We start from the raw sequence: 72,089 nt of genomic DNA on the forward strand, positions 1-72,089 counted from the left end.
AACTGGATCTCCTCCCAGTCCACCGCCTTGATGAAACCGTATCTAGAAAGAAATAACTAAAAACGGGATACAGTTTAGATTAAGGTTAAAGGTGGGGTAAGTGATTTTCTTTGGTTAAAATAAGTGTTAAATAGCTCTATATTCTGAAAGTACTCATTACTATAGAGTGTTTGTTCAGTAACAGGAGTCTCCATGTCTCTCCAGCTCTTTATTAAACAGAAAATGCACTTTCAGGTCGGTATACCCATTTTATCCAATCAGGATAGAAAACTCAGACAGGATACAGATTAAACAAGTTAAACTGGAAGTGATGGCACAAATAAATGAGCTGAACAAAATGGAACTGGAACACCCTCTCCTGATTGGCTGATATGTTGTCACCTACCTGAAAATGTATTTTCTGTTTATTAAAGAGCTGGAGAGACGGGGAGACTCCTGTTACTGTACAAACACTCTAGCAATGATTACTATCAGAATAGTGCTTTAACATTTTAACAAAAAACGTTTCATTTTAACCAAACATTATCACTTACCTTACCTTTAATGACACAAAGCTATATAGTGAGGTTTTTCCACTATAATTACATGTCTCCAGCTCAGATGTGCTCCAAGGGAATGCATGCATATCCGAAATATTACACCTTACATTAATATAACAATAAAGGTAACAAAATGAGAAAAAGTAGCCTTTATCCACATTTATTTACTTCCCAAGATGATTTTAATAGTAATAATGACTTTATTTATATAGCTCCTTTCTAAACATAAGTCACAAAGTGCTGCACAGAGAAGTTACACATTGTACAAGTACACATTGTACAAGTACACATTGTACAAGTACAGTGTACAAGTACAAGTAATCTCCAGGTCAGATGGATATCAGTACTATCTTTTCTCAAGCTCAGATGAGAAAAGATATGGGAGCCACAAGGATACAGGCGAGAGTGCAACACTAGATCAGGTGATTTTTTTTACTATATATTCAAAAATAGCAGATATACAAGATCTACAAGCTCATAGCGCGGCACTCATGCCGCGCTATGAGCTTGACAGCAAAACTGTTAGGATTTAGAAGACATTTGTAGAATCCCCAGAAGCAAAAGATTTGAGTTACAAATGTTCGCATAAATATAAATACATAGATTCAGAGATTTGCACAAATTTGCATGATTTAAAAAAAACAATAGCAGCTCTACAAGCTCATAGCGTGGCACTCAGTGCCGCACTATGAGTTTGCAAATGTGCTATTTTTGAATAGCCAAAGAAATCTAAAGTGACAGAGATGCGTTCCCGGATCGAATGGGTTTATCAAAACACTTAAATTGTAAATGGAGACGATTGGTTACCTCTGCTGCGTACTTGTCTGCGATCAGCTCTGCTCGGTGGGAGGCAGGAATCTGCACGTCGGAATGATCCCGACTGTGGAAGAGTCTCTCCGCATCAGCCAAGCTAATGCTCGTCAAAAAGAAGAGGTTTATCAGCTGGATAGTAGTCAGCATCGTGCCTGTCGGTCGAGTCCCTTTAGACTAACAGTATGTACAATACAAGATGGAATGGAAAGTGAGAAGAAGCAACATTGCTTTTATAGAGAGCCAGAGTGTCGCCACACCCCTCTAATAAAAGGTGTGGAGGTAGGTGAGCCCACTTTCTGCACCCTGGTGCGATACCAGTGGTGGAAAAAGTACTCTCATTCTTTACTTAAGTAAAAGTATTGATCTGGAATTCAAAATGTACTTGAGTAAAAGTACTAAAGTATTGGCATCAAAATGTACTTAAAAGTCCCAAAAGTAGAAAGAACTCATTATGCAGAATGTCCCATTTCACAAGTTTTCAAACGTATAAAAATCTTTTGAAAATAGCAGATCTACAAGCTCATTGTGAGCTTGTAGATCGGCTATTTTCAAATGGCCGAAATGTATATAGGGCTGAAGTGGTTAATGTGTGTTTTGTAATAATCTACAAAGTAACTAGTGATTAAAGTTTTCAAATAATTGTAGTGGAGTAAAGAGTACAATATTTGCCTCTGAGATGTAGTGGAGTAGAAGTTAAAGTGTTGGAAACTGGAAATACTCAAGCAAAATTGTACTCAAGTACAGTACTTGAGTAAATGTACTTAGTTACTTTCCACCACTGTGTGATACATGGTCAAGAGTCTTGTCTTTTACAGCATGCAGGTTTCTGACATTGACTTGAATTGTATGTATGTGTTATAAAACGCTCTACTGGCTGCGAGTGCGTCCGTGTTGTTTTTACAGCAGACCTCACTTTCATGTGGACAATCAAAGTGGTTTGGGACGGCCATGCGACCCCTGCCAACACCCGTTTGCAAAGGCCTTCTTCCACTCTGTCTAACAGAAAACGACAATTAAGCACCAATCAAACCCTCTTTATCGTAGACATTTATTTAATAAAAATACAGTTTAGGCAACATTTTTTCTTAACCAAACTCAACAGAAAATGGTAATACACATCCAGCACATGGAACTTTCATGAGATAACACACCTTCAAAATACACAATCCAAACGGCTGCAAAACATAATTACAACGCAATAAATTAAGGGATCCAATAAATTACATAGCGGTGCGTAGTCTACGTACTGACACAGTGACACACACACGCACACGCACACACACACACACGTATAATACATAGGAAGGACTTAAATGTTGTAGATTGAGGGTTATCGTAGAACCTTAGCTTAAATGTTGTAGATTGTGGGTTACATTTAAGAATCTTCGCTTGACCCTTTGAGAACGGGAAAGCATCTGTGTCTTTGGCTATTGAAAAATAGCAGATATACAAGCTTGTAGATCTGCAACAAAAAAAAGCATCGCGAAAATCTGTGCAAATCTTTGAATAAATATATTTTCATTTCATTTTTAACTCAAATCTTTGTTTCTGGAGGTCCCTGGAACAAAATAATTTACAAAATGTTCGCTTTAAAAGAAGACATACTTAACTCTTCAACTGCCAGAGTACATAGGCCTACAACTAAATGCTGCCAGCGATTTTTCAATTTTCTATCGAATATTTAACTCCAGTATGATCGAACCCCTGATGGTTGCTAATCGCGGAGGGTTTCACTGTGCTTCCACAAAAAAAAGAAATGTCATCGCGACCTCCCGTTCGCTTGTTATACGCCGTTAAAAATAGCATGTTTCGGCAAAAAAACATCACAAAAAATAAAAAACACACCGGAGCCGATACAGGATTTTTAAGTAATAAGTTAACCAGGAAGTGAATGGATCAAGGACTTTTTGGACGGACCTTTTAGACAAAGTATTATATATAATTGTGACGTTAATTGTTTTTTGCCTAAATAAAATATTCAATCAATCAAGCAGTATATCTTTGGATCACGTTATCTCCTGGTTCTGTGTGAAGAAAAACAAAATAAAACTGCAGAATTCGAGTTAACTCGTCCATGGCAGGCAAAGAGTTAAGAAAACAGCTGATCTACAAGCTCATAGCGCGGCACTCGGTGCCGCGCTATGAGCTTGTATATCTGCTATTTTTGAATAGCCAAAGAAATCTTAAAATGACACTTGCGGCGGGTCTTAATGGATTAATTGTTTGTAGATTGTGGGTTATTGTTGTAGAACCTTGGCTATGCCTGCAGCCAGGTGTTCAGCGGTGGGCTTCTCTGCAGAACAGCTAACACTCAGGCCTTCTGCTGCCATGGCTTCTGCTGTGGTCGGTCCTATGGCTGCAAACTGGACAACAAAAAAGACACGCACACAAAAAAATAATATTTAAACTACATGAACCCTAGCATCCCTCTTCTGGGCATGTCACATTAGGCGAACATTAATGGGATAGTTCACCCCAAAATCGATAACATTTTTCTATCAATCAGTCACTCCATGGAGACTTGACTTTTTTTTGTTTCTGTTGCATTCCTAAGCGAATAATTTGATGACCAGCGGACCGGTAGGAGATACAAAGGAGACTCTTTGTGTCGCCTACCACGGAACCACTGCCGGTCATCAAAATTATTGGATGAATGAATGAACTCAAAAAAGTCATTTTGGGGGCAATCTGGGAACCCAGAGCCAAGATGAGAATGAAAAACAGCGCCCTCTGCTGTTTGTACTTAACGCAGAGCAGAATCTGTTCTTGAGAGATTATTTTGGGGGTGAACTATCACGTTAAGCAAAAATAGGCAAATAGGCTTGTGGACACGCTATTTTCAGCATAGCAATTTGGTGAAGAGGGGGAAAAAAAGGAGGGGACCGAGTATAGACCTCTGGGCACCCCGCTATGACGTATACCGTATATGAAGTGGTTAAAGTTAGCATAACTCTAAAGAGCACTGAAAAGCAGGTCAGTGAAATGATGATGATGATGATGAGTTTGCCCATTCAGAAGTACCTTAACTTGACTGAGCTGGTCACCCGACAGCCTCCGCACAATCTCCAGGCAAAACTTGACTCCTGACGGGCTGAAGAAAGCTACGCAGGCCGGAGTGCCCTGTGAATACATGAGACAAATTAGCCTGGTCCTGCAGTATCAATAAGGGAACAGTTATAGTCTAGACTCGAACCCGCGACACGCTGTCAGGCTACACGGAACCTGGTGACGCTACGCCAGCGGTCCAGGCCTGCTAGTTCTATTTTAACACGTTCTTTCTGTCCAACGCTTGGGAACTTATTGCATGCATGTGTGTGCCTTTGTTAAACTTTTTTTTTGCATCAATCAGTAATAATCTAGTCATGTGACATAGGTACCTGTTCTGTGAAATGGTTCTTCACATTCCTCTCCAGATCTGGATGCTCAGAGGTTTGATAGACAGTCAGTGTCTCCAGGGACACTCCTGAAACAAAGAAAACCCCAATCCCACGGGGAGCATAATTACCATCTTCTCATAATTAGTGCGAGGCCGGTGGGAATTTTGTCACCTTGAGTTTTAATTTTGGAGGAGAAGGAAAATGCTTACCATTTTCCCTCAAAGCCGTGGGCAGGACTTCTCTTTTGATTGAACCACAGGGGAAGAAGAGTGGTAAAATATTTGTGTCCTCTCCTGAAGATGAGAATTTCAGTTATGAGGGCGTATTATCATCGGGTCAATAACACACTTTTATCATCTATTATCGTAACTTATATTTGACAGTGGTAGGAAAAAAAAGTACGTACGTTCGAGGATGAGGCGCGAAAGAACATCCGCTGTCCCAGTATCCTCTCCCAAAGGATTCAGACCTAGATTCTGCACTGTGAAAGATACAGTAACACACACAACGAGTCATTGTACAGTACAGTGTGTGTGTGTGTGTGTGTGTGTGTGTGTGTGTGTGTGTGTGTGTGTGTGTGTGTGTGTGTGTGTGTGTGTGTGTGTGTGTGTGTGTGTGTGTGTGTGTGTGTGTGTGTGTGTGTGTGTGTGTGTGTGTGTGTTTGTGTGTGTCTGTTTGTGTTCAGAATCAGGGATAATGTCTTGTGCAGCCAGGCAGCCAGTAGGACAAGGAAGGCCTTTTTTTTTTTTTACTTTCAAGAACTTTCAATTTATACGTGCAAGTCATTGTCAGATTGGGCTGAGACTTTGGGGGTAACTTGACGTCATAGACTGGCCACATGCCGTTATTAAACCTCACTTTTAACCATATGAACCCTAGCGTCACTATTTTGGGGTGAACATTCTGTTAAGAAAGCTGATCAAGCTCACAACACGTCGCAACGCACTGTGAGCTTGGAGTTTGGCTATTTTTGGCAAAGATAATTGGTGTAGAGTGGAGGGAAAAAAAGCCTAGTATAGAACCTTGACTCAACTAAGTATATATGGTTTAAGTCGGTGGTTTTCAACCATTTTCATATCAAGGTCCATTATTTATTTGGCATTTGAGCCACTGACCACCGTTTGATGAGATTTAGCCTCTCAGACTCAAAACTTTGAATATTTTGTTGCCGTTGGATAAGATTTTGTCCACAATTCCATGTTGTATTGATGTTGGTACCAATAGGAGAGATAACAGGCAAACGTTGAACAAAATTCAAAACAATTCTTCTGCATTCTCTAATTGTGTAGACTTCTTGTAAATTAAGTAATGCGGACGTTGAACAATAATGTAACTCTTGAGAGCGTAAAATGAAACCAAATGGACCCGTAAGGGTCCATTTGGTTACCAACTCTCCATTTAGCTGGGGACCACCTGAAACCCCTTCAAGGACCACTGGTGGTCCCCGGACCACTGGTTGAGAAACACTGGTTTAAAGTGGTTAAGCAATAACAAATGGGTACGAAAGGAAGCCTTGTCAAAGAGAGGCCTATAGTTGTCTCTTGGCTTGGAGGAACAGGGGGGGGGGGGGGTGAAGTACATAAACACCAAACACCTTGGGTCTGTATCACAGCAAACTGTCACTTGTGTTCAGCCCAGATCCTGTTGACTGAGTGCGGTGGGTCACATCAATTGACAGCTCTCTGTGACCGCCAGGTGTTTGCCACAAAGAACACAGTATCGTTCACCATGCAACAAACTGGAGAATTTAAATTAACCCAATAAGACAGGCAACGCATCCGTGTAACCACTTTATCCATTATTTTATACTTTGGCTTTTCAAAAATAGCAGATACACAAGCTCATAATGCAGCACTCGAGCTTGAAGATCTGCTATTTTTGAAAAATCTTGACCATTTGTGCAAGCTCATAGCGCGGCTATGAGCTTGTATATCTGCTATTTTTGAATAGCCAAAGAAATCTAAAAATGACACAGATTCTTTCCCGGTCTAAATGGGTTAAATTAAAACAAGTAAATGCTGCCTACATTACTCTCACCTAATGCTGCGGTTGCCCTCCCGACCACGTAGACGGACTTGGAATTCCATTTCTCTTTCACAGAATTGTTCCACTCTGAAAGTGTTTTGGAAATATCGAGTTAAGTTCTAAAACGTATTTTATTTCTTCAACAATATGTTTATTGATTTTTTCCTTTTTCCACAAAATATTTCAACATTACATTACATACATAACAGAAAGCAAAATGGACAGGTACAGTTAAACATTACAAGACAATCACTAAAAAACAAAAGAATAACACACAATGACATCAGCACTATATACTCCTCTCCAGATGCTTCCATTAAATGTGACAGATTATTGTTTTCCATGTACTGTATAAAACAACCCCACACCTCCTGAAACATCTCTTGTTTGTCCTTAATGATAATATACGTGATTTTCTCCAGAGGTAGACATAAAGACAGTTCCCTGAACAACGCTTGGTTTGTCCGGCCTCTTCCAGGTCAATGCTAGTTCAAATAATTTTAGTGTGTTCGACATCATCATTATTTCAAGTTTCAATCAGGCAAGAAAGGTCGGAGACAGAGGTGATAAAGGGTGTATTTCTACATAGTCCAGTGGTTGAGGCCACCACCCGACTGACATCTGATATTCGGCCATTTTCACCTCCAAACTCCAAGCACTTTGGCTTCTTCTCCTGGACATGTTTTAGAAGGTGAATTCACTCTGTTGCCATCAGGGCGTCGTTACGTTTTACGCGCTTGTAAAACTAACCGCCATGTTAAATTGTCATCCCATGGGCAATAGATCTGCTATTTTTTTTTTTATTGTGCAAAATTTGCGCAAATCTTTGAATACATATATATATTTTTAAAGCAAACATTTGTAACTCAAATCTTTGCTTCTGGGGGTCCCTGGAACTAAATATTTTGAGATGGGGGGCCAAACACCTATCATTTTGCGGGGTCCTTGGCATGAAAAGGTTTGAGCACCGCTGATATCATAGCAAATTTTTTTCAGAAACCTGTTAGGATTTAGAAGACATTTGTAGCTGCGTTCCCGGATTGAAAGTGGGTTAAACTGGCACAATGATTTTATTTCTTCTTCTTCTTCTTTTCATTAGGCTCTCTGGCACCGCCTAGTGGCCACGGAGCCACTTTGAAAGGCTATGTGTGTACCAGTGGTGTAAAGTAACTAAGTACATTTACTCAAGTACTATACTGTACTACAATTTTGAGGTATTTTTTACTTTACTGGAGTATGTCCAATTTTCTGTACTTTTACTTCTATTCCACTACATCTCAGAGACAAATATTGTACTTTTACTCCACTACAATTATTTGAAAACTTTAGTTACTAGTTACTTTGCAGATATAAATTATTATATTATAATAAAACATAACCACTTTAGCCCTATTTTATACATAGGCTAATTGAAAATATCTGCAAGCTCACAACGCGTCGCATCGCTATTTTCAAACATTTTAGTACTTTTACTTTTGGTACTTAAAGTACATTTTGAAACCAATACTTTTGTACTTTTACTCAAGTAAATTTTGAATTCCGGACTTATACTTGTAACAGAGTACTTCTACATTGCGGTATTGATACTACTACTTAAGTAAAATATCTGAGTACTTTTTCCACCACTACTGTGTACTAACCTTCTCTTCGTTCCTCTGTCTGTAGGCACATGGCGACGGCCTCCACGGCTCTAGGACTGGTAAAGACCAGTCCTCCATGTTTGTCTGGTTGAAAGAGCTGCAGGGGAGAGCAGAGACACAAACTCGTCATAATAACAACTGCAACGACACACGGAAGCCACACTTTATGTACTACTTTCATTATTAATTTACTTACCTTATCTGACAAGGTGTTTAATGAGACAAACTTGAAAGACAGCACAGGAATTAAAGTTGCTTTGTGCCCATGGGATGCCAACTCCTGTGGAAGTAAAAATGATACATGCATGTCAACTGTCTGCTGTGCAATAACTTAAGGTAGGGTAAGTGATTAAATAGCTATATATTCTGATAGTACTCAATTGCTATAGAGTGAAAATGCATTTTCAGGTCGGGATACCAATTTTATCCAATAAGGATAGAGAACTCAGACAGGATACAGATTAAACAAGTGAAATTGGAAGTGATGGCACAAAGAAACTAGCAGACAAAATTGGAACACTATAGAAATGAGGCTGATAAATGGGTACTCTCTCTTGATTGACCGAAAACCCACCTGAAAATGTACAGTATTTTCTGTTTATAGAAGAGCTGGAGAGCCGGGGAGACCCCTGTTACTGAACAAACACTCTCTAAATCAGTGGTTTTCAACCTTTTTCATGCCAACCCCTAAATTGATATACATTTGGCCGCGCCCGCGGACCCCCATCTGAAATGTTTTGTGCCAAGGACCCCCAGAAGAGAAGATTTGTGTTTAAAAAAAATGCTAAATTCTACAAAATTCTTCAAACACTTTCAAGATTTTTCGAAAATGTTCAAAAATAGCAGATCTACAAGCTTGTGACGCGCTGCGTTTGTATATCTGCTATTTTTGAATAGCCAACGTATACATTATGGATATGGGGTGAAAATAAATTAACTGCTAGGGACCCCCTGGAACCCCCTCAAGGACCACTGGTGGTCCCCAGACCACTGGTTGAGAACCACTGCTCTAAAGCAATGATTACTATCATAAAATAGTGCTTTAACCTTTTAACAAAAACACTTTTTGTTTTAACCAAAACATATCACTTACCCAACCTTTAACACAGCGCCCTCCTCAATATTAGGAACAAACACACATCTTTTATTATTTGACTGTGTCATCAAACAATGCATCTGTGGCTAACCACTTTAAACCACTGTGTCCCTATTTTGGATTATGTCACTATTGTTACTATTGTTTCTAAACTTTAAAAAAAAAAGTGGAATGCTGAAAATAGCACATTTAAAAGCTCACACACCATATCACGGTGCCAAGTGTTGTGAGCTTATAGATCTGCTATTTTGACATGACACAAATAATACAATGAAGTATTAAACAGATTATCAGCTTTTACCTTGATGTAAGGGTCAGGGCCTGAGTTTCCCTCTTTTGGCTCTTTCAGAAGCAGGACATGCATGTTGATAGAGGTTGTTGATCACTACAGAAATAGAATAGAATTACAATCCAATAGTGCTGGAAAAATGAAGTGAATGATTCAAATGCATGTCAAGAAAAGGAGGATAGAGGGTGTGAATGAGTATAGCAAGAAAACTACACACCCAACTGTCATGTGCAACTTACTGATAACAATGTGGCTGCCCTGTGATAAACAATTATTCTGTAACTGAGTTATACGACTTAATTATTATTATTATATTATAATTATTATCACCATCACCAATATGTTAATAATAAACTTTATTTTTTATAGCCCATTTCATACAAAACATGCAACTCAAATTGCTTAAAGTGATTCAAAAATAAAAACAGGAAAACAGATTAAAAGGAAGCAAGCGAGAAAAATAGAGTGCTTTGCATTAAAATAGTTAAAATGATCAGGCCTGTTAAAACTGATAATCGGCTGACTCGTTAACCAGATCCAAAGGCACTTCGAGAATATGCTTTTAGGCTGTGCTAACCAACTATTACTGGATTCTCTTTGATGCTTCTCGTCCTTGTATATGCGATCCGTGATTAACTGGTTTGTAAGGCCAGCTAATCGTCCTGGTACTCTGGAGAGAGTTAAGATGATCTTCGATCGTCGCTGAGGACACTGGTTTAACCAGGGCATCCAGAGTATTTTATACTGTTGGCGGTGGCCCCTGATGTCACTACGGTGACGTCAAGTAGTGTCAGGCATATCCATATATGGAGCGGCTATGTCAGTTATGCCCAAATATGGGACCATGACGTCAGTCCTGTGACGGTTATGTCTATATATGGAGTTTCTGGGAAGGGTTCACTGATGTCAGACTCCGTATCTATGACACGTTTAGGTCTCTATGACGACTTAGTAGGTCGATTGTCTCCATCTATGGGGATCTCCATATATAGGCTAGTGCTGGCAAATATGCCCTGAATGTTTTCTACAAGGCCTATAGTCCATAATCAATCAATCAAAAATAATAAAAAATTACAAATAATGCCTTAAAATTGTGAAAATATTTGCTATAGAAAGGCGAGGATAAAGAAAATATATTGTGTAATTTAAAGATTTCAACATAACCTTCCTCTCTAAGCTCTTTAGGTAAAGGTGTTCCATACTTGGGACATTGTAATAGGCGCATGAGTGAAGAAACCTGGGTAGGAAAGGTTAGCCTAAATCCCTAAATAATCTAGCAAGTAGTAGTACCAAGCCTGCAGGAGACATGTGGTTCTCAAACTTTTTCATGTCAAGGACCCCCGAAATTGACACTTATTAGCCCGCGGACCCCCATTTAAAAAGATATGCCAAGGACCCCCATAAGAGAATACTTTTACATTTTAATTTCAAGGACCCCCAGTTTGACATGCATTAGGCTACGGACCATTTAATGGCATTTCTATCTCTGGGACTCCAATTTATATTGTAAAAGCAATGTTAATTTAACTCTGAGAGTCTCAGAGTTACAGACTCATAAGGGTCCATGTATTGGTGCTCGACTACCTATCATTTAGCTGGGGACCCCCTGGAACTCCCTCAAGGACCCCTGGGGGTCCCTGGACCCCACTTTGAGAACCAATGACATAGGGCCCGTGAAGGAACATTGAAGCTTATATAGTGGTTGGTTGGAGCTGCAGTAAGCCTTGATACAAGACCTGTCATATTATATATTAATATTATTAGAACCAGCAGCTGAGCCATTGTAAATGTACATAATAAGCATTATGTTGGCCATTCCTCTAGTGGTTCTCAACCAGTGGCTCGGGGACCACCAAAGCACAAAACATTTGCAGATGGGGGTCCGCGGCCAAATGTATATCAATTGAGGGGGTCCTTGGCATGAAAAGGGTTGAAAACCACTGCTTACAGTCTGTTGTTTACATTATAAATGGGGAAGTGGCGAGAACTACAGCTGATCTCCTACATTTGCCCAATTTAATGTCACCACGGGACGACAACAACACAGTACAAACATAATCGTTTTATTAAGCCTATAAGTGACATGCATTGCTCAAAACAATCCCCCAAAAATAACCAATATAAAGAGGAATCTTGCATGTAAACACTGTACCTCCACATCCCACAGTCGATCCATTCCACTACTAACTACAATCAAGAAGGGGGGGTGTCGTTGAGACTTATCTTATAGCTTATTGGCCATATTTCAAATTATACAAACTAAATGCTAAATAATAGCTAATGCTATAATTCATTGTTCATTGTCACACAAGCATTAGCGTTTCTGGCCGTTCATGATAATTTATTTACGATCTAAAAACATGTCCTCGCTTTTTATCCCAAATGGTTTATTCCATTCGATCGACGTGAAACCTGTGTGTGAAACTGAGCGGCCATTTTGGCTCCGACGGTTATCAGTGCTGGCGCCATGTGAGCATCTTGAGCCACAATGGCGGCCATGGCGTTCCAGTTTCTCAGCTCGCGCTTAAGGTCGTCCTATAACCAGTGTTGCCAGGTCTGCTTATTATAAGCGACTTTGGGCTTGTTTTTCTGTAAAGTTGGTTGTTTGGGCTTGAAGTTGTTTCTAAAGTGTAGTTGCTCATGTGGGGTTCCTTCATAATGCTGCTTAAACCAGTGGTGCACCAGATTTGTGTTGTTCAAAAAATAATATTCAAAATGTTTTCTCAGATTTGTTTGAAAATAGCAGATCTACAAGCTCACAATGAGCCTATTTTCACAACGTTTGCCTCTTTCTTATATTATTTGACAATTTGGCCAATGTTTGACCAGTTTTTATATTACAGTTTGCTGGTTACTTTGATGCAGTACTGGTCTTTTTTTCTCTTTTTATTTTTATGTATTAAAACGGTCTTAAAAGTCCTGAAAATGTCAATTCACTGGGGTCCCGACATTCTTTCTAATCTAAACTGTTTATATGATGTTCTGCATAGTAGTGTACATCTGTCTGTCATTTAATGTCACTATGAATTGAATACAAAAGGACCCCAATTGAAACAAGCCATTGGCTTTCTTGGGCTTTTTAATCCTATTTAGTTGACCTTGTATTTGAACTGTACTTTAATGTGCTTTTTTCCCCTGCAAACTTCTAAATAAAGTATTCAATCAATCAAAGGTTGAGAACCACCCAGTATAGTTGCTTGTTTTCATCCACTTACTTATTTCTCTTGCATCTGGCAACACTGCCTGCCTTTAACCCCCGCTGCCCCGCCTCCTCTCGTTGTCCCAGCCAGCGTGGTAAATAACAGATTGTTACAGCAGCAAAGCATGGCCTCCTCAGCTAAAAGACGAGCCACAGGTCTGGGTGAAAACCCCCAGGACAGCGACAACAGCTCGGACGACGAGGGCCTGGATGGAGACGATGGTTCAGGGGAGGAGGACAGCGAGGCGTCCGAAGAGGAAATCAACGAAGTAAAGAGAGAGAAATGACCCCAAAAAACACAATCCTGTTCCCGCATGCATGGCCTAGAGACTAGACTGGGATCAAGTTGCTGATCCGGTCTGTGTCTATACCGGACACGGAAACGTTTCCTCTATGTGTGTGCGTGGGCAAATGACCGGATACAGTAGGCGGGCTCTAGACCGGATCACACCGGTTGATTCACAATAGGCGTGGCCTATTGGCTAAGCTAGCTAGGACGGTAGCTAAGCTAACCCAGCTGTCAGCTATAACTTGTGGGAAGCGACGTTGTTTTGCTATTTATCAGTAGCAGGGTTATAGCAATGTAGCATGTTATGGACATTTTTTTTAATATAGCATGGTATCCAGTGGTGTAAAGTAACTTAAGCACTGTACTTGTAAACATAGTACCTCTACATTGCAGCATTGTTACTTTTACTTAAAAATTGAGTACTTTTTCCACCACTGTTTACAGTAATATAGCATGCTCTGTTATGGAATGTTGTTTTATAGCATGGGATCTAAGTGTCATCTGTCTCCTTGTTACCTTCCATTATAGGAGATTATGGTGGACTTTGAAGCCCATAACATTGCACACACCGACTTCAACGGAATTAAGAAACTCCTGCAACAGGTATGTATGGATGTATGGGGCGCCAAGTGATGCCAGTCCTGTTTTGCCTGATATGATTAAAGTTGTAGTATACTATGTAAGCCAGGGGTCTTCAACGTTTATCAGTCCAAGGACCCCTTAGCTGAGAGAGAGATGAAGCAGGGACCCCCCTGTTGACCTCCCAATTGTATGAAATAATGTTGCAGATTAAACTTTTTCATAGATTTCACAGCACTATCATGTTGGATTGATGTTCATGTGTATTTTCAGACTTTAACCACTTAAACCCTCAATACTTCACCTTTCACTCTGTACTTGGTCTGCTCTTTTTTCCCCCCCACCTACACCAAACTTATTTGCCGAAAATAGCCGATCTACAAGCTCACAACACCTCGTGCTGTGAGGCGTTTGTGAGCTTGTAGATCTGCTATTTTGGGGGAAATGTTCCCCTCAGAATATGGACGCTAGGGTTCAAGTGGTTAGAATGCAAAAATTCACACAAACATTTGGTGGCCCCTAAGACCCCCCTGCCTCACTGACCTTCTCATGTTTTGTTTCGATACAGCTCTTCTTGAAAGCCCATGTAAACATCTCAGAAATGACAGACGTCATCATCCAGCAGAATTACATCGGAAGTGTCATCAGGGTAAACAGACCTTTTTGTATTCGAACTGGACTCAACCGTCACCATTTGCCAGAAGACCTAGTTTGCATTGCAGCTGTGGTAATGTAATGTATGTATGCGTCTTGTTCTAGCAAGCTGAGGTACCAGAAGACGAAGACGAAGACGATGATGACAAAGTCGACCCAAATGAGGTGTTTGGCTTCATCAGCATGCTCAACCTCACAGAGAGAAAGGTAATAGACGGCACTTTGACCAGCTTCGAACGCTATCAATGGACATTATCACGTTTTATCAGACCATTGAATGGGCAAAGTAGGCGACATACGGACCTACCCGGGTTTTATCAGACCATTCATTGGGCGTAATCAGGACATGCTGACCTACCCGGAGGCAGAGCACAGTCCCCACAACATGATTTACGATTCTGTGCCTATAATTATTACATAACTCGGACGGCGCTGAGTAGGCTCAAACGAACGTCGCAACGTGGCTCCAGTTCGCTTGAGACTGCGCGCCTCCGTCATGGTCCGAAACTTTACTTTATATAAATCCTCTACCGTCGGTAGGTCAGTATGTCCTGATGACAACAAATGAATGGTCTGATAAATCGCGGGTAGGTCAGTATGTCGCCTACTTCGCCCCTTCAACGTGATAATGTCCCCTTCAATGCATTGATAGCATCCGAATCAGGTGGCACTTGACACTTTAACCTGCTTTCTATCAACCAAACACTAAGAAAGAAATCTAGAAATGCCCAGCTGACTTGTTTTGGTTTCCTCCCGTGTGTGTGTGTGTGTGTGTGTGTGTGTGTTGTGAACGATGATCGCCGGCAGGGTGTGGAGTGTGTGGAGGAGGTGAAGGAGCTCCTCATGGATCAGTGTGACAAGAGCTGTCCCCACAGCGTGACGGAGCAGCTGGAGCAGATCCTCAACGACACCAGCAAGCCCGTGGGTCTGCTGCTGAGCGAGCGCTTCATCAACGTGCCTCCGCAGATCGCTCTGCCGATGCACAAACAGCTCCAGTGAGTCCCCTGTCCTCTTTAAGCGTGTCGCATGGAATAGGTTGGGAAAATGAGGTCGAGCTCAAATGTGACCAGAATTCCACTTTGGTGCTTTTTTTAATGAATCAATGTAACACTTAGCGATTCCCTCGCCTCTACCATGGTAGTACAATGTATCTCAGCTGTGACAGTAACACTGAAACAGTGACTATCAGGAGCACATGAAAATGGAAAAAAAGTTGAAATGAATGTAAATTGTCTTTCAGAGAGGAATTGGCAGAAGCTCAGAGGACAAACAAGCCGAGTGGAAGGTGTCACTACTGCCTGATGATCAGTAAGACGTGCAAAGAGGCGACCAAGAGCATCCCGGCCAGAGGAGCCCCTCCTAAAGAAGAGATGGAGTTCATCAATGCAGAGGAGGAGTTCTTCTACGAGGTATATTGCTTTAAACGGAGCCGTTAGAGTTGTAGTGGGGGAAACGATTTCGGCATTTAGCAGACGCTCTCATCCAGAGCGACTTAACAAATGCGAGATCGGAATAAGCAGAGCAAGCACAGAACTCTGGTGGTTAACAAATTAAGTAGAGTAGTAGAGTGCAGAGGATAGTTTAGTCGTGCCTCGAAGAACCTATGGTAAACAACCTAGCATGTTTAAACCAGGGGTTCTCAACCTGTGGGTCGGGGTCCCCAGATGACAGTGAAGTGACAATTTAAGGACTTTTTTAAGACCTTTTTAATACCTAAAGAAAATAAAAATGAGCATTACTGCATCTAAAGTAATCAACAAACTATACTATAAAAACTTGAACATTTGTGCAAATATTTCTATATATATATATATTTTTTTTTTAAAGGGAACATTTGACTCATATTTGCTTCGCGGCCAAATACATATAATTTTGGGGGTCCTTGACATGAAATAGTCTGAGAACCACACGTTTTTCAAATAAAAGACTGTTAGGATTTAGAAGACATTTGTAGAATACCCAGAAGCAAATATTTGAGTTACAAATGTTCACTATTTGCACAAACTTTCACTATTTTTCAAAAAATAGCAGATCTATAAGCTCAATGCGCGGCACAGAGTGCCGCTCTATGAGCATGTACTGTATATCTGCTATTTTTGAATAGTCCAGTTCAGTCGCTCATCATCTTTCTTTTCTCTTCTTTCAGCAAGCCACAGTGAAATTCCACTACTCTGTCGAGGAGGAGGCAGACACCTGTCTAAGTGGCAGGTGGTCCTTTGACGACGTGCCCATGAAGCCCTACCGAACAGTGATGCTGATACCAGCAGACAGAATGCCTGCCGTCATGGACAAGCTGAAACAGTACCTCAGTGTGTGAAGCCAACAACAATAAACACTTTGTAGACCTATGTACAGATTGTGCACATTGGACTCTTTTTGGAAACGGTCCCATGCAAATATTGGGTAAAAATACCCCCAAGTGAAAATGCTTTGGGAATCAGCCACAGTAATATTAATACTGTTAAGTCCTTAAAAACATGAATAGGCCACGTGGAAGTGATTTCTCTGGGTTAGGTTTGCTTCACTATATATTTATATATTAAAATCTCCAAATTTACCTCAAGACATAAATGTAAAAAGGAAGTCACCTGAGACCGTTCATACTGCAAAAATGTATTTACAATTCTGATGCATCATTGAATAAGAAATTGTCAAACATTGCATTAATGCATCGTTTTCATGAATTTTATACCATAAAGTTATCAAAATAAATGAAAGCGTGTAAAGTTTCATGTGTAATTCTGTGAAAATAGAAGTAATGTCGAGCCGTAGACATCAGTTTTGCAGAGCAGCATAAGTAGTCATTTTAGCCCATCAAATATGACATTAAGAGGACTATTGAATATTAACATTTAAATGTATAAGCCTGTTCTTAAAGATAAGTCAGTATTGTATTTGAATATTCAGAGCTTCTCCCATAGGGGGACACATTGTCTAATTCAGACAGTATTATATAGCTGAACAGAAATATTTACACCAGTGTCACCAATTCACTATCAGTGGCACAGCTCCATGCTGTCCTGTATGACTTTACAGGTTGGCATAAACATTTCTTGGGTTCACAAACACAGGCCAGCCAGCTTGTTGATGGCAATATCACCCGAGAAGTTCCACCAGCCCTGAACAGACATGCCAACTATCCTCAACACCTGACCTCTAGATTCAGGATTGGAACAGACTTCACCCATTAAGACCGGGAACACATTTCTTTGGCTAATCAAAAATAGATCTGCTATGGGCTTGTAGATCTGCTATTTTTTGAAAAAAAATAAAGAAAAAGGCAAATCTTTGAATATATATATATATATATATAAACTAAAATCTTTGCTTCTGGGGGGTCCCTGGAACAACATATTTTGAGACGGGGGTCCTTGACATGAAAAAGTTTGAGAACCACTGACTATAGCAACAAGTTTTTTCAAAAAACTGTTAGGATTTAGAAGATTTGTAGAATCCCCAGAAGCAAATATTTGAGTAAAAAAAAAAAAGCATATTCAAAGATTTGCACCGATTTTCAAGATTTTTCAAAAAATAGATCTACAAGCTCATGGCGCGGCACTTGGTGCCGACACGCTATGAGCTTGTATATCTGCTATTTTTGAAAAGCCTAAGAAATCTTAAAATGACACAGATGTTTTCCCAATCATAATGGGTTAAGTAAGTCACACGCTGAAAATATACGATCTACAAGCTCAGCGCGTCGCATTACGCAAATGCTTTGCGCTTGTAGAGGCTATTTTCAGCGTGCGACACCATCGCATGACGTAGTATAAAATTGGGCACTGCCCAACTCGACACAGATGACCTCAAAGCCAGCCTTTTTTTGCTGCTCACCAACAATGGCTAACAACTGAATCTGCCTGCGTGACAACAGCAACTCTCAGAGGACATAGCATAGAAAACCCAGTAGATGAACACCCGCAGAAAATGGAGCACAGAGCCGTGGGGACAAAATTAGAAGAACAAAGATGCAGAGAGGGATAGGCTTGATACTCTTACTGTACACAATAGATAGGTCACACACCCTCTGAAAGGAATGCCTTTCTTCACCTGTAAATGACAAACCCTTGTCCTGCAACCAGCCTGTGCCACACAGTATGTTTATAGATGCAAAAAGTGTGTAAAATCCACACTTTTTGCTTTTACTTGTAATGTACAACTTGCAAGTACAGACAGGTAACACATTTAACCCATTAAGACCGAGAACGTCAGGGGACCCCCCCACCATCTCAAAATATTTTGTTCCAGGAACGCCCAGAAGCAAAGATTTTAGTTAAAAATGTATATATTTTTTTATTCAAATATTTGCACAAAGTTCAAAAAAATTTAATAACCAAAGAAATCTTAAAATGACACAGATGCGTTCCTGGATTGAATGGGTTAAGATTAAAAAGTCTTATTAAGGTTTTGTGCCACCATGAGCAGCTTCAATGCACCGTGGCACTGACTGTACAACGTTCTGGAACTCCAGTCTAACGAATCAGTCCCTCGTTCGGCGCTCAACTGGGTTGAGATCTGGTGACTGCGAAGGAGGCCATAACATTATGATTCACATCACTGTCATACCCATCAAACCATTCTGTGAACCCTCGTGCCCTGTAGGATGGTGGCATTGTCATGCTGGAAGAGATCAGGATAGAAGTGGTTCCTCATAGGATGAAGAAGGTGGTCACTCACTAACTTAGTAATGATTTGCAGTGACCTCTCCCTCTAAGCCTTAGATGGAGTCGTCCCTTTTGGAGACTATGAGGACAAATGCCCCCACAGCATAACAAAGGTGTACAGTATATGCCATAGAGCAGTGGTTTTCAACCATTTTCATGCCAAGGACCCCTAAATGGACCCCGTCCATTTATTCAGGTTTTCCTTTAATTTGTCACCCATGCGTTACCTGTACAAAATCTGTGTAATGAACTTTCAATCTTGTTCCGGGTATACATTACAAAAATGCTAAACACGAATATTGTTCAATCCTTTTGGCGACAGATGGAAGTGTACGTGTTCAAATTCGCGCGAGGTCGACGCCTTTCACTGGATCACACATCTGTCGTAGGTTTGCTCAGCAGCAGCTGACGTGCGGTCCTTGTCAGTGTCCCCGGCGACGGCTGAGGCCTTCTGCTGCTCCGTCTCTTTTTTACAGCTCCCGGTCCCGTCTCTGTGGTCCAACACGTGTTGCAGTAACTCTTTGCTCTCACTAGGGGGCATGTTGTAGTAGAAGTACTGGGGTGCCATCTGAAGGAACCTTGAATGACATAAACACAGATGATAAATGTACACGCAGCGATGGGAAGAAGTACTCGCATGTTTTAGTTTAAGTAAAAGTTGCAATACTGCAATGTAGAAGTGGCTCTGTCACAAGTGAAATTCCAGTCATAATGTACTTGTGTAAAAGTATACTTTGAGTAAAGTATTGGCAACAAAATATACTTTAAGAACCAAAAGTCAAAGTAGCCATTGTGCAGAATGTCCCATTTCACAAGTTCAAAATGTATGAAAATCTGTTGAAAATAGCAGATCTACAAGCTCACAAAGTGTCGCATTGTGAGCTTGTAGATTGGCTATTTTCAAATGGCCAAAATATATAAAGGGCTGAAGTGGTAAATGTATGTTTTGTAATAATAATACAAATCTACAAAGTAACTAGAAACTAAAGTTTTCAAATAATTGTAGTGGAGTAAAAGTATTATAATATTTGCCTCTGAGATGTAGTGGAGTAGAAGTAAAAGTACTGAAAACTGGAAATACCTCAAAATTGTATTTAAGTACAGTACTTGAGGGGGTTTTGAAAAGCAACTACACACACACACACACACACACACACACACACACGCACACACGCGTCCCATTTTTCTGAGCCTTCATCATTGCACCGGTTCTCAAACATTGTCATGCCAAGGACCCCCACATTGATATGGATGTGACTGCGGACGCCAATATTAAAAGATTGTGTGCCGGGAACCACCATAAACAGAAGATTTGCCAAGACTTTACAACGTTTTGTAACAGTTTTCGAATAGCCAAAAAATGAAGGCCAAGTGTTCAAATTGTTCCTCAATTACGGTAGCTGGGGACCCATTGGAACCCCTAAGGGACACCTGGGGGGGTCCCTGACCCCACTTTGAGAACCACTGCTTTATTGGCTAGGTAGTGGACAGAGCCCAGAATACATATCAATTTGGGGGTCCTTGACACGGAAAAGTTGGTGCACCACTGATATATAGCAACATACGTTTAAAAAAAAACGTTTTAGAAGATGATTTAGAAGACATTTGTTCAAAGATTTGCACAAATATTCCCAAAAAACAGCAGATCTACAAGCTAGCACTCGGTGCCGCGCTATGAGCTTGTATATCTGCAATTTTTTTGAATAGTCAAAGACATCTAAAGTGACACAGATGCGTTCTCCTATTGAATGGGGTTGTTAAATTACTATTTTTATGCATTAGATGTATTATGATGTATTATGATTTATTATCTTGTGTCCTTGTTTACTGTAAATCGCTCTGGGTTAAGAGCTCTGGGCTAAATGCCTAAACTGTAAACTGTAAGTGTAATCCGATTACCCAATAAGAACAACATAGCTACAGTTACAGTCTATATGCAAGGGATAATGCATGGGGAGGTGGTCATTATTGAAATTTGAAGCCCGACACGGTGATTATGCACCGAGGCGGAGCCGAGGTGCATAACCACCCTGAAGGGCTTTAAATTTCAATAATGACCACCTCCCCATGCATTATCCCGCTTATTACACAGCTACTTAATAAATACATAAATAAATGTACCCAAAAGTAAAAACAAACGAAGTATTTCCTTGCTTACAGCAATGAAAGTATTCCATAAGTACTGGGCTGGGCGGACAAGTTCGCCTCGGAAAACAAATGACAGTATTCCACAAGGTAACTGGAAAACTCGCCCCAAAACACACTCGCCCCCCATTCTATATACCGCCGATTTGCCTGTAATACCGCCCGATTTGCCCCGGGGCGACTGTGTTTTGGGGCGAGCGTTTTGGTATTCCCCCGCTGTTGTGCCACGATGAACAAGGAAGTGCAGTGGATCAAATAGAATCACTTTTCGGTTATTGCATCGTCTATTTCTCACTTCAAATGTTTTCAAAAACATTCTTGAGAGCAACGTTTAGTTGTAAATGACATTGGTTGTTTGTTTACATGGCTGTCATGTTGGATAAGGCATAAAACCAAGCAACGCAGGTTGGCAAGAGCAGGTGTTCTGAGTCTCTGATTACACAGCGGTCCGTTATAGAGCTCATCGGTCATTATCCAGAAATAATGACCGATGACTGACCAATCAGAATCGAGCATTCAACCAAGCAGTGTAATAAACTGTAGTATACTTACGTTTCGGGGGATATTTCAGTGACCGTTCTTATGCAGTTGTTCTCCGACAGGGTGTACTCGTGGAACACCACCCACTCGGGCAGGGGCAGCTTGTGTGCCCGGTTGCCATAGCAGGAGAGCGGGTGAACCTGCGCCATGTGCTTGTGCGTCAGCATGAAGTAATTCCCCGAGCCGTCCACGTCTCGAGCAATCTACACAAAAAGAGGCAAATACCAGTAGTTAAAGTGAGAGAGAGAAACGTATCTCGATTATATGTAAAACTTATGTAAACGTGACCAGCACTGGTCTTTAAGAGGGTCATGTCATGTGAGTGTTCATTTAATGCAGCCTCATTGAGTTTATGTGAACGCAGTAAAACGTTTTACTACCGCGTTCCAGACTTTCAAACAGTGGTGGAAGAAGTACTCAGATATTTTACTTAAGTAAAAGTAGCAATACCAACAATATAAAAATACTCTGTTACAAGTAAAAGGCCAGTGTTAAAAATTTTACTTGAGTAAAAGTACAAAAGTTTTGGCATCAAAATATACTTAAAGTACCAAAAGGAAAAGCACTAAAATGTTTGAAAATAGCAGATCGACGTGCAGATCGACGCATTGTGAGCTTGTAGATCGGCTATTTTCAAATAGATTATGTATATAATAGGGATGGAGTGGTTAACGTATGTTTTATATTGTAATAATTTAAATCTGCAAAGTAACTAGTAACTAAAGTTTTCAAATAATTGTAGTGGAGTAAAAGCACAATATTTGTCTCAGAGATGTAGTGGAGTACATCGTAAAAGTACTGAAAATTTAAAATACTCCAGTTAAGTAAAAAAAAAAACACCTCCAAATTGTACTCAAGTACAGTACTTGAGTACATGTACTTAGTAACACCACTGCTTTCAAACCACACATACTTGCATGAAGAACCCGGCCAGCAGTGCCCTCTTGACGCCGTGGGTGTTGGACTTTGTGCCAAAGGACGGCTCGGAGATGGGAAGCTCGATGCGCTTCAGGATGTCGGTCAACTCAGACCTGATGGCGTCGGCCGTCTCCAGGGCGCTCTGGTTGAGGAAACAGTCCCGACACCACTTCTCATCGCCCGAGTCTGTGGAAAACGACACCATATACAAAAAGGCTAGTCAATCGAGCTCAAGTCGTTTATTGAGGTTCTTGTTTAAAGGAGAATTCCGGACAAATTAAGTGTTATCTTTGATGTCTCGTTACTCACCTAGCGACGTGAAAAGTGGCGTTCTTTTTTTCCATATATTCCCCTGTCGTCATTTTTTAAACCCCCTCCGTTGTCATAATGGGAGCGCGTGGGTAAGGGAAATTCGTCTATTATAACCGACGCAAAGTTGTTTTTTTCTCTACTAGTATTCATAGTAGAGTCTCATGATAGTCAAACATGCGTTGAAACTATCTGCGAGGCTGCCGTCAATGGCGAACGATTTAACACTGGTTGCTTGTTTCCAGATTCTGGCAACACGAGTTGCCAGGTTCTGGAAAGAAACAAGCATCCAGTGTTAAATCGTTCGGCAGTAGCGCTAGCCTCTCAGGCTAGCTACTCTCATGTTTGACTATCATGAGACTCTACTATGAATACTAGTAGAGAAAAAAACAACTTTGCGTCGGTTATAATAGACGAATTTCCCTTACCCACGCGCTCCCATTATGACAAAGGAGGGGGTTTAAAAAATGACGATGAATATATGGAAAAAAAGAACGCCACTTTTCACGTCGCTAGGTGAGTAACGAGACATGAAAGATAACACTTAATTTGTCCGGAATTCTCCTTTAACCCATCCAACCCGAGATTTGTTTGCCATAACCATTATTTTATACTTTGGGCTATTCAAAAATAGCAGATCTACAAGCTTGTAGCGCGGCACAAAAGTGCCACGCTACAAGCTTATAGATCTGCTATTTTTGAATAATCGTCAACATTTGTGCAAATATTTGAATATATATATGTTTTAAAGGCAACATTTGTAACCGAGTGCCGTGCTACGAGCTTGTAGATCTGCTACATTTTCTTTACTTCTGGGGGTCCCTGGAACAACATATATTGAGATGGGGGTCCGCGGCCAAATACATGTAAGTTTGGGGGTCCTTGAAATGGAAAAGTTAGAGCACCACTGATATAGAAAAGTATGTTTTTTCAGAAAACTGTTGGGATTTAGAAGACATTTGTAGAATCGGCTTCAGGTCTTAATGGGTTAATGCAGCCCGCAGGTAATATTGGAATACTGATATATTGATTTCAGCGGTTTCAATTCCAAACATGCAATCATGACCCACTTTAATTACTTAAGTCTATATTATTAGTTTAATGACTTTTTTTTATGTCCAATGTATTTGTATTTAAGTTCATGAAGTTAACTTAAGTATAACTAAATGCATTTGAAATTAAATAAAAAGGTTACTTTTCAGGATTCCAATTCCAAAATAGAATTCAGGATTCCAATTCCAAAATACCAAAAAAGAATTCAGGATTCCAATTCCAAAATAGCACAAATAGCAGATCTACAAGCTCAAGACGCATCGTGTTTTTTTGTGTGCTACTTTTGTGTGACGTATAACGGCATTAATTTACAAAAAAAGTTAAAATATGGAGACAGCAGCAATATGCAATGTGGCCCTCTGGAGTGAGAGTGTAAATATAGTGGCCCTCTCCATCATCAAAGTTGCCCACCCCTGCCGTAGCGTTTCGTTGGATGGCTGCAAACTTACATGGCGCTCTTTGGCTTTGTTTGAAGGCATTGTACATGTTTATGAGGGTAAAATGATCGCCGTCAGGGTGCTGGAACTTTCTGTGACACTGGACTGCTTCGTGGGCCATGCCAGCAGTGGGCTCCACAAAGCAGCTTGGCGCTAAAACACAGAATCAATCAGTATCGTTAAAGGCAAGCCACCCTGATCAAGGGCCATCTGTTTTATTGAGGCACGATTGTCAGTGGTGTAAAGTAACTAAGAACATTTACTTAAGATTAACATTTTTAGGTACTTTTACTTTACTGGAGTATTTCCAATTTTCAGCACTTTTACTTCTACTCCACTACATCTCAGAGGCAAATATTGCATATTCTTACTCCACTACAATTATATGAAAACTTCAGTTACTAGTTACTTTGCAGATTTAGATTATTACATTATAAAACATACATTAACCAGCCCTATTTTATACCTAGGCTATTTGAAAATAGCCGATCTACAAGCTCACAACGCGTCGCATCGTGACGAGTTGTGAGCTTGTAGATCTGCTACTTTCAAGCATTTTTGTACTTTTACTTTTGAATTCCGGACTTTTACTTGTAACAGAGTACTTCTACACTGCAGTATTGATACTTTTACTCAAGTAAAACATTTTAGTACTTTTTCCACCACTGATGATAAGTGGCACGTGGCAAATTACATACAGTATGTATTCCAAAAGAGCACGTCCATACACACCTGAGAGCATGGCGGCGATGGTCAGCATCTCACTTACACATTCAAACTCACAGGACGCCAGCAGAGCTTTGGCCATCTGCGGGTCCAACGGGAACTCAGAGATGATGATTCCGATCTCAGACAGGTTGCCGTCGTTATCGAGAGCGGCGAGGTAATCCAGCTCTTCCAAAGCCTGCATGAGACCCTCGGGATCTGAGCAAAATTAAATTCAACAGTAAATATTGTGCAAGTGTTACTTGCACAATATTTACAAGGCATTAGTATCAAGATAGACAGATTATGTGGCAATGCATTTTTAACCACGTCCCTATTCTGGTTCTGTCATAATGGCCAAACGCTCAGCGAAAATAGCCGAGCTACCAGCTCACAACGTGTTGCGATGTGACATGTTGTGAGCTGGTAGATCGGCTATTTTCGGATAAAAGTTACTCTATCAGTCTGTCTCACGAGTTACAGTATGTAAAAAAAAAATCAATTTAAAAAATATACATATTCAAAGATTTGCACAAATGTTCACGATTTTTCAAAAATAGCAGATCTACAAGCTCATACACTGTATATCTTCTTTTTTTTGCCAAGTACAAAATATGGATAAGGTGGTTACATAGATGCGTTCCCGGTCGTAATGGGTTAAATGACAATCCATTGACTACAGAAGAGACACAAAAAAAAAAGATCGCAACATATGAGCAGCAGCAGAATATGAGCAGCATATTTGGCCTGTACACTTCCTCTTCGTTGTGCCAGGGTTGCCGACGTTCTAACGAGACAGACTGTGTAATCATTAATGAGGTGGCCTCTTTCCTCTGTTCTGTTCTCTGCCCAATGCTTGTGGTAGGGTTAGAGAGAGCACCAGACAATGGTTGGTGACAGGACCCTGTCAGCTCAGCTAAAGCATGCCTGACTGGGCTCAAAAGAGTTGCAATCTAGCATTGAACAATACCCACGGGCCCAAACGAAACGGCACAACCACAACTACAGACACAATCGACGCCAGGAGGTCGAGCTGTCTTCTGGGGAATCCGAAAGGCTCCGTGGTTTGATCCCCACTCCTTCCTGGCGTTGTGTCACTGAGCAACACAAAAAACACCCTGACTGCTCCTGATGAGCAGGTTGGTGCCTTTACGTGACTGCATCCACTGTCAAGTGTGTGGATGATGCTGCTATATGAATGCAGACCATTTACCTCCGACTATATATACAGTATACACACACACACACACACACACACACACACACACACACACACACACACACACACACACACACACACACACACACACACACACACACACACACACACACACACACACACACACACACACACACACACACACACACACACACACACACACACACCCCGGGTCTTGTGTTTTAAGGCAGGACTGAGCAGCAGCCTGTGGGAATCAATTTGCCTTGAATATTCAATTCAATTCAATCTTTATTTCAGACTCAAGGTCCATATCACTATCAATAGACACTTTCCATTGAATAGGCTCTGTGGATAACTGTTTCACAACGGTGGCATACCCGTTTCCAGTTCCGGTTCAGCTTACCATAGCTTGGCTTGATTTGGTGAGGCAGCAGATTTAAAAGGAAAACACATATGACTGTTTCCAAATTAAATCTGCGGCTGCACCAGCAACTTTGCCAACTTTTGGGAAACTGGAAATACAGTTACGCATAGCGCCTACAGTATAGGCTCTATGCACTGCAGTCATATTGGAGAGAAATTGTCCCTCTTCTTACTTCCTTCACAGGTGTTGCCAATGATGCCAATGAAGGCTCTGTTTCATTCTGGTCTAACAGAGTCAGGGTGCTGATATTGTGCATGTTGGCTCACTGGAAACACTCTGCTACACCAGTGGGTCTCAAAGTGTGGTAAAGGGACCCTCAAGGGTTTCTTGAGGTGGTTCCAAATGGCCCCTTGCGGGTGTGTAACTCTGAGAGGGTACAAATGTAACCAAATGGACCCGTAAGGGTCCATTTGGTTACATTTGTACCCTCTCAGAGTTACGGGGGGGTCCTTGAAATTAAAAGGTTTCATAACCACTGTGCTACACTAAATGGAACAGAGCCTTTATTAGTATCATTGGTAACACCTGTGAAGGAAGTAAGGAAGAGGCCCAATTTCTTTCCAATATGGCTGCCGCTGTGCATAGAGCCTATTGCTCAGTCAGATCACTTATGTTCACGGCCTCTACTGTTGCACTGTGGATCACCTGGCCTGTCGATGAAATCACAGCGTCTCAGGCCGGCTATCTCCATCCTCTTGAGGAAGAGGGCCGTGGACGTGATGTTGGAACCCAGGATCTGAGGAGGGTTCTCCGCAGGAAGCTGCCTCTCCTCGGGATATAAACAGAAACATTTACCTGGGGAAAACACAATAAAAGGGGCTATAAGTCTACTGGGGGGGGGGGGGCTGAGTGGTTTCACATGGACGTAATTGACATCTGGGAAGCAAACAGCTCTGGAACACACAGTCAGTGCCCTTCATGGCTGAATGAGATCAGCTGCAGTTCACTATAATGCGAATCACCTAATCTCAGTGTCGTAGACCAGTGGTTCTCAACCTTTTCAGGCCACGACCCCCCAACATAATCATACTTGAACTGGGGACCCCCCCAAATTAATCATATTTGAGCTGGGGACCCCCCACCCTGATAAGCACTTTGAATGTAGGAGTTGATTTAGTTTGACTCGGTTCCACAGATAAATATTGTGAAAATAGCAGATCTACAAGCTCACGACACCTCTCGTTGCGAGTCGTTGTGAGCTTGTAGATCGGCTATTTTCATGAGTTCTGCCTCTTTCCTCTTTCTATTATTTGACAATTTGGCCAATGTTTGACCAGTTTTTATAGTATAGTTTGTTAATTTATTTTGATGCAGTAATGGTCTTTTTGTTGTTGTTATTAAAAGTCCTTAAATTGTCACTTTACTGTCATCTGAGGACCCCCCCCCCAAAAAACAATCATGTGGCAACCCACAGGTTGAGAACCACTGTCGTAGACGAGCAGAGCAGACACAATGTCAAATATTGTTGCGTCTCCTAGTAGCAGCCCAATCCGACCCTTGATGCTGAGTGCCAAGCAGGGAAGCACTGGGTCCCATTATTAGAGTCTTTGGTATGACCCGGCCGGGAATCAAACCCCGACCTCCCAGTCTCAGGGTGGATACTCTAACCACAAGGCCACTGAGCTGGTTATGCAGATGATTGCTGCAGTACTCAAAACATACATACATTGACATATTATATTGACAATCATTTTACGGTTTTACGTGCTTATTAGGTCAAAACATAAACATTGATTGATTAAGAACTTCTCCCCTGCTCCTCGAATCCTCATTGGTGCGCTATATACCTGTTGGTCCAGAGAGCTGCTTGCGGATGTCTGCTTGGCACCTACTAATAGGCTGAAGTACTTCCGAGTTAGCCCTGATCCTTGGGTTATACACCTATATACAGTAATAGAAACAAAAACACACATTTCATATTATGTACAGTGACAATCACTTATATTATACTTTAAAACACATTAACCCATTAAGACCTGAAGCCGATTCTACAAATGTCTTCTACAAATCCCAACAGTTTTTTGAAAAAACGTATGTTGCTATATCAGAGGTTCTCAAACTTTTTCATAATTGTCAAGGACCCGCAAAATGATATGCATTTGGCCGCAGACACCCCCCCCCCCATCTCAAAATATTTGGTTCCAGGGACCCCCCAGAAGCAAAGATTTGAGTTAAAAATGTTCGCTTCGAATTTTTTTCCTTCAGATTTGCCCACATTTTCACGATTTACCAAAAATAGCAGATCTACAAGCTCATAGCGCGGCACTCGGTGCCGCGCTATGAGCTTGTATATCTGCTATTAAGTGTAAAAATAATGCTTTTTCAGCTCAAATCTAAAAAATTACACAGATGCGTTCCCGGTCTTAATGGGTTTAAGAATAACTGGCTAATAAAGTGACACATTCGGACGCAACAACTTACGGATCTTTTCTCAACGCCTGTGTCAATGACAAAGCCGATGGAGTCTACGGCCCACAACATGCCGCCTCCTTGTCGGGCTGAAAGGAAGACCCTTCGGGACTTCTTTCTGGATCCGGGTTCTCCACAAAGCGGTAGCAGCTCTCCTTGCCCCGAGCACAGGGCCACGGGTACCAGCTGACCCAATTCTGCCCCCAGTCTGGTGCCCTCTCTCCGGAGGATGCTGTGGGCACACTCCACCTCCTGTGGGTAGAAGGGTAGAGGAGGGGCCGCCACGTTCAAGATGGGACTTATTGTAGGCCTGAGCGCTGTAAGCACTTTCATGACATGTAGGCCCTTAAAACAGAGAATTGTCAACTTTGCGTTTTTAAATCATATGAAGCCTAGCATCTAAGGATGCACTGATGTGACATTTCTGTCCGATATACCGATAACCGATGTCAACACTGCTGTTATGGTCGATAACCGATATTTACCTGTATAATTCTGTACTTTCTGAAATTGATTTTTGAAGAGCATATAAACACTTTTTAAAAACCCTTTATAAAACTAGGGATGCACCATATTGAGATTCCAACATTAACAGGCTATTAAAGCTTGAATGTAGTATTTTTTATCTAAAAAACCTTTTATTAAAAAAGAAACGTTTGCTTGCCCAGAAAACACTTGATTGAATCTGCAGCCTTCAATCATCCCAAAAGGCTTTTTCCAGCTTCACATTCATACATAATTATTACAAAATAAAATATCGGCTAAAACCGATATCAAAATTATTATTGTCTCCGCCAGGCCGAAGGCATGGAGGAGAGTATGTTTTACCCTCTGTCCGTCCGTGTGTCCGTCCGCACACAGCTAACATTGGTCAAGCTTCACGTGACATCACAATATGTAATATAAATAGGTAAGACAGGATTAATCAGGAACAGTACTTTCTTTTACCACCTCGCCTGGCGGAGACCTGTGCTCTGAGGAGCACATTTTCTAGTTATGATATCAGTTTAAGGCCAACATCTCCCGATAGGGAGAGGGATAGGATGGCCGATTAATCGTGCATTCCTACTAGCACCCCTATTCTGGGGCAAATGTTCGGCAAAGCTTATTTACAACTTCACCGTGTGTCATTGTGATTTTGTAGATATATTTTTGCCGTTTTAACCCTTTAAGACCGCAAACGCATCTGTGTGTAATTTTTAGATTTATTTGGATTTTTTTTTGAAAATGTGTGCAAATCTTTACAAATGTCTTCTAAATCACAACAGTTTTCTCAAACCTTTTCACGTCAAGGACCCCCCAAAATTATACGTTTTTGGCCGCCTATCCCCATCAAAATATGTTGTTCCAGGGACCCCCAAGAAGTAAAGATTTGAACTAAAAATGTAATAAAAAAAAAAAGAATAGCCAAATAAATCTAAAATGACACAGATGCGTTCCCGGTGTTAATGACTGATGTCCTCATTTTAAGTTACTGTGAGAAAAATATGAGGGTCTTGTTAAAGGTTCCAAGTTCCAAGTCTACATGGTCTTTTTTGTTTTGTTCTATTGTCCATCTCTTGTTCAGTCATAAAACAACCCGTTTATTAACTGCATTTCCAAGTATTCCAAAGATTTGCCAAAAAGGGAAATCAATGAAACTGCTGACACTGCAGCCCTATTGACAAGCTTCCAGGGTCTGAACTCACTGCCGTGCACAGAGAGAGACAACGGCCCCTAAACATAGGCTGTCATTGTCATTGTAACAGAGTCCGCTGTCAAACATGATCAGTAAAAACAGTGAGTGTGTGGGTGGGGAAAAACTAGACCTGTGCCATTCTGTTATGACAAGTAAATGGATAGCAGAGACTACATAATGTCCAAATTGAGACTGACAACACAGAGACTGTAATTGACAATGAATTATCAATTACAGTGCATACAGAAAGTTTTCAAACCCTTTCAAGTTTTCCACTTACATTTGATCCAATTCATTTTCATAGTGTTCAAACCTTGGAAACTTGTCAATATGGCTGCAATTCAATTCGCGTCATAACAAAGGAACACACCAAAAAACTGTTTTTTTTTCTTTGTCATTGTGGAGTATTGTGTGTTGATTAATAAGGGGAGACATATTAGTTAGACAGACAGACTGCAATTCACCAAGATGGCGTAATGCCAGTGGTGGAAAAGTAACTAAGTACATTTACTTAAGTACTGTATGATTTGTGTGCATGGGGATCTCATCTTAAACAAGCTTAGTGCTTAATGAGCCTCCCAGTTTAGTAGACCTTGTATTGTGAATTTGTACTTCCATGTACTGATGTTCTCATGTCTTACTAAATAAAGTACATCAATCAATCAATCAATCCACTACATCTCGAATCCAAATATAGTACTTTTATTCCACTGCATTTATTTGAAATTTTTAGTTACTAGTTACTTTGTAGATTTAGATTATATTACAAAACATGCACTAACCACTTCAGCCCTATATATATTTTGGCCATTTGAAAATAGCCAATCTACAACCTCACAGACAATTTTCATAAGATTTTTATACATTTGAAAACTTGAAAAGGGGACATTCTGCATAACGAGTACTTTTACTTGACCGAGTGCCGCGCTATGAGCTTGTAGATCTGTAGATCAGTTTTTTTTTAAATCATGACAATTTGTGCAAATCTTTGAATATATATATTTTTAAAGCGAACATTTGTAACACAAATCTTTGCTTCTGGGGGATTCTACAAATGTCTTCTAAATCCTAACAGTTTTTTTGAAAAAACGCATGTTGCTATAATCAGTGGTTCTCAAACTTTTTCATGTCAAGGGTCCCCAAAATGATATGTATTTGCTAAAAAAAATTAGCAGATCTACAAGCTCACAGCGGCTATGAATGAGATTGTATATCTGCTATTTTTGAATGGTTAAGTGGGTAACACAGATGTGTTCCCGGTCTTAATGGGTTAAACAAATAAAAAACGTAACTCCTTACAGCATTGGTTCTCAAAGTGGGGTCCAGGAACCCCCAGTGGTCCTTGAGGGAGTTCCAGGGGGTCCCCAGCTAAATGATGGATAGTTAGGAACCAAATGGACCCTTGTGGGTCTGTAACTCTGAGAGTGTACAAATGGAACCAAATGGACCCCAACGGGTCCATTTGGTTCCATTTGTACACTCTCAGACTTAAATTAACATTGATTTTACAATACAAAATGGGGTCCCAGAGATAGAAATGTCATTAAATGAGGGTCCGTAGCCTAATGCAGTGTTTATCAACCCTGGCAATCGGACCTTTTTTGGACCGTGAGTAATGCTACGGTGTGCCGCTCCGTTTGAAGGTGTGAAAAATAACCTCCCCCCCCCACACACACACACACACACACACACACAATAGATACGTGGGCTCAGGCTGCCGCTGCCTTGAGCTCATAGTCTGTCGCAGACACGCAGGCACAGCCAATCGACCCTCGCCCATAGGAATGCAAATGTGTGGCTTTGTCTTCATGCTTCACATGTACTCCCCTGGCAGGTACTCAGGAACGGGCCGATACGGTGTTCAGCAGATCCGCCAAAACGGGAAGAAGAGGGGCTGTCAAAAACCCATGTTATTACCTACCGCATGTCCAACAATAAAACACATACAGGCCTACTAACGTTAAATCCACATAAGTGTTAGTTTCCTAGGACCCCCAGTTTGACATGCATTAGGCCCTAATGCATGTCAAACTGGGGGTCCTTGAAATTTAAATGGTTGAAAATCACTGCTAGAGCCGTAAAAGTCTTCTCTTGTATGGGGGGTCCCTGGCATATCTTTTCAAATGGGGGTCCGCGGGCTAAATAAGTGTCAAAATGTGGGGGTCGTTGACACGAAAATGTTTGAGAACCACTGGGACCTGGGACCAAGGACCTCACCTGGGCAGAGGCCAGGAACACCGCGATGTCTCCTTCCTCTCTGGTGCGATGGATCTCCAGCACCAGCCTCAGAGCCGAGTAGAAGTAGTCCTTTTGGCCGCCGTTGCTGCTGCTACTGTAGACCACCTCCGCGGAGCGCGGAGTCTCCAGGGCGAGAAGAAGAACGGGGACGTGTCCTCCGTAGTGGCTCAGCAGCCTGCCGGTCATGGGCCCCGGGGCGGTCAGCACGACGGCCCTGAGCTGGGGCCTCTGGAGCAGGATGCCTTTGAGGAGGCCCAGCAGGACGTCCGTGCTGACCGTCCGCTCGTGGGCCTGGTCGATGACGACGACCCCGTAGCGCTCCAGCAGGGGGTCCGACATCATCTCCCTGAGCAGCATGTCGTCGGTGCAGTACCTATTCAGTGGTGGAGAAAAAAAACTACTTAAGTAAAAGTGTTGATACTGCAATGTAGAAATACTCCATTACAGGTAAAAGTCCGAAATTCAAAATGTACTTGAGTAAAAGTATAAAAGTATTGGCATCAAAATCTCCTTAAAAGTACCAAAAGTAAAAGTACTCATTATGAAGAATGTCCCATTACAAGTTTTGAAATGTACAAAAATCTTCTGGAAATAGCAGATCTACAAGCTCACAATGCGTCGCGATGCGACGCATTGTTAGCTTGTAGATCGGCTATTTTCAAATGGGCGAAATGTAGCCTGGTTCCAGACAAATCTGCCATTGCAAAATTGCATTGCACTTTGTCGTGTGATAGTCTGGCCACGCGAGGCTAGGCGAAATGTATATAGAGCTGAAGTGGTTAATGTGTGTTTTGTAATAATATAAAACATCTACAAAGTAACTAGTAACTAAGTTTTCAAATAATTGTAGTAGAGTAAAAGTACAATATTTGCCTCTGAGATGTAGTAGAGTAGAAGAAAAAGTATTGGAAATTGGAAAAACTCAAGTAAAGTACAAATACCTAAAAAATTTACTTAAGTACAGTACTCGAGTACCTTGGTGATGACAGCGCCGGGGCGAATAATCTATCATGATGAAAATGAAAACTGTGCGAAATGACATGCTTATAAATAATGTACAATGGAGTTTTTGTATCAGATTAGATTACTGAATACTAGGCAGGTAACGATTTATCGTCAACCGATTAAAATCGATTCAGGGCGCGTAAAAAAGAGAGACGGAAATATAGGATCTTTGTAAGAGAATTTTTTTTTTTTTTTAAAGCTTGCTACTGTATTGAAAATAGGGTAAGCGAAAACACAGTATTGTAAAAAATAAAAATAAATAAAAAAGAGATGAAAATACTGGATTTGTGTAAGAGATATAATAAAAAAAGATTGTCTGGAAAATAATTTTGTTTAAAAATCGTGAAAATTTGTATTGTGAGTTGAGTGAATCGATACATGAATATAATGGGGCAGCATCGTTAAAAGCAGCAAATCGTGAGAATTACAATAACATCGGGTCTATATCGTGTCGTAGACTACATTTCCTGCACCAAAGAGAATCCATTGCATTGCCGCCCAGATCTTCAATTTCCAGGAAAAGCACCCCCCCATACACAATATGAAGCACCTGACTGTGCATTGTTCAAGAAGTGATACCTTATATCAAGCTGTGGTCGTGTTTTATTAATTTAATCAACTACATAGATAGCATGTCATTCTATCTGGCCTAACTGTCTTTTACCCTGACAGCTTACCACTGATATTCAAAAAATATCGGATAAGGAACAGCCGCCATATGGAAGTTGTGAACAGACATGCCGGCATGGTTCTACTGTAAGCAAGCAGCAAACAGAGAGCCTTCTCTGAGACAGTGTCGAGTGGATGTTATCAGCTAGATGTCACAATGCAAGTGTGAGGAGCAAATTAAAAGACGGCTGCAGCTGAGTGGGAAGAGAGGCCGTCTGGTATTCAGATCCAAAGTGAGCCAGTTGGCCCCCTGGCCTGCCTAGTCGACTATGTATGTGTCAAAATGTCCCTGAGCAAGACAGCACACTAGACTGCTAACTGCCTTATTGGAACATGGGAACGTATTAACCACCTAAACCAGGGGGTTTAGGTGGGGTCTTTTCCTAAAGGGGGCCATACTGACTTCGATAAAAACACATAGTGCTGAATTATGTTAAAAATGTATGAATTTGTTGTTGCCAGACCCTATTGTTGCTTTTATTATAGGGTCAACTATTTATGTATTTTATTTTTTTACAGCTGTGTTGTATCACATATTAATAATGCATGTACTCAAATGGTACATATTAATTACTATCAACTGGAGCTGAGTTAAATTAATTACCCTCAAAACCATTAACATAATGCTGCCTTTTTAGGATGTCGATTTTTTGGGGATTGGGGATTTTCTTTGAGGACTTCCGAGGGCCGGATTGAGGTGGTCAAAGGGCCGGGTCCGGCCGTCGGGCCGTATGTTGCCCATGTGTGACCTAAACCCTACTGTATTATGCGTAACTGTCCGGGGGCCCCCAGGGCTCTATACTAGGTCCGCTAGTATTTCCCCTCTACACCAAATCTCTTTGGTGTAGAGGGGAAATACTAGCGGACGATGTAGGTACTGTGCAAATACCCCATCAACAACAAAAGGGGACACAATTATTATTACTACAGGTCCTCATGTGTGATCATGCACGTTGTGCCAGTCGACTTCCGTTTCGTTCTCCGAAACGTGACGATGAGTACACTTAACCCATTCAATCCGGGAACACTTCTGTGTTATTTTAGATTTCTTTGGGCTATTCAAAAATAGCAGATATACAAGCTCATAGCGCGCACCGAGTGCCGTGCTACGAGCTTGTAGATCTGCTTTTTATTCTTTTTGTGACAATTTGTGCAAATCTTTGAATACATACATTTTTTAACAGTTTTTTGGGGTTATTTTTTACTTATGTTGCTATATATCAGTGGTTCTCAAACTTTTTCATGTCAAAGACTACCCAAAATGATATGTATTGGGTCATGGACCCCCATCTCAAAATATGTTGTTCCAGGGAGCCCACTTAAAGTTTGAGTTAAAATCTTAAAGAGTTAAAAGTTAAAAGATTTGCACATATTTTCTATTTTTTTTTCAACATACTTCAACATAGCAGATCTACAAGCTCATAGCGCGGCACTCGGTGCCATATGAGCTTGTATATCTGCTATTTTTGAATAGCCAAAGAAATCTAAAAAAAGAACACAGATTCTTTCCCGGTCTATTAACACATTGAATGCCAGTCGCGTAGATCTACGCGAACCTATTTAAAGCCGCAGCGTGCCAGTCGCGTAGATCTACGCGAACCTATTTAAAGCCGCAGCGTGCCAGTCGCGTAGATCTACGCGAACCGCCGATTCCCATTGAAATTGCCCCAGGTGCACTTTCCGATTTTTTTTTATCCATTTCCGTTTCCGGTTTCCGGTCGGAAACAGAATTATTCGGGTTCCGTTTTTTTCGATCGTATCCGCTTCCTGTCTGGGATCCTGTTTAAAACTCGATTTTCTCGGTTGTTGTTTTTCTCCTCGCTGATCACTGTTTACCGTTGATCGGCTGTATCTTCAAGATGGCGGCACGGATTTGGAAACTATTTTCGCTGGCCGTTTCTCACAGATCTGCTGTGTGTTTAGAACCAAATGAACGCGCACTTTTAACTTATTTAGCGAGGTCTGTGGCGACATGAAAAAAACAAAAAAACAACAATAAAACGCTGGCACTGGTGAGTACATTATGAGATTAAACTCTGGCATGGAATGTGTTAAAGCTCTTCACAGGTCACATGTGAAGCAGCTAAACTCGCCACATATGTGTGTGTGGTCAGCTCTGAAAACGTTGCCCCCCGTTGAGCGGGCGAGCCACAAACCTCAAGACGGTGTCCGAGGAACAGCAGGTCTGCTGCGGGATGGTGTAGCCCACTTCGTGGCCTATGTTGACGTCCATCTCGTCGGCCACCCGCAGCGCCAGGTTCACGGCCTCCTGCCTGTGGACGTGGGTGCACACCACCACGCCGTGCCGGTACTGGGCAGAAAGGCAGAACTCGGCACACCACTGGGGGATCTAGAAGAGAGGTTCGAGATTCAAGACTTGTTACTGTCACGACCCACGACGATCATCAGTGATTGCCTGGCCTTTTGTTTAGGGTCCATACGTACGCAGAGACAGGGCAAGCAGTCACTTCATCAAAAATAAAAAAACGTTTGACATTCTTGATTCTACAGGTCGGAACAACAGCATCAATATGGTTAAAAGGTACAAAGGCAGACGATGCATCTCTGGTCACGCATTAACATGGCGGTAGTGAGACCAATAAGTTAAACAAGCTTCCGGTGTGTGTGTGTGTGTGTGTGTGTGTGTGTGTGTGTGTGTGTGTGTGTGTGTGTGTGTGTGTGTGTGTGTGTGTGTGTGTGTGTGTGTGTGTGTGTGTGTGTGTGTGTGTGTGTGTGTGTGTGTGTGTGTGTGTGTGTGTGTGTGTGTGTGTGTGTGTGTGTGTGTGTGTGTGTGTGTGTGAGAGACAGACAGACAGACAGACAGACAGACAGACAGACAGACAGACAGACAGACAGACAGACAGACAGACAGACAGACAGACAGACAGACAGACAGACAGACAGACAGACAGACAGACAGACAGACAGACAGACAGACAGACAGACAGACAGAGGAGAGAGAGAGAGAGACAGACAGACAGACAGACAGACAGAGACAAAGAAAAGAGACAGACAGACAGACAGACAGACAGACAGACAGAGACACAGAGAGACACAGAGAGACACAGAGAGACACAGAGAGACACAGAGAGAGAGACAGAATAATGTCATCAGTAGCCTGGTATAAGAAACACCAGCAATTATCTGTAATGTATAACACACACAGTCACACCACCACAACATATAAATCCATGGAGGGGGTCTGGTCAGGATTGTGTCAGCATGTAGCTAGGGGAAGAGTAAATAAACACAGCCATAGCAAACAGCGACAGGACAGGGGGATATACTATGGTATTATCCTCCATAATGCTAAATTGCTTTGGCAGCATGTAGCAGGCTCCTGTGAATCGGGGCTTAACAGCAGGAGGTCCCCTAACACCCATGCCGCTATGGAGCCTTTGTGCTGCCTGTGCCTGTTCTACACAGACAGTGGGTGAAAGTAACCAAGTACATTTACTTAAGTACTGTACTTAAATACAATTCTGAGGTATTTGTACTTTACTTGAGTATTTCCAATACTTTTACTCCACTACATCTCGGATCCAAATATTGTACTTTTACTCCACTACATTTATTTGAGAACTTTAGTTACTAGCTACTTTGTAGATTTTGATTATTATTACAAAACATACATTAAACACTTCAGCCCTATATACATTTCGGCCATTTGAAAATAGCCGATCTACAAGCTCACAATGCACCGCGATGCGACACATTGTGAGCATGTAGATCTGCTATTTTCAAACATTTTAGTACTTTAGTGTAACAGAGTATTTTTATAGTGTGGTATTGCTACTTTTACTTAAGTAAAATATATTGTGAGCTTGCAGATCGGCTATTTTTCAAATAGCCCATAAAATAGGGCTGAAGTGGTTAATGTATGTTTTATAATGTAATAATTTATATCTGCAAAGTAAGTAGTAACTAAAGTTTTCAAATAATTGTAGTGGAGTAAAAAGTACAATATTTGCCTCTGAGGTGTAGTGGAGTAGAAGTAAAAGTACTGAAAATACTCCAGTAAAGTAAAAAAAATACCTCAACATTGTACTTAAGTACAGTACTTGAGTAAATGTACTTAAGTTACTTTACACCACTGGACAGTTACACCTGCCCTACCCTCTCTGGGGACAGGCTTATGGTAATAGTAAACAGTGCTGGACAAGTCACAGTAAATTTTGCATTTATATCACACTTTTTTTTCTATGGCAGCTAAAACTCTGCCCCAGAGAGAGGTAGTGTGATAATGTAACAGGAAGAACATTTGATCAAATATTCTACTCAACGTTAAACAAAAAAATCCAATTTAAAGGGAGGGACGGTTATTAGACATCCATTTGTAATGTGGACTGAATTGTATGGCTGGATTTGAGTAGGAATGTGGACTCAAAAATGCAATTAATCTAATCATCCAAATTAATTTATGCAAGGAAGTTTGTCTCCAATCTAAAAGGCAGGGAAAATCCCAATTTAACAAGGAAGATGGTTGGTGATACTACAGGGAGCTTGCACTATTCCCAATTGGCCCAGATCTGAAAACAAAATAGCTGTAATATCAGATTCCATGTCACTATGTTTATAGAGAGAGAGAGAGAGAGAGAGAGAGAGAGAGAGAGAGAGAGAGAGAGAGAGAGAGAGAGAGAGAGAGAGAGAGAGAGAGAGAGAGAGAGAGAGAGAGAGAGAGAGAGAGGAGAGAGGATGAGAGAGAGAGAGAGAGAGAGAGAGAGAGAGAGGAGAGAGAGAGAGAGAGAGAGAGAGAGAGAGAGAGAGAGTCACTGGAAAGTATTCAACAGCATTGCTCAAGGGCTACAAACTGCAGTTAAGCATGTAGTGCAGTGGTGGAAAGTAACTAAGTACATTACTTATTAAGTACTGTTTTAAGTACAATTTTGAGAGGTATTTTTTTTTACTTTACTTTTACTTCTACTTCACTACATCTCACAAATATTATACTTGTACTCCACTACAATTATTTGAAAAATGAAGTTACTAGGTACTTTGAATATTTTGATTATAATTACAAAACATACATTAACCACATAACATATTTCGGCTATTTGAAAATAGCCGATCTACAAGCTCACAATGCCTAGCCATGCGAGTGAGCTTGTAGATCTGCTATTTTCAAAAGATTTAATACAATTGAAAAAAATGTAAAATGGGACATTCTGCATAATTAGTACTTTCTACTTTTGGTACTTTAAGTACATTTTGATACCAATACTTTTGTACTTTTACTCAAGTACATGACACTTTTACTTGTAACAGAGTATTTCTACATTGCAGTATTGATACTTTTTAGTTAAGTGAAAAATGTGAGTACTTTTTCCACCACTGCTGTAGTGAATAAGTAACTCTACAATAAATCATAACTGGGTCAATTAAAACTTCCTGGAAGAAAACAACACAACTTGTGATCTGTTGCACATTGACAAAGTATTAACTCACTTGTTAGCCCTGGCGCTACTTGTTCCTGGTTTTTGAAATTTCTACATTTACAACCCGTACATCTACTTAAACGTTCAGATTTCAAATATAAAGTACTGACCCCACGGCCACGGTTCTAACAAGTTAAAACGCCCGGGTCCAAGTACCCGTATCTTCCGTATTGTTCAATAAAAAGCATTTTACTCCTATCGGCGGACATTTTTTTCATGGGGTTACAATGTATCAGAGTGCAGTACACCTCCCAACCGATAGGGTCGCGTAGTTGAAAGTATATGGACAACTTTCTGAGAAAATGGCCAGCAATCGTTTTAAAATGCTTTTTATTGAACAATACAGAAGATTACGGGTACTTAGACCCAGGCGTTTTAACTTGTTACATCCATGGCCGTGGGGTCAGCACTTTATATTAGAAATCTGAACGTTTATGTAGATGTACTGGTTGTAAATATTTAAAAAAATCGAAAACCAGGAACAAGTAGCGCCATGACGCTTGTGACAGACGAGCGTCATGTGGACCATGGCTTACTCACTTGTGTACTTTTCCCAGTCTTTACCGCTCCAGACACAACAACGAGTCGATTGTCCACCAACGCGTCCACGAGCTGACGCCTGACCCTCCACACCGGCAGAGTCTTCCTCTCCTCCAGCAGCTTGTAGTAACGCGAGGAGAAGGGCAGCCCGTCGAATTTGTTCAATTCCAGATCATCTCCGAACGCGAACGCTGCTCGATGATCGTCTCTGAGAAGAAGAACTCCTCCTGTATCTTCCGAGTGAATCCCGTCTCCGTCTGTTAACTGATCGTCTCCTGACATCATGACGCATACATATTATATACATCTGTTATGATGATGATGATGATGATGGCACAAAATCAACGCAACAACAGTTCTTCATGGCAACAAGGCTTCATTGATAAAACTCCACTCTCCCCTCTTCCACTGCCAATGCTGACTGAGTGATCCTCATCCCCGGGAACATTATTATCGCTCTCTGTCACGTGTCACCGTTTGAAAGTAGCCTAAATATAAATTTCTTACGTGTGTCTTCTGTTTTGTACGCATTTAATAAAGTTAGAGAAGCCCACAGCTCTCTATGCGTAATCCTAATCGATGTGTGGCTACTGGCTGCCCCACGTGTGTTGATTTGCGTACTGCTGTGATCACAGAGTGATCCAGAATGAGAGTGACGACATCTAGCATAGGCTCCCATCCAGTGGTGGAAAAAGTACTCAAATTCTTTACTTAAGTAAAAGTATCAATACTGCTATATAAAAATACTCTGATACAAGTAAAAGTCCAGAATTCAAAATTTACTTGAGTAAAAGTACAAAAGTATTGGCATCAAAATGTACTTAAAGTATCAAAAGTAAAAGTACTAAATGTTTGAAAATAGCAGATCTACAAGCTCACAACGCGTCGCAAAGCGACGCGTTGTGAGCTTGTAGATCGGCTATTTTCAAATAGCCTTTGTATAAAATAGGGCTAAAGGTGGTTAATGTATGTTTCATAATATCATAATTTATATCTAAAAAAGTAACTAGTAACTAAAGTTTTCAAATAATTGTATTGGAGTAAAAGTACAATATTTGCCTCTGAGATGTAGTGGAGTAGAAGTAAAAGTACTGGAAATTGGACATACTCAAGTAAAGTACAAATACCTCAAAATTGTACTTAAGTACAGTACTTAAGTAAATGTACTTGGTTACTTTCCACCACTGCTCCCATCGTAAGAATGGAATGCGGAAATGCTCTGTCTATCGCAATGAGGAGGAAGTTCCAAATGTTTGGAACTACTACAGCCCATGTGGCGAGATCAGAGCGTGTCGGAACTCTCTCTATGGGCCTGCTGTTATCATACCATCAGCGTGATCTAGTACAGTGCTTCTCAACCTGTGGGTCGGGATCCCCAGGGGGTCTCCGCATGACAGTGACAATTGAAGGACTTTTAAGGCATTTTTTGATACCTTAAACAAATAAGACCATTGCTGTATCAAATGTAATCAACTACATACTATACACTATACTATACTATACAAACTGGTCAAACATTAGCCAAATTGTCCAAAAATATAAGAGAGAAAAAAAGCTGATCTACAAGCTCACAACGCCTCGCATTGAGAGGCGTTGTGAGCTTGTAGATCTGCTATTTTCAAATTTTTTGCAATTGTGAAAATAGTCAAACTAAATGTAATGCCTCAAGTCCTACTTTCGGGGTGGGGCGGGTCCTCGGTTCAAATATGATTATTTTGGGGGGTCGCGGCCTGAAAAGCTTGAGACCCCCACTGACTCCCATCATAAGAATGGAATGCGGAAACGCTCGTTCTATCTCAACCAAGGGGGTCCCCAAATCATTTTGGGGGGTCCCCAGATGATTAGCTTAATGTGCAACATTGTTTTCTCACTCAACAGTAAAAAAAAATCACACCCAGTGTGAAGTGGGCAGTGTGGTCACAGTGGTCATCACAGTGATGGAAGTTCACTTAGCGAAAGGTAATATTGTGGACCAACCATTGTACACCCCTAACTTAAAAAAAAGTTTACAAAAAAAAACATAAATGTGTTGTTTTTTTAGTGCATAGTCCTATTTATAGGGCTATGCACATGTGTCATGTTTCACTAGCCAATCACAGTCCTGAATAGACTGTGATTGGCCAATCACGGTGCAGGGTTAGGGGGGTACAATGGTGGCCAATCACAGCGCAGGGTTGGGGGGGTGCAATCGGTGTCGATGTCCAAACCTCACATATAGGGGCGGTTTCACCGCCCAAAAAAAAAACCCTAAACAATACAGTATGATTGTATAGGCCTATCTGCACGTTGATTACTTTTGACCATTTGCTGCCACAAAAGTAATCAACAAACTATTCTATATTAAAGAAATGGTCAAACATTGGCCAAATCGTCAAATACTACCTAAGAAAGAGACAACAATTTAGAACATATAAACAATCAAATATATTTATTTTGGGTGGGTCTTGGCCTGAGAGCCACTGTCCTATTGTGCCAGCAGTGTAGGCCAATTTACATCACTAAGTCAAAACATCAAAGGCTTAGACTAGTCAAATTACACTAATAAAGAGTTCAATTTACATACTTCCTAAATGGGGTAGTTGACACATGCATGCCTTATTCTAGACTAGTGTCACAGCAAAAACAGTAGCCTAGTAGGGAAAGGAGTCTGATTTGAATAGCCTACTATTCCAATATGTGGCCAGACTCATTAGATACATTTATTTGGATACTATTGAGGGTGTGGTGTTTGCAAGAAAAGACACCAGTTCTTTCCACCCAATTTATAGCAATAGGTGTTTAATTGAGCACTTTGGTCTCAGATATCAAGTGGGTCATCTCTTCACTCTTGAGTCTTCACAATGGGAGTGTAATCCCATAGCCGGCAGGGCCTCAGTGCTTGTAATAGGATGAGTTCATGTAATATCATATTGGGTCTCCGGCCTTGCAAAGTGGAATCTTTTTAATTTAGTAGCTATGACTTCACCGTATCACCAGGAGTTCCTTAGATGATACAGATGATGTTAGACCTCCTCTCTGTGTGTGTGTGTGTGTGTGTGTGTGTGTGTGTGTGTGTGTGTGTGTGTGTGTGTGTGTGTGTGTGTGTGTGTGTGCGTGCGTGAGAGCGTGTGTGTGCGTGTGTGTGTGTGCGTGCGTGCGTGCTCAGTCTGTTGCCACACACACACACAACACACCCCCCCCCCCCCCCATTGATATGGACATTTAAAAAGATGACAGCAAATGGCTGCTAACAAGGACGTTTATATAATTCATTGTGGTTAAAAATATTTTTGTTTTATGTCATTTCATTTCACAGTGTCTTGCACTGAGTAAAAATAGAAGCCCTTGTGAAACAGCATCTGGAGCATTGTCGAACTGTGTTAGACAGGCCAAAGAGGTGTGGAGCAGTGTCTGTATGGAAAAGGAAGGGCTGATCTGAAGTCTGACATTTCTTGAAAGATCTAATGGCAGACTGACACAGCCCGGTTCAACACCATTTACCTCTTTTGTAATGTGTGGCATTTATAGGTATGTAAAGGTAGGATATTATGGACATTATAGTTTGATTTAAAGGTAGGGCAAGGGATTTTCTTTGGTTAGAATAAGTGTTAAATAGCTATATATTCTGATAGTACTCATTGCTATAGAGTGATTGTTCAGTAACAGGAGTCTCCATGTCTCTCCAGCTCTTTATTAAACTGAAAATGCATTTTCTGAAAGAAGAACATCACAAATCACCTCTACTGGTCAGCATGCGGTTCATCCAGTGGAGACTGAGAGGAAACCGTAAAGTGGAAATCTCTTACCAGCACACCTTTTTCAATTTCAGTTTCTACAGACGGTTTGCTAGCTTTATTTTTTGCTTAGTTTTCTCTGATTTTAGTTTGCTAGTTTTGTAAACATACACGTTGTGTCCCACTGCAACAGAAACAAAACTGTTTTCAGAATATCTTTTTGACGCTCCATTCAAATGCATCGCCCAGCAGAACATTTCTGACATTGTGGATTTGCGCTGGATCTTTGCGTCTTCCTCTGTAAGTGAATGGAGTCCTAATGTGAGCACCATCACTTACAAAAACTGTTTGACAAATCCACAAAGCGGATGGGTTGCCAATCAATGAAGCTGATTACTGTTGATCTCCCTAATATGGTGAATTGAATCTTTGAGTCTGTGTAGTGCCGATCTACAGGAGTTTGTACTGGCTTGTACTGTAGATCGGCTCGGATGGTTAAGGCAGACGGGGGACAGGTGAGGGTGATTGGGGAGGGGGTGGGGGGGGGGGGGGGGGGGCGCTAGAGAGAGAGGGAGGGAGTCCAGTCCTGCAGAGGGAGAAAAAGAGAAAGATGATTAAAGAACAACCCAAACACTAAAACCACTTTGTTGAGTTGGTGAATGATGTATACTTCATAATTGTAGTAATTGATTCTGGTCCCAAATCTTGAGTGTTTATTGCAAAGGTGGATGTCTCCCCGTTTATGGCATAAATCACAGCAGTTCTGCACTATGAGTTGAAAAAGTATGAGTACTGTCCAACATCATAAAGTCTTGGCCATCAATAGGTGCACTCGTCGCCCCAGACAGATATCGCCATAAAGGCTGGGTTGAGTTTGTGCACAATTTAAAAACAAACAGCCTTTTCTCTGGCAGAGGCTCTGAATGGGACCGTACCTATGTTCCCCAGGTTCTATGTTCCCCAGGTTCTATGTTCCCTGCAAAAAAGGTTCCATGTTCCCCACTTACCAAAAAAGGTTCTATGTTCCCTGGGTTCTATGTTCCCCTTTGACCTAAAAAAAGGTTCTATGTTCCCCGTTTACCCCAAAAAAGGTTCTATGTTCCCCATTAACAAAAAAAAGGTTCTATGTTCCCCGCTCACCCAAAAATGCAGGAAACATACATTTCTAATTTCCAATTATTAATAACATCTCTGAACACACACAACTGAACATAATGGGGAGAAATTACTATCAGAAACTTGCCCGCCCCTTTCCCCTGGCGGCCATCTTGGTGATATAGAGCACCTTGTAGCAACTCATAATGTAATAACGGCGTAATAACAGTTCATAATATAATAAACTAAATGTCATAAAAGCTCATAATGTAATAAAATCATGAGCGATAGCGCAATAACAGGTTTTTGCATAATATAATAACGTAATAATTTGTTACATTAAGATTTTATTTTTATATAATTGTTTTTGGCTTTATCTGCCTTTTATTAGATAGTATACAGTAGTCTGAGAGGAAATGGGGAGAGAGAGATGGAAGTGACACGCAGCAAAGTCCGTCGGGATCGGGAGTCGAACCCGCGACACGCTATGCCCGGACCGCCACGCCAGCCGTCCGGGCCATAACTGGTCAAATTGTTGCGAAAAGTGTTACATCTTATAATCAGTATCAGTATCATGGTCAGTGTCATGGTCAGCATCATGCTCAGTTTCATGGCAAGTGTCAGTATCATGTTAGTATCATGGTCAGTATCATGGTCAGTATCATGGTCAGTACCATGTCAGTATCATGTCAGTACCATGTCAATATCATGTCAGTATCATGGTAGTATCATGGTAGTATCATGGTCAGTATCATGGTCAGTATCATGTTAGTATCATGGTCAGTATCATGGTCAGTATCATGGTCAGTATCATGTCAATATCATGTCAGTATCATGGTAGTATCATGGTAGTATCATGGTCAGTATCATGGTCAGTATCATGGTCAGTATCATGGTCAGTATCATGTTAGTATCATGGTCAGTATCATGTCAATATCATGTCAGTATCATGGTAGTATCATGGTAGTATCATGGTCAGTATCATGTCAGTACCATGCCCATATCATGACAGTATCAACTTTTTTAACATCATATAAACACCATAAAAGGCCTACACCAAAATGTAGGGGGGGGAAAAAAAACCTTGTCAGACAAGAGGAAATGCCTGTCAAAAAGGCAAGGGGGTTGGGGGATATAGCCAATAAAAAACATGCATCATTAACAACAACAACAACAAAAGCAAAACAACACCAGAACTACACTAAAATTTAAGAAATTCCAGTAAAAAATTTAAGATATGCCTATCAAATTTGGCAAAATCAAAAATGTACACGGTCTAGCCCATGTAAATGATACGGCTGACAGCCCTCCAGTATGAAGGCAGATCTCTGTGGCCCTGATTGTATTGCGGTTAAACATGAGGTATCATGTCAGTATCATGGTCAGTAACATGTCAGTATCATGTCAGTATCATGTCAGTATCATGGTCAGTATCATGTCAGTATCATGTCAGTATCATGTCAGTATCGTGTTCAGTAACATGTCAGTATCATGGTCAGTATCATGTCAGTATCATGTGTCATGTCAGTATCATGGTCAGTATCATGTCAGTATCATGTCAGTATCATGGTCATATGATATGACCATGTGATCATGGTCATATAGAAAGGCATGGCGAGAGAGTATGTTTTACCCCCTGTCCGTCCGTTCGTCCGTCCGTGTGTGTGTCCTGTCCGTGTGTTACCAGCTAATCTCCGGCACCATTGGCCCGCTTGCTGCGAAACTGTGCACACACACTCCCTCGATACCAATTCAGAACCTCTGCCCCAAATTTTTCACATGGGCCTGTTATAGCGCCACCAGGAGGCCAATTTGTGCAAAACCCATTTTTTGACATTACTCCTACAGATTTTATCCAAACGTCATGCAAATCGGTACACAGTATCTCTATAGTCATGTGATCAACCCGGATCTGTCCGATTTCCCATATTCCATCCTGATTGGCTAAGGTTGGCTTCCAAAGTTTGCTGGATTGGTCAGTTTTGAACAAAATGCCTCGAATCATGAACGCAGCTTGCAATTTCCGTGAAATTTCACACGCACATTCCCACTAGGCCGAGGAAGAAATGCCACCCATTTCACATTGGCCTGTTATAGCGCCACCAGCAGGTCTAATTTAGCAAAACACATTTTTGGAACAAAATGCCACAAATCATAAATGCAGTGTCCGATTGCTGTGAAAGGCCTAGGAAGAAATGGCACCCTTTTCACATTGGCCTATTATACCGCCACCAGGAGGCCACAATAACGTACCTGACCTGGCGTAGACCTGTGCTCCGAAGAGCACTTTTTCTAGTAACTTCTTTTATATGCTTTATAAATTAAGCACTTTGAAACTGAAGATGATGGCCAATGTTGATGATAGTAAAAATGATAATAATATCGTATCGATATTGTGAGCCCAATATCGTGTATCGTATCATATGTACCGTGAAATTAATGTATCGTGACACCCCTAAATAGATTTTGAGTCATGTCAAAGAAGTTTTCAAAACATGATATTTTGACACTTTAAAAACTGAAAAATTACAAATAACTAATGGGTATAAATACATGTATTTAAACCTTTTTAAATGTCTCACCATTTCCTGCATTTTTGGGTGAGCGGGGAACATAGAACCTTTTTTTGGTTGAGTGGGGAACATAGAACCTTTTTTAGAACCTTTTTTGGTTGAGTGGGGAACATAGAACCTTTTTTTGGATGAGTGGGGAACATAGAACCCTTTTTTGGTTGAGCGGGGAACATAGAACCCGGGGAACATAGAACCTTTTTTTGGGGGGGAGGGGAACATAGAACCTGGGGAACATAGAACCTGGGGAACATAGGTACGGTCCCCTCTGAATCAGCGGCTTTCTCAATCAAACCAAAAAGCCACATGGTAGAGGATGACAAACACAACCCTATGTTCTCACATTGGCCTTGATCTTGAGAACAGCTCTCTTCTATGTGTCTGTGGGAAGTTTTGCCAATTCAACCAGAAGAGCATTTGTTAAGTTAGACAACCATGTTAACCAGGTGAGCCTGGTTCACAATCTCCTTTGTTCTTCGTCCCAAAGTTGTTTGATAGGGCTGAGGTCACAACTCTTCAGTTAATTTATTCCATACACATCAAACTCACCCAACCACTGCTATTACACCTATGACTTGTAGTACTACTATTACTGCTATGACAACAATGTGAGTTGCAGTTGCTGATGTCTGTATGTGTTGTGACAATCTCCTTTGAGAGCTTTTGGGGCGTTGTGCGCACCTTTTTGGAATTCAGGGTGCTGAATCCTGAAAAAGGTGTGGGCATTTAGGGTGACAAAATCAAGGATGTTGTACCACAGCTCCATAGGCCACTTTGCAAGTTTACACGCTTGACACTGCAGTTATGACTGCCTACAGGCAGCGCGTCTGTGGATTCGTCTATACCTACTGTAGGTCTTGGTCATAGAATTTCATCACCCCCTTCTGTTTGCTCATTTTTTCAAGTTTATAAAGGGAGACACATGGCTAGGTGTTTGTTTTTAGTCGATGAGACTTAAATAAACACCTTTGTCCATATAGTGTGACTGTTAGCCTTAATAGAGTGTGCTCTTAACTCAGCTCAGAGTGTAGTCCAAAGAAAATATGCTGGGAGAGTTTTCTGTCAAATTATTAGGTAATACTGGATGTGTATCCTCCTCAACCATTCGTCAGACAGACAACTGACTTGAATTTCTCACTGGAAATGTAATTTGATCTTCCCATGAGTGTAAGAAAAAAATAGATAAAAACTATAGACTAGATTTGCGTAGGTACTGTATTAACCTGCAAAAAGGACATGAATACCATTGTTGAATATTTATCTCTGTTGTTGCAATGTTTTTTCCACTTGTTTAAGTGAGGATTGTGTAAATGCAGTGAGCCTCATTAAAAGTAAATCGACTCCCCAACACAAAACAAAAACAACTAAGCCAGAGAGAAACAGAGCTGAGACTCGAGGACATCTTCTCTACAACATGTAGCCTGTATTCCTATTTATAGCTCTAGTTTGAGTACTTTTACTTTGCCATATTTTTATGCCAATCAATATATGCCTATTTTGTTCTTTCACTCAAGTAAAAAAAATGAATACAGGCCTTTTACTCGTAACAGAGTATTTTTTATATGGTTGTATCGTTACTTTTACTTAAGTAAAAACTAAATAAAACCTGAGTACTTCTTCCACCACTAGTAGACAATAGGCCAAGGAGGAGAAAATGGAACTGGATTTGAAATGCAAATCTCTCTATTATGTGTGACCGAGCTCCCAACAAAGAATCATCACTCCATGTTTATGCAAATACATCACTCCAGTTCACACACTGCAAATCCTGATATGTCAGAGCATTTTATTGAAATGAGTTACGGGTTCATATTGCAGTACATCACTATGAAATGGCGATTAGTGGTACAAAATGACAAATGCATCAATTTGGGTTCAAGGCATGAACCATTGGTGAATCATACACTGCAATGTAAAAAATAAAACAAATCACTAGTTAGTAAAATAGTGAACACATTCTAAATCAAAACTATTTATGTTGAACAAGCAATCAAACCATCTACATACGAAATTAAAATCTTACGTGAGCTCAGGGAGCCCTCTGCTGGCGAACACACAGACCAGTAAAATGCGGTAAATCGGTAAATGAAAATGTCATAACTGCAATATTGAGAGACAAACAATGTAACGATTGCATTTTGTACATATAATATTGATCCCAGCTTGAATAAAAGAGATACATTGTACACTGACGTGGCAATAGGATTCCTTCCTATAGGCTTTGGGCCTTCAGCATTTTAAATACAAGGCAACAGTGTGTCAATAGCTGCTGAACATTGCTGATTGAATTGATGGCTTGAAAACAATATGCCAAAAAAGAAATGCTATAAAAGAAGGTACTAATTTTTGAAAACAGGACTAAAGCTGTGGTCCGTTAGTGGCACAGAGGCACTTTAAAATGTGTTATTAATCTATATATAGTATATAGTATATATATATAATCTTGGCAAACATCTAGCATTATGCAGTAGCACAAAGATTGTACGTGTGTTGAAATATAGTTTTGTTCCACTAACATGAACATTGACTTATCCCAAGAGGGAAGTGATATACTGTGAACTAACATGCATGACATGGCTGACATAAGGAGTCCTAATGTGAGCACTATCACTTACAAAAACTGTTTGACAAATCCACAAAGCGGATGGGTTGCCAATCAATGAAGCTGATTACTGTTGATCTCCCTAATATGGTGAATTGAATCTTTGAGTCTGTGTAGTGCCGATCTACAGGAGTTTGTACTGGCTTGTACTGTAGATCGGCTCGGATGGTTAAGGCAGACGGGGGACAGGTAAATACAAGGCAACAGTGTGTCAATAGCTGCTGAACATTGCTGATTGAATTGATGGCTTGAAAACAATATGCCAAAAAATAAATGCTATAAAAGAAGGTGCTAATTTTTGAAAACAGGACTAAAGCTGTGGTCCGTTAGTGGCACAGAGGCACTTTAAAATGTGTTATTAATCTATATATAGTATATAGTATATAATCTTGGCAAACATCTAGCATTATGCAGTAGCACAAAGATTGTACGTGTGTTGAAATATAGTTTTGTTCCACTAACATGAACATTGACTTATCCCAAGAGGGAAGTGATATACTGTGAACTAACATGCATGACATGGCTGATATAAGCTAGGAGTCCTAATGTGAGCACTATCACTTACAAAAACTGTTTGACAAATCCACAAAGCGGATGGGTTGCCAATCAATGAAGCTGATTACTGTTGATCTCCCTAATATGGTGAATTGAATCTGTGAGTCTGTGTAGTGCCGATCGACAGGAGTTTGTACTGGCTTGTACTGTAGATCGGCTCGGATGGTTAAGGCAGACGGGGGACAGGTGAGGGTGATTGGGGAGGGGGTGGGGGGTTCCACTAACATGAACATTGACTTATCCCAAGAGGGAAGTGATATACTGTGAACTAACATGCATGACATGGCTGATATAAGGAGTCCTAATGTGAGCACTATCACTTACAAAAACTGTTTGACAAATCCACAAAGCGGATGGGTTGCCAATCAATGAAGCTGATTACTGTTGATCTCCCTAATATGGTGAATTGAATCTGTGTTGATCTACAGGAGTTTGTACTGGCTTGTACTGTAGATCGGCTTGGATGGTTAAGGCAGACGGGGGACAGGTGAGGGTGATTGGGGAGGGGGAGGGGGAGGGGGTGGGGGGGGGGAGGGGGAGGGGGAGGGGGTGGGGGGGGCTAGAGAGAGAGGGAGGGAGTCCAGTCCTGCAGAGGGAGAAAAAGAGAAAGATGATTAACACTAAAACCACTTTGTTGAGTTGGTGAATGATGTATACTTCATAATTGTAGTAATTGATTCTGGTCCCAAATCTTGAGTGTTTATTGCAAAGGTGGATGTCTCCCCGTTTATGGCATAAATCACAGCAGTTCTGCACTATGAGTTGAAAAAGTATGAGTACTGTCCAACATCATAAAGTCTTGGCCATCAATAGGTGCACTCGTCGCCCCAGACAGATATTGCCATAACGGCTGGGTTGAGTTTGTGCACAATTTAAAAACAAACAGCCTTCTCTCTGGCAGAGGCTCTGAATCAGCGGCTTTCTCAATCAAACCAAAAAGCCACATGGTGGAGGATGAATCAATCAATCAATCAATCGTGTAAACAGAGGCGGGTTTGTTTGGCTACAATGCGATCATCACAACATTAGCATTTCTATGTGACGCTTTGTTATGCAACTCCTGTTAATATATCAAGTGATGCTAAAACAGACACTATGAATTGGGTAGCCTACAAAGGACCCCAATGGAAACAAGCCATAGGCTTTATTGGGTTTAAAATGTATTGAACTGTAGCCTACTTTCTTTTTTTGCACACTACTAATTAAGTAATCAATCACAGATAGACACACACAGGCAGAAACCTCTTACCATCGCAGACTTCTCAATTGTCTCTGTGACTGAATCAAGACACTCACTGATCCTATCCAGCATCTCCGTGGCAGATGGCAGTTGGTGGTCATGATATGACTCGTTGGTGTCCCCCTCCTGGCTCCTGCACTTGTTCGGTAAGATTGTAGAGTAAGGAGTTTACCTTCAGGACTCCTGCCTCCACAGTCGCATTCCTGTGGGTGACAGTACTGAGTCAAGACACTCGATGATCACGTAGGGCATACTAGCAGAGGGTGTTTGGTGTGATGTTTCACAATCAAATACTAGCACATACACCTGACCTGTCTTTCCCTCATTGGTCTGTTGTCCAATCGGAGGCTAAGCAATAAGCATGCATACCAGGTGTTTATGCTTGTGTTTAATGAGACTTTGATTGTTGATTGTGATCACACGCCATGCAAACGCTGTGCCCTGAGCACCCGTTTTCTCCAGTTTTGTCTTTAATATTGGTCTAATAGTCTTTCTCCTTTTATTCCGATACTGGAATGTGTAGACTCCCATTTTATCCTAATGGGGTGTTCTTCTGTATAAGTGTTGTTAATCTCTGCTCAGGGAAGCCTCTTCAGTTTTCACTGATCAACACCAGGTTAGGCTGTCCAAGATCTTTACTGGGGGACATTGATAGAAATTACCCCCCTCCCCCCCTTCTCAGATAGTAGTCCTGAATAACTACAAAACCTTGTCAGATTGTCGTTGTTTTTTAAAAATGGAGTAATCCGTTTAAATGAGAATGCACCGAGGTGTTTTGGTTAAAGCAGAAACATCAATAACATTTCTTATTCCTCTGACTGCTCTGTGAAAATATCTGTGTGTCATATCAAGGGCAATTTTTTAGGTTTTATTCTGTTTGCAATTTCAAGTGTGAAAAACTACTGAACAATGGCTAAAGCTATTGAGTAAAATGTTTTAAATTAATGGTTTCACAATTTCATTGTTATGGCACTAAGATACAGACTTTCTGTTCTTCCAGAGTATCATACGATCACTGAATGTATACGTTTTTTTTTATTGCAACTTAAGCCCATGTACAACGCAATGTCTTTTGTTTTTTCCCCCACCTTAACTAACGTCCATAGCATATCATATGCAGTATATATCTGCTGCTATGCTCATGCACCTTTATGTCTTATCTCATGTACTTACGGCACCTGTCTTACCTCAGATACTGTGTAAATAAGTTGATCATTTGTCACTCTTCCTCCTTGCCCCCTTCTTCTTCTTCTTTCTTTTTTATGGACATAAACGGTGGAACTTATGGGGACAGTTCATACATTTTATGGAAGGCATTTTTATGGAATCTTTTAGGACTTGTGTTAATAGATGGTTCTGCTACTTTGTAATGTGGGAAGAAAAATTATGACCATGTCTGTTTTCTTTTTTGTATTTAGCTGTTTTTGTAATGTATCTTTTATTTATTTTTCCATATTGTTATAATGTAAGTGTATGTATTTCTATGTGATGTCTATTTGCTGTTTTTGTTTGATTATGTATGGGCATTTTTTAACACGAGCCATACTGTTATGTTTTATATAATTGAAAATGCCAATAAATATATTGTTTAAAAAAATTAACTAATTTCACAAACTGTTTTACACCTGTAAACATTATATGTGACAAAGTTGATTTTGAAGATAATTATACAGGTATCATTTGAAGATTTGTGCCATTTTATATGGATAAGTGTTTTGCCCCCATTATACTATTCTCAAGACATGAATCTTGTGAATTATGTTTTCATTGTGTTCAATCACAAACAGTAACAATGATATCAGTGCAGGAGTCAATAAGACAAATCTCTGTGTTTTAATAAACAATTTTACTAATACCGCCCAAGAGTTCAAAAATGCCATGTACAGACATGACATAAAGAAAACCATGTGGTTTCCTTTACATTTATGACATAAGACATTTATTGTGTTTGTCATATAAGGTTCATAGTGGTGTAGAGAAGCTATTTGCTTGAAACGGTATCACATTTTGAACTCCTTTTTCACTAGATCAGGTCTGTTGGTCCAATGGCTTCTCGCTTAAGCGTGTGCTTACAACCTCAAGGTCGCCAGTTCGAACTTTGCTTGATGCAGACTTCATTTAAGTTGCATTGCACACAACATGATTGTGTCAATTAATGCATGTGCAATTGTTAAAGATAACCTGAAATGCTTATTTGAGTATGTTTTTTCAATGTATGACATACTTCATTTTGAAAATAGCCGATCTACAATCTCACAACTTTTCAGATAGCAACGTGTTTCTGAGCTTGTAGATCGGCTACTTTCACTAGTTTTGGTTCCGAGGAGACGTACAATTTCTCTATTGGTAGATGGTTAGGGAACCAGTGATCTAGAGTAGTTAGCAAAACAGAGGTTTGGTCCATCAGGGACGGAAAGACTTATATATATCAACAGACACTACCAGGGCTATCATAGGCTATCTCTAGCTCAATGAGAAGAAAGGTAGCCTATGAGTCCGGAGGTCACTGGTTCGATCCCTGACCCCGACGATGTGTTGAGGTGATCATGATTTGGCATTCGTAGGCTTATGCTGAATTTGGTGCAGCTGAATGTGGTGCAGAGTTACGCTCCAACAAATGACAGCGACGACGAGCATAAGGACAACTTCTACAATAGACTGCAGAGCATCCTGGAACAACTGAAAAGTAAGGACATCAACATCCTCATGGGGTACTTCAATGCGAAGATTGGAGGAGACAACACAGGATACGAAGAAGTGATGGGAAAGCAAGGGTTAGGGGAGATGAGTAAGAACGGAGAGAGGTTCCTGGACACCTGTGCCCTGAACAACCTAGTTATTGGAGGAAGTGTCTTTCCCCACAAGAGGATACACAAGGCAACCTGGATTTCACCGGACGGGGTGACCGAAAACCAGATTGACCACTTCTGCATAAACAGGACATTCAGGAGATCAATGCAGGATGTACGAGCAAGGAGGGGAGCAGATGTGGCAGCAGATCACCAACTCGTAGTTGCCACACTAAAGCTGAAGCTGAAGAAACACTGGACACAAACGACAACATCGAGACAGAAGTTTAACATCTGCCTCTTGAAAGACACAGAGAAAAGGATGGAGTACACACTGACTCTAAAGAACAGATTTGAAGCCTTACAAGAACTGAACAGTGAAGAAGAAGATACACTAGATAGATGGGGAAAGATAAAAGAGGCCATCATAACAACCTGTCAGGAAGTGCTCGGACCAAAGAAGAGCCAGCAGAAAGACTGGATATCACCAGAAACACTACTCAAGGTCCTGAAGAGGAGACAAAAGAAGTCAAAAATGAACAACTGCCGAACACGGGCAACGAAGACAAAAGCCCAGAAGGAATACTTGGAGAGCAATAAACAGGTGAAGAAAAGTGCCAGAAAAGACAAGAGGGACTTCATCGACAGCTTGGCCGAAGAGGCAGCAGGGAAAGGAAACATGGCGGACCTGTACAACATCACCAAGAAACTGGCAGGCAAGAGTAGCAGAGTAACCAGAGCGACCAGTGAAAAACAAGGAAGGGAATACAAGCAAAGAACCACAACAACAACAGGAAAGATGGGCAGAGTACTTTGAGGAGCTCCTGAATAGACCGACACCATCAAACCCTCCGGATATTCAAGCAGCGGAGACAGACCTTCTCATCCACTGTGGAATCCCAACCAAGCTATAAATTAAGAAAGCCATCACTCAACTGAAGAACGGAAAGGCGACATGACCAGATAACATCCCAGCAGAGGCACTGAGGGCAGACATAGCTCTCTCTCTCTCTCTCTCTCTCTCTCTCTAACTGCCTCTCTTCCTCTCTCTCTCTCCCCCCCTCTCTCTCTCTCTCTCTCCCTTTCTTTTCTTTTTTTCTTTTTTTCATTTCACCTTTATTTATTCAGGAAGGACAATTGAGAGCCAGCTCTCTTTTCCAATGACACCCTGATTACAGTGTACAAGCATACAATTTAAACACAATATATTACAATACATACATTACATTACAGGATAATAAACATTTCAGAGTGTACAAGTACAGTTAGAGCTCAGCGTATTTCTCATAAGTAATTTAAAGCGATCAAGTGAGATCAGGTTCTCCAATTTTAGAACCGATTGTAGAGAGTTCCACATGTGAGAGGCATAGTAACGAAAGGCTGTCTTACCCAGTTCAGAATTAGCAGAGGGAATTTCTAAAATAAAGTAATCCTGAGAACGGGTGTGGTGATGGCCAACTTTGGGTTCTAATAGGCTGTTAAGATAGTTGGGTAATTTCTTGAGTAAGGCTTTGTAGATATAGATAGTACAGTGCTGTTCTCGTCTTATAGCCAAATATGGCCAACCGACCTTTTCATAAAGTCTGCAGTGATGGGTAAGAAACCCATCTCCAGTTATAAACCGGAGGGCTGAGTGGTAGACTGCATCAAGTGGCTTTAGTGATGAGGGAGCAGAATGCATGTAAATAATATCGCCGTAATCTAGAACTGATAAAATTGTGGCTTGAATGAACTGTTTTTTTACTGTTGGAGTCAAAGCAAGCTTTGTTTCTGTAGAGAAATGCTAATTTTGGTTTTAGTTTTGTGATGAGTTCTGAAATTGGAGTAGCATTTTGTTTTCTTGAGAAGACCATGTATTTTGTTTTACCGGGATTTAATGAGAGTTTCAGATAGATAAGGGCCTGTTGGATTAAATGAAAGTCTGATTGTAGGTTTAAGAGGGGGCGACCGAGTAGATGACTGTGTCGTCCGCGTAGAAATGTAGTGCACTGTTTACAAATCCACTGTTAAAATCATTAATAAAAAGTGTAAATAGAATGGGGGCTAAAATGGAGCCTTGAGGAACCCCCCTTGCTAATATTTAAAAATGTGGATTTGTGACCGTCAGCTACAACAGCTTGTGATCTACCAAAGAGGTAGTTTTTAAACCAGTTACAGGACTTAGGATCAAAACCAATAGTTTTAAGACGTTCTAGGAGTAGAACATGGTCTACAGAGTCAAAGGCCTTTGATAAATCAATAAATACTGCAACACAGTCCTGTTTTTTTGTCCAGGGCATAGACAATGTCATTTACCACCTTAGTGGCAGCCGACGTAGTGCTGTGTCCAGGTCTAAAACCTGATTGGTGGCAGTTCAAAATGTTATTTAGTGATAACAAAATATTTAAGTTGAGTATTGACCAGGTGTTCCAAAATTTTAGCAAGGCACGGAAGTTTAGAAATTGGTCGATAATTATTGAGGTCATCTGTGGGACCACCTTTGTGTAGAGGAGATACATAAGCTGTTTTCCATAGAGCGGGAATACTATCAGTTAATAAGGTAGATTTTTTGGGGTCAATGGCAGATAGAGCCTCCCTTACCTCTAATCCAGAGAAGGGCCTGAGCGAGAATGTTTGGGTGTTAGGACTGTCGTGGACAGGATTGCTGGGTGATATGCCAGAATTCCCAAAGAGATGGCCTACGGCAACAAAGTGCTCATTAAAAACATTGCACAGTTCACTTTTATTCAAGACTGTGGATGAGTCAGTAGTAATCTGATTGGGTAGAGATGAGGGTTGACATTGGGAAAGTGATTTAAACAGTACTCCAGAATTTGCCAGGGTTTCCACTACACTCAGACAGGGTGGAGATGCAGTATGATGATTTGGCCTTCCGAATCTTGGCAAGGCATTTATTTCGGATAAGGTGGAATTTTTGCCAGTCAGAGCTTAAGCCAGTGGTACGTGCTTTTTTCCATGCTATATCCCTGGCTCTCAGTTCCATTGAGATATCAGAAGAGAACCAGGGATTCCTCCTGTTCTTCACTCTAAGTTTTTTAAAGGGAGCATGCTTATCGGCAATCGAATTAAAGACCAAAATAAAGTGATTTAAGGCTAAGTGGGGGTCGGTGATAGAAAGAGTGTTGAGTATATCACTGAGGTACAAATCGTGTATAAAGGCTTCATCATTAAAACGTTTAAAATTTCTTTTTATTATAACCCGATGCTGAGATTTTTGTTGTCTTGTATCTCTGATACAGGCTATAGGACAGTGATCACTGAAATCAAGTGGTAGGACACCACTGGATTTGTTTTTGTGCAGTTTGTTGGTTAGAATTATATCCAATAGGGAGGATCTAATTGGATTATTGTTATTGGGCCTAGTTGGGACTGTGATTAGCTGAGAAAGGTTTAGATTATTACAAAGTTTTTTTAGGGAATTTGAGGCGTCTGTAAGACAATCCCTATGCTGATTCTTAGAGCTAGGTATTCAAAGCACTTGGGGCTTGACAGAGAAAGAACAACAGAGACAGAAATGTGCTTTTTTACAAATATGGCAATACCTCCACCAATAGTAGGTCCAGCTCTATCGGTCCTAAACACATTATATCCGTCTAGGGCAATATATTTATCATGTACTTTGCTGGATAACCAGGTTTCAGAGAAAACAAATACATCTGTATTTGTTTTTTGGGCCCATACTTTTATATAATCTAATTTATCTTTTGATAAAATACTACGGACATTCATATGAATAAACCCAAACCCTTTTTGTTTGTTAAAGGGGTAGTTCACCCCCCAAATAACTTTTTTTCTATTGATTACTCACCCCATGGAGCCTTGAATTCATGGATATTTTTTTGTTTTTGTCGCATTCCTTCCTTTATTATTTGATTATAATAAATTTAGCCCCATTGATTCCGGTAGGAGACACAAATGCATTTGTGTCTCCTACCGGAATCAATGGGGACACATTTATTATAATCAAATTATTGGCTTAGGAATGTGACAAAAACAAAAAAATATCTATGAATTCAAGGCTCCAGATGGTCTGTAATCAATAGAAAAAAAATTATTTTGGGGGTGAACTACCCCTTTAAAGTCAGCTTGAGACTTCAGGATTAGATTAGGTAAAGGTGAAGGACAACTGTAGGGGTTCGGGTGCTGTCATCCACTCCCATGGCTTTTCCTACCACTGCTATGCCGATGACACCCAGCTGATCCTCTCATTCCCCCCCTCTGACACCCAAGTGGAGGCACGCATTGCTGCTTGTCTGGCTGACATCTCGGAGTGGATGTCGACGCACCACCTGAAGCTCAACCTGGACAAGACTGAGCTGATGTTCCTCCCGGGGAAGGGCTGTCCGCACCGAGACACGGCCATCACCATTGATTGATTGATTGATTGATTGATTGATGTAGTTTATTTAGTAAGACATGAGAATAGTACATGACAGTACATAACAGTACATGGAAGTACAAATTCACAATACAAGGTCTACTAAACTGGAACTCTCATTAAGCACTAAGCTTGTTTAAGATGAGAACCCCATGCACACAAATCATGATGTCATATAAGAGGCAGACAGATATACACACTACTATACAGAATGTCATACAATCAGCTTTCAGGTTACTGGTATGAAGAGAAAAATAAATAAATAAATAAATAAATATATATATATACACAAAAGAGGAAAATGAAGGAGGGGGGGGGTAGGGGGGTAGGTTAAGACTTAGACAGGGGCCATTTTCGAATTGCAGCCTCCTGAAGGTGTATCTTTAGGGCAGTTTTGAAAGTGAGTAGGGTTTTACACTCCTTTACTCCTTTTGGTAGGGCATTCCACATTTTTGATGAATAGCATGAGAACGAGTTCATTCCCTTAGTTGAGCCAAATCTGGGTTGAACATGATTTGTGGAGCTGCCTCTGGTGTTATGATCATGGACTTCATTAACATTTTGGAAGTATTTTGACAAATACAGGGGGATCCCAATGTTGTGGTGTATCTTGAAGACCAGGCCCATAGCAAGTTGCTGTACTCTGTCCTCAACCCTAAGCCATCCAATCCTAGCAAAATGAGCAGGGGTTAGATGGGTTTTGTGATTGAGGCCAAGAAGTAGCCTTACAAGTTTGTTTTGGGATGTTTGGAGCCTTGTTTTTAAGGCTTTGGAGGTGTTGTGATACCATGAAGTGCATGCATAATCATAATGACCTTGAACGAGGGCCCCTGCAAGAATCTTCAGAGTATTCTTACTGACTAGACGATCAATCCTCCACAAATAGCGTGTTGTTTGGTTGACATTTTGATCACTTTTTCGGCGTTTTTGTTACCAGAGAGGTTTGCCTCCAAGATGGAGCCCAGGTAGGTAATTTCATCCTTTCTTTTGATGACATCATCACTCACTTTGATCGAGAAACTCTCTGCCTTGCTAAGGTTAGGACTGGACACAAAGAGGATGGATTCAGTTTTACCCAGGTGTAATGAAAGTTTGTTGTCAGAGAGCCAGATGCAGATCTTGTTGAGTTCGGAGCTGAGAGTTTTCTCAACCTGCAGCCTGTCCCTGTCCGAGACTAGCAGGGCCGAGTCATCTGCGAACAGGAACAGTTTGCAGTCGCAGGCTGATGACATGTCATTCACATATATCAGGAACAGTAAAGGTCCTAGTATACTTCCTTGTGGGACACCACAAGTCACAGGGAGGGGGGGGACTGGGTGCCGTTTACTTCCACCACTTGCTCCCTCCCTTCCAGGTAGGATCTCATCCAGTTCACTGACGTATCATCAAAACCTATTGCTTTGAGCTTATTAATGCTGTGGTGACCTCAACTCGGACTGCGAAGAATCTGGGTGTGACCCTGGACGATCAACTGTCGTTCTCGGCAAACATCGCATCAGTGACAAGGTCCTGCAGATTCCTCCTCTACAACATCAGGAGGATTCGCCTCTTCCTCACGGAGAAGGCAGCCCAGGTGCTCATCCAGGCTCTTGTCATCTCCCGCCTGGACTACTGCAACTCCCTCCTTGCTGGTGCTCCGGCATCTGCCATCAGACCTCTGGAGCTTGTTCAGAAAGCTGCGGCTCGTCTGGTGTTCAACCGCCCCAAGTTCTTCCGCACAACTATCCTTCTCCGTTCTCTACACTGGCTCCCCGTAGCGGCTCGCATCCAGTTTCACGAGTACAGACCACGCCTTCAAACCAACATAGTTTAACATTCTTTATTTAGAAAAGAAGAAGATGGACCTGTCAGGAAGGAATTGGTTATGCATGGCTTAGGAGATGGAGGGAAGGAGGGTGGGAAGGAAGGGAGCTTTAGGGGTGGGGATGTAGGAGTGAGATGGAGGAGGAGATGATGTGTAGACAGGGAGGTGATGAGGAAGGGGGGTGAGGATGAGGGAGTGAAGACAAGGGGTACGATTTATCTAGTGAGGAGGGTAAGTGAAGGATGTAGGGTGTGAGGATGGTGAGAGGATGGCTAGGGTGAGGTGAGCTGGAGGGAGTGAGAACAGAGGAAGGGGAGGTGGGGATGAAGGGGCATGTGAAGCTGGATAAGGGGCGCAAAAGGGAGTGTGGGACGGAGGGCGTCGTAGCCCTGGGGAGGGATGAAGGACGGGGCCCAGTGAGGGCGCGGCCCTGGGGGAGGGAAGGGCGAAGCCATGGTGGGGGTGGAAGGGCGCGTGAAGCCCAGAGAGGGGGGAGGCATAACCATGAGGCTCCAGGGGGATGGAGACCTGGGTATTTGGCTTAGGGTCTGAGGAGATAGGCGTCCGTCTTGGCTGTAATCTGTGGACGCACCATCACTCGAGACCCCCGTCTGGAACCTGAAGACTAGGACAGATCGGAGAGTACAGAAGAAAGGGTAGGGAGGGAGGGGTACGAAGAACAATGCACGAATGACAGGTAGACCTGGCAGGTTTAAATAACCTCACATATTGGTAGAAGGGGTGGAGTTCAGGGCGGAGAGCGATTAGTTACCATGGCATCGGTGCCACTGTGAGTGGCAAGGGTGGAGCTGTGATCGGTTACCATGGCAGATAATAGAGGGCGGAGTTGACTCGGTTACCATGGTGATCGATCAAGCTTGTAACCTAGAGAGTGAGCTAGGAATGGAAATAGATCATGAGAGTAGAGTGAGGGGCAAGGTTAGTAACAATCTCATGCTTGAAGGCGTAGTCTTCCTCCTGAACATACATTGTACCAACTCCATTTCACGAGTACAGACCACGCCTTCAAACCAACATAGTTTAACATTCTTTATTTAGAAAAGAAGAAGATGGACCTGTCAGGAAGGAATTGGTTATGCATGGCTTAGGAGATGGAGGGAAGGAGGGTGGGAAGGAAGGGAGCTTTAGGGGTGGGGATGTAGGAGTGAGATGGAGGAGGAGATGATGTGTAGACAGGGAGGTGATGAGGAAGGGGGGTGAGGATGAGGGAGTGAAGACAAGGGGTACGATTTATCTAGTGAGGAGGGTAAGTGAAGGATGTAGGGTGTGAGGATGGTGAGAGGATGGCTAGGGTGAGGTGAGCTGGAGGGAGTGAGAACAGAGGAAGGGGAGGTGGGGATGAAGGGGCATGTGAAGCTGGATAAGGGGCGCAAAAGGGAGTGTGGGACGGAGGGCGTCGTAGCCCTGGGGAGGGATGAAGGACGGGGCCCAGTGAGGGCGCGGCCCTGGGGGAGGGAAGGGCGAAGCCATGGTGGGGGTGGAAGGGCGCGTGAAGCCCAGAGAGGGGGGAGGCATAACCATGAGGCTCCAGGGGGATGGAGACCTGGGTATTTGGCTTAGGGTCTGAGGAGATAGGCGTCCGTCTTGGCTGTAATCTGTGGACGCACCATCACTCGAGACCCCAAAAGAGAAAGCATAATTAGTCAGACATTAATTAGAACATTTACAGGACCATGGATGTGTGGGCGTTCCTGAGGTCTTGTACGTTGGTTCTAATGTAAGTGTGGTATGCTTGGGAAGTCCAACGCCCTAGAAGTTGGACGGTGTGGTCGGTGATGCCTCTTCTAGATGCAGAAGAAGCAGCACCGATTCGGAACGAATGGCCGGAGAAATTACCTGCGGGATATCCGGCCTTGGTCAGAACTTGCCGGAGGTGGTAGAGGAACCAGTGGCGGGTCGCGACTGAACCGGTATCAGTGGTAAATAACGGGTCGGAAGGAGAGGCGTGGGAGGAGTGCCTGGTATGGAGGTGATGGACCAAGGGTTCGTAAGGGCTGAGGTAGGAGTTGAGTTTAAACATGTAAATTGGCGTTGTTCTGCCGAATTGGTCTGTTTTGCTATGTTTTAGCAAGAAAACTAGTGTGGAGGAATCTGGAAAGGTCAGATCGGATAAACAGGGATGGTAGTGAGGAATGAATGTAGAATTAGAGGTAGTGAATTCTGAACATCTTAGAAACCCAAAGAAAGCTAAGAGAAACATTGCTTCCAGTGTGGAGTCTACAGATGGGTTTGTATAGCCAGAGCGGAGTATGTTGATGCATCCTGCGAGAACATCAGAGGTAATAGGTTGGCGGCGTGGAGGATTACGTGGCTCGTTCCTTCTCAGGCTCTTAAGGAGCAGGGTGACGTGTGAGTGCTGGGCAAAGGGGTGAGGTGCTCCTGTTAGGAGCTTAGTAATAAAATTTATACCTGATAGATAGACGCGGATGGTTGATGGATGCATGGCCCGAGAAGAATGGCTGTAGCTGATGTAGGAGGTGAGTGTAATGAGGTCCAGAGACGGAAATGGCAGGCTGTAGGTAGAGTGAAAGGATTGGAAATTTTTCCATGCTGTCCAGTAGGAGGAAAGTGTGGAGGGAGCTATACCTTGCAGGATGTGATTTCTGGAGATGGATACCAGGTTATGGAGAGAATGGTTTATGGGAAGGTCATCTCGGAAAATGGAGGAACTGGAGTCGGGTGGAGGTCTGCGGATGGTGCCAAGGCTCTGAATCTCTGGAAGGAGAAACGTGACAGTGAATCAGCTACCGTGTTGTGGTAACCTGGGACATGGGCTGCTCGGATAATGAAATTATTGGTGACTGAGAGCCATGTTAGGCGCCTGAGAAGAGCCATGATGGGTAGTGATGCTGACCGACCTTTATTAATGATGTGGACTGTGGACTGATTATCAGAATGTATTAGCACAGAGCGGCTGGTCCATTCATGGCCCCAAAGAGAGGCCGCGACAATAATTGGATACAATTCGAACAAAGCTGAAGAGTGGGCGGTGTCGAACGGGGGGGAAACAAAATCTAAGGGCCAACTATCTGCAAACCATCTCCCTCTGTAGTAACCCCCAAAACCTACAGAGGGCGCTGCATCGGTGTATAACTGTAAGTCCTCTGGTGAGGAGTGGAAATCATTGTAGAAAAAGGAGATGCCATTCCAGTTGGATAACAGGAGGTGCCAGAGCCTAAGCTCTGAGCGGCATTCTAGGTCTAACATGATATGATGGTGGAGGGATGGCACGGATGCAGCGAGGTGGAGGAGGTGGGAAATAAATGAACGGCCTTGTGGGATGATTCTAGTGGCGAAATTGAGGTGACCTAGTAACTGAAGTAGTTGTTGCTTGGTGCAGGATGTGATCTGTAGAAAATTGGAAATGAGTAGTGTAATACGGTCTAGTTTCTCTGTGGGGAGTGAGGCTTGGAATGAGATGGAGTCCAAATTAATTCCTAAGAATTCAATTTTTTGAAATGGACCTACTGTTTTTTCCTCGGCCAGAGGAACTCCGAGTGCCGCAAAGGCGGTCTTGAGGCACGTGATACTGCGTGCGGGGGGGGCTGATGGGGGGTCGACTGTGAGGAAGTCATCCAGGAGATGGACTAGGAGCGGTATGCGGTAGTTGTTGCTTAAAATCCAGCAAAGTAGCTCTGACAGATTATCGAAAAGTTTTGGGCTACTTTTACAGCCAAAAGTTAGTCTTACGGCAAAATAAAATTTTGACTGCCAGCAGACACCAAAAAGGTGCCATGAGTCTGGGTGGAGTGGGAGAACTTTGAAGGCAGACGTGATGTCGGCTTTTGATAGCCAGGCACCACGTCCAGCGAGCCGGATCAGGGCAATGGCATGATCAACTGTAGAATAATGAAGTGTGAAATCTGCACTGGGGATGAGGCTATTAATACTGGGGATGGATGAACCGTGTGGGGAAGACAGATCGATAATTAATCTTTTCTTCCCTGAATACTTCCTGGTGGCCACTCCTATTGGGCTGATGCGGTGAATGGGGAATGGGGGGGAATCGAACGGACCGATCATGAACCCTTGCTTGACTTCTTTCTCAAGCAGGGTGGTGACGATTTCTGGTTCCGTTAGTGCTGACTGGAGGTTATTGCAAGAGTGGGAATGATCGGGAAGTGTGGTGAGGCCGGGTGAAAAACCATAATTGAGACCATCGATGAAAAAATGAACGAATGTGGGGTCTGGGTGGAATGCGAGCTCCTTGGCCAGGGCGGGGATGTTAATGGGGGTGGCCAGATAGTGCAACAGTCAACTTTTGGATGGTTTGGTTGGGTTGTGGGGGCATGTGTAGCGGGCATGGGCTCCTCCGCAGTAGGTGCATACATGCAGGAGCTTGCAAGACGATGAGTCGCATCCTGCATCATTAAAGTTGTTGCATATCATGCGGGAGCCAACAAACATGATTTTCCTGCCACGCTTGTCCGTGGCTTGGGAGGAGGCTGGTTGGGCGATGGGGCGGCCGGGTTTGGATCTCTTGTCCCGGCCTGGCTGGTATTGCTGTAGTCCTATTCCCATGAGGGCGGGGACTGATGAAGGGATGGAGGATGTGGTGGGGCGATCGTACTGATGAACTGGGGCTGCTGGCTCTCTTCTGGTTTGGGCTATGGGTGCAGGCTGGTGTGCGGTGAGCACGCAGTCGGTGGTGGGGTGGGAGGGGCAGCCGCAGATGTTACATGCTAAAGCGGCGCTGCCTGTAAACAGCCGGCTGTAGAGCTCTAAGTCTAGCGCTCCCCAGTAGGTAGCGATGTTCCACTGTTGTATGCGGGCAGCCGCCCTCGCTGCAAACTGCCGGTGGTACTCATAAAACAATGTGCCACCAAACCGCACTGCCATGTCCATGATTATGGAAAGGTAGTCATCTAACTCTTGCCTTCTGTGGGGGAATAGGGAGCAGATGACATTCCTGAAGATAGAGAAGGCTAGGGTGAATTCTGTGGCAGTGAGGGTGTTGTGAGGTGGGGCAGTGGATGAAAGGTCTCGGAGGGTGATTGAGATGCCTCCGCAGTCGACTGTCCGGGGTTGGAAGGTGTGGGTGGATGGTTTTATGATTGCGGAGAGGTCGATGTCCATACCCTGGATTATTTGTTGACGGAGGTGGTTTGATATGGGTTGTGGGTTGAGGGCCAGCGCATTCAGTGGCACCTGGGCTGCGACTGCGGAGGAGAGAGAAAAGGGGGGGGTTGGAAACACAAGGGCGGGGGAGGGAGGGAAAGAAGAGAGAGGCAAGTTGCTCAGGGTGCCCATGGCTGATTGGGGGGGCACCTGAGTGGGGGGTGAAGGTGCTAGCCGGCCCTGTGTGATAGCCATCTGGGTGTTTGGCTGGCTAGCGGCCTCGGGGACGGAGACAGAAAAAGAGACAGAAGTGTGGGGGAAGTTGGATGATTGTGCAGGGGGGTGGGATGACAGTGAAGCCTGCATAGACGGGGGTGAAAACCTTTGCCGAGGGTTTTGGTAAGAGGGGGAAGGGCTGGGGGGAAAGGAGATTAAAGGTAGGGAAGGAGGGGGGGGGAGGGGAGCAGGCACAGGGGGTGGGGGGAGATGCATGGGGGTAGTGGGAACGAGCCTGGTCTGCTCTGCGTGAGTTGGGGGTCCGAGGCGGCTCAGCAGAGTGCGACCTGTAGGTGGAGATGAAATTGATTGGCGAATATTTTGTGTAATAATGTTAAATGCTGGTGGATGGTTTACATTAATCGGAACCGACACAGGCTCACCTGATGGACGTGTATTTCGAGCGGGCGTTGTAGTGTCCGCTCTGCTGCCGTCGTGTGTGCTGGTAGATGGACCCCGTGCCGGCTGTCTGACGTCATCGTGGCGCGCCTGTGATGGTCCCGCTGGAGATGAAGAAACTCTGCTTGCTGTGGTGTAGAGCTTGAAAAGTTGTCCCTTGTTTGCTGTGCTGGGAAACACGACGCTCTTCTCTCTTAGCGCTTGCTTGAGTGAAAGCACCGTCCAATCGCGGATTGGCCCGATAACCGTTCTGGACGGGGCCGGGGAAGGAGGCGGTCTTAATGACGCCCGCCGTGGAGGAGGAAGAGGGGGGAGGGGAGGGTGCTGAGCGATGGTATGCTCGACACGTCTTCCTGGGGACCTCCCCCGCCGAGACCGGGCTGGAGAAGCGACCTGGCGTCGAGGGGTGGAATGGTGGCGTGGAGGAGGAAGACGAGGAGGAGGAAGACGAGGAGGAGGAAGATCGCGGCCCGACCCGTGATGGTGGGGTGGAACGAGAGGAGCGCGGCCCGACCCGTGATGGTGGGATGGAACGGGAGGAGCGCGGCCCGACCCGTGATGGTGGGGCGACCGGGACCGCTGGCTGGTCCGGGAGCGCTGGCTGGTCCGGGAGCGCTGGCTGTGGGCAGGAGAGGCGGAGGGTTGCCTGGGTGAGTCCCTTGGACCATGGTAGAATTCTACCGGAGTCTCACTGACGTCGGTTGCCCGCTGCCTCTCGCCTACAGACCTGAACCTTCGTGACAGCGGTGTGTCGGATAGAGTGGTGGAGGCATTAGAGGCGAAATCCTCCTCGTCGGAGGCTTGAAGGGAGATAGAGTCATCCATTATGAGGTAAGTTTTCAGGAGTGCTAACTTTTACGTTTGCGGAGTGCTAACTTTACGTTTGCGGTGTGCTTGTGTTACGAAGAACAATGCACGAATGACAGGTAGACCTGGCAGGTTTAAATAACCTCACATATTGGTAGAAGGGGTGGAGTTCAGGGCGGAGAGCGATTAGTTACCATGGCATCGGTGCCACTGTGAGTGGCAAGGGTGGAGCTGTGATCGGTTACCATGGCAGATAATAGAGGGCGGAGTTGACTCGGTTACCATGGTGATCGATCAAGCTTGTAACCTAGAGAGTGAGCTAGGAATGGAAATAGATCATGAGAGTAGAGTGAGGGGCAAGGTTAGTAACAATCTCATGCTTGAAGGCGTAGTCTTCCTCCTGAACATACATTGTACCAACTCCATTTAAAACCCTGGTGCTAGCCTATAGGGCAGTGAAAGGAACAGCTCCTTCTTACCTCCGGGCTATGGTCGATGCCTACACCCCTGCCCGACCACTTCGGTCTGCCACCTCGGGCGACTGATTGCCTCGTCACTCAAGGGTCCTTCTGGCCGATCCACACGGTCACAACTTTTTTCTGTTCTGGCCCCACAGTGGTGGAATGAACTTCCCACTGATGTCAGGACAGCAGAGTCACTGCCCATCTTTCGCCGCAGGCTGAAAACCCACCTCTTCAGGAAACGCTACCCATCCTCTCTGCCTGGCCTACTTGTTGTTAACTAGTTGTACGAACGCTTGTTTTATTGTTGTATTGTTTTATTGGATCTTGTTTAGTCGATACACTTATTTGTTTTAGCTCCTGCTCATTTGATTTTGCTATTTTTGTCTCATCTGTTTAAGGAAATAGGTAGCTGATATAATGCACTTTTACCTTAGCGCTAGGTATACTCTTGGTTGCTTGTTTTTGCAGAAAATGCACTTAAGACTTCTGGTGATTAGTAGTTTTCGTTCCCTACCTATGTTGAATGCACTTATTGTAAGTCGCTTTGGATAAAAGTGTCTGCTAAATGACTGTAATGTAATGTTAGGGAGGCTGGATGTTGTTAAGGATAGAAGATTCTTAGTGTTGATACCCTTGCCTGAGCTATATGAGATAGATGGTCTAACGGATATTATTGATTTGATGGGCCAAACATCATCAACGTGCCTGGCTGAAAGGCTCACATTAGGGGAGTCAGGTGTATAACACACAGTGGCGGCAAGACCCACCAAATGAGGGCTAAAAACTGTGGTAGGTGAGATCTGCTTCGGATCATGCCGCGGCTCATATCAGGGATTAAAATCTATGAAATTAATAAAATTGTCTCGCAGTACTTTCGTTCCCTTGTTATTTAAGTGTACCCCATCGTTCTTATACAGGTTAGACATGCGCCAGAAATAGTCAAAATTAGAGACAAAATCGTATCCCACAGCATAAAAAAAAGTGCTTAAGCCACAGGTGGAAACTATAAAGCCTACTAAAATGTTCCGGTTTGTTGGAGAGAGTTGGAAAAGGGTCCGACACAATGCAGCGTTTTCCTAGGCGTTCTATTGTGGTGCAAAGAGATTCCATGTCAGCCCGCATCTGCATGGATTGTTTACTCATGACGTCATTAGTACACACGTGTGAGATTACAGTGTTGATTGTAGGATGCAGCGCAACGAGAGTTGGAACAAGCTCTGTTAGATCTGCTATCTTTCCTCCAGAAAGACAGTAGGTGATAGCACCAGGGAAAGTTAAGTGCCTAACCAAGGAGTCGCCAATTATTAGAATGCCTGGGTTGTTGTTATGTTTGTTGATGCCATAACATGCCAGCCTCCTAGAGAACGGAGCTAATATGCTAGCCTGGCTAGCATTAGCACTGGACGCGCTAATCTCAATAGTATTGGCAATGGAGGAGATCGGGGGATCTGATAGAGCAACATCAGCAGCAGTGGTAGTAACAGGATCAGTGGTAGAGTTGGGGATAATCGGTAAAATGTCAGGCACAGGCTGTTGGGGAGACATACGTGGACGCTTGTCCCCAGGCTCAGCCGGTGGTGACTGCAGAGAGCCCGTGGACAATGTGGGACTCGTGGGGCGCTTTTTACCGACTGACCGCTGAGACGTGGGTGTGGAACTTTTCCTATGACCCGTACCTCGGGTTGAGTCCACACTGTGTATCAGAGATGGAATCGGTAAGAGGACAGACCCCTGGGGAAGTTTGGCCAGAGGGGAGAAGACATTAGAGATTGGAAAAGTGGTATCCAAACTCGCGTCAAAGAAGGAAACAAAGCTTTTTTGGCGATTTTTCGGCGGTCATTCTTGACAACTGTTGCCCAGGATAGGGGGGCAGGCGAGGATCCGTCAACTGGGGCAGTCGCGGCGGTAGTCGCAGCGGCGGATGATGACTGCAGGCTACCCTCAGGTTCGATACTGGCCAAGCGGCAGCACAGGGCTGTCTTCCGCAGCAGGAGTCCTTCTATCTGGTGCTCGATTGAACGCAGTTGCCTCTCCAACTCAGCGACCTCCATTAGTGGTGTCATTTGCTGTTAAAAACAAGAAAACCACAACCAGCGAACGGACAAAACTGGCACACAGCAGCAGCGAACCAACGGCTACAGAACAGCTGGATTGCAGGGAGCGAAACTTACTGGCCCGGGCCCCTTTCGGAGCCCGTTGCGTTGAGACAGCGACGTTCAGTTTCCAGCCCGGAAAGTAGGAAAGAAGGAGAGAATCTTACCATGGAGGGCCCCAGAAGGGCCCGCTGCGGTTGTATCGACTCTGGTAAGTTCTTCTAGCCGAGTTGGCTTTCCTTGTAGAGAAGTAGTCATCAGTTTGTAGCCTACCAGGCTAAGTTCTCTGTGGTTCTGTCATGCGATATTGGTCATTCCAGTCGACCGAAGGTTTATAATCTTAGGTTGTGTTTGAGGCTCAACAACCATATTCTAACTGAGTGTAGTTTTAAAAAGAGATAAGCTAAAAAGAGAGTTAAAAACAGCATAGAGTTGTCAGTTTTGACAGCTGACAGGGCAGCAGAATGCGGAGCTACCAGACACACGTCCTCTCTCTCTGAGAACCTGCTGGTCATATATATGACTCAGACATTGGGTCGTCTCTCTCTCTCTCTCTCTCTCTCTCTCTCTCTCTCTCTCTCTCTCTCTCTCTCTCTCTCCTCTCTCTCTCTCTCTCTCCTCTCTCTCTCTCTCTCTCTCTCTCATCTCTCTCTCTCTCTCTCTCTCTCTCTCTCTCTCTCTCTCTTCTCTCTCTCTCTCTCTCTCTCTCTCTCTCTCTCTCTCTCTCTCTCTCTCTCTCTCTCTCTCTCTCTCTCTCTCATATATTTCTTCTTCTTCTGCCACTTTTCGCAGTTCGGGGCTGAACCGTGCTGTTGTTTTTTACGAAACTTGGCCATATGATTGATGGTCATGAAAAAACGATCAAGAAATAAATCTCACAATCTTTCGTTCAAAGTGGCGCTATAGCACTCAATTGAAAATGCCAACTTTGAACAGGTACAACTCATGCCCTGTTTGACCTACAGCCATGAAACGTTTGACCTCTGAGGGGCGTAGTAGAGGGTTTTAAGAATGCTCATTTGTTAATTGCATGGTCTTCTTTCTCTCAAGTTCAGTCTTCTATGTTTCTATGGCTTATTGTGCATATTACTTATCATTGCTCCTTTCTTTTTCTTCTGCATTCACTGGCCACGTATTATTGCTGCTTGCAGCTATATTTATTATTTTTATTTTTCTGAAAGTGAACATCTTTTAATTTTGGGTCACATATTGTATTTGTATGGTGTGTAATATAGTAACTAAGTACATGTACTCTCAAGTACTGTACTTAAGTACAATGTTGAGGTATTTGTACTTTGTAGATAGATTATTACAAAACATATACATTAACCACTTATCAGCGATTTGAAAATAGCTTGTAGATCAGCTATTTTCA

General features: G+C 42.5%; 4 protein-coding genes across 4 annotated transcripts in view; 1 reads left to right on the forward strand and 3 right to left on the reverse strand.

Moving 5' to 3' along the window:
• mmp21 (matrix metallopeptidase 21) overlaps positions 1-1,499 on the reverse strand; it is a gene marked incomplete at its 5' end in the record, with an annotated part of 8,575 nt that extends 7,076 nt beyond the window's left edge. Inside the window, 2 exons of the mRNA XM_080455760.1 lie at positions 1-56; positions 1,347-1,499. The exon at positions 1-56 is cut by the window's left edge and continues 215 nt beyond it. Of these exons, the coding sequence (XP_080311886.1) occupies positions 1-56; positions 1,347-1,499 (209 nt within the window). The remainder of the gene's footprint in view (positions 57-1,346) is intronic.
• A 754-nt stretch (positions 1,500-2,253) lies between these two features.
• On the reverse strand, positions 2,254-11,954 carry uros (uroporphyrinogen III synthase). Its single transcript, XM_080454931.1, has 11 exons — positions 11,932-11,954; positions 9,792-9,875; positions 8,591-8,674; positions 8,395-8,491; positions 6,767-6,841; positions 5,136-5,210; positions 4,939-5,022; positions 4,730-4,815; positions 4,374-4,472; positions 3,605-3,715; positions 2,254-2,348 (listed from the first exon to the last, which is right to left on the reverse strand). Exons 2-11 carry the CDS (start codon positions 9,852-9,854, stop codon positions 2,280-2,282), a joined length of 843 nt encoding a protein of 280 aa, XP_080311057.1. The 5' UTR covers positions 9,855-9,875; positions 11,932-11,954; the 3' UTR covers positions 2,254-2,279.
• A 1,114-nt stretch (positions 11,955-13,068) lies between these two features.
• On the forward strand, positions 13,069-17,229 carry bccip (BRCA2 and CDKN1A interacting protein). Its single transcript, XM_080454983.1, has 7 exons — positions 13,069-13,247; positions 13,796-13,870; positions 14,415-14,495; positions 14,606-14,707; positions 15,308-15,495; positions 15,741-15,909; positions 16,647-17,229. The coding sequence occupies exons 1-7, from the start codon at positions 13,104-13,106 to the stop codon at positions 16,815-16,817; spliced, it is 930 nt and encodes a 309-aa protein (XP_080311109.1). The 5' UTR covers positions 13,069-13,103; the 3' UTR covers positions 16,818-17,229.
• Positions 17,230-19,528: 2,299 nt separating this feature from the next.
• Positions 19,529-41,131, reverse strand: dhx32a (DEAH (Asp-Glu-Ala-His) box polypeptide 32a; the record flags this gene model as incomplete). Its single annotated transcript, XM_080455761.1, has 11 exons — positions 19,529-19,742; positions 21,862-22,052; positions 22,763-22,953; positions 24,579-24,719; positions 25,299-25,490; positions 27,521-27,670; positions 28,663-28,756; positions 29,297-29,536; positions 33,180-33,573; positions 37,031-37,224; positions 40,850-41,131. The coding sequence occupies 11 exons, from the start codon at positions 41,129-41,131 to the stop codon at positions 19,529-19,531; spliced, it is 2,283 nt and encodes a 760-aa protein (XP_080311887.1).
• Positions 41,132-72,089: the final 30,958 nt, after the last annotated feature.

The sequence above is a fragment of the Gymnoscopelus braueri genome (assembly GCF_963280865.1).
Source record: "Gymnoscopelus braueri genome assembly, chromosome: 17".
Lineage (NCBI taxonomy): Eukaryota > Metazoa > Chordata > Actinopteri > Myctophiformes > Myctophidae > Gymnoscopelus > Gymnoscopelus braueri.

Excerpts from the sequence above, each read along its gene's own strand:
- bccip (XM_080454983.1), top strand. The coding sequence starts at position 13,104 with ATGGCCTCCTCAGCTAAAAGACGAGCCACAGGTCTGGGTGAAAACCCC. Across the intron at positions 13,871-14,414 it reads TTAAGAAACTCCTGCAACAG|CTCTTCTTGAAAGCCCATGT; the intron begins GTATGTATGGAT and ends GTTTCGATACAG. Across the intron at positions 14,708-15,307 it reads TCAACCTCACAGAGAGAAAG|GGTGTGGAGTGTGTGGAGGA; the intron begins GTAATAGACGGC and ends GATCGCCGGCAG.
- uros (XM_080454931.1), bottom strand. The coding sequence starts at position 9,854 with ATGCATGTCCTGCTTCTGAAAGAGCCAAAAGAGGGAAACTCAGGCCCT. Across the intron at positions 8,492-8,590 it reads TAAACACCTTGTCAGATAAG|CTCTTTCAACCAGACAAACA; the intron begins GTAAGTAAATTA and ends TCTCCCCTGCAG. Across the intron at positions 5,211-6,766 it reads GAGGGCAACCGCAGCATTAG|TGCAGAATCTAGGTCTGAAT; the intron begins GTGAGAGTAATG and ends TATCTTTCACAG.